Source organism: Chamaea fasciata, unplaced genomic scaffold (assembly GCF_029207755.1).
Source record: "Chamaea fasciata isolate MVZ Bird 193981 ecotype frontalis unplaced genomic scaffold, bChaFas1.0.hap1 SCAF_3, whole genome shotgun sequence".
NCBI classification, from domain to species: Eukaryota; Metazoa; Chordata; class Aves; order Passeriformes; family Sylviidae; genus Chamaea; species Chamaea fasciata.
In genome coordinates, this window is record NW_027094088.1 from 18,134,006 (window position 1) to 18,204,930 (window position 70,925).

A 70,925-nucleotide genomic window follows, 5' to 3' on the forward strand; every position below is an offset into this window, starting at 1 on the left:
CTGGAAGTCTCTGAAGCTTGATGGCTGGATTGGGAACTGCTTCCCGTTTCTTCTTTTCTGTAATTACTAAACTCTGTAGAGAAGCTGAGTGTTGGGATCTAGCTGCAAAGTCAGGTGCGTCTTTGAGGCAAGCCCTGCTGTGAGCAGGTGATTGCACCAGGTAACCCCCAGAGATCCCATCCGGATCACCAGTCAGTGGGTTTGTAGTGGTATGAGTGTGGTGTCAGTCAGGTCCCTTGGGATATACACACCAGCGCAGAGCAGGCTGCAGGTGCATCTGCCTGCCTATGAACTGCCTCAGTAAGAGTTAATCCCTTTTACCTGCATCCTAATTAGTGATTAGGATGACCAACAAATGATCGCTTAGTGTTTCCCTATCATCAGTCAGGCAAAACTATCAGCGTTTTTTTATATCTCACACAGTTTTGTTGAAGGAAATGTGTTATTCAAACACATATAAGATGCAGAATTTGGACTGACCTAGAGCTTATTTAATAAAACTCTGTTGACTTAATTGACTTCTTCTTTCTGTTCAAGTTACAGAACCACATCCTCCTTTCATTTTCACCTGCCTTCAGAGTTCCAAGCTCAGACCTGTAAGAAGCGCCAGGGAAAAGAGGAAGGCTGGACTTGTTGGTAAGGCAAGTCTAAGGTCTCACTCAGTCCTGCTGAGACCTGTTTTAACTGTCATGGACTTACGCTTCCTGTTTGTGCCCCCTTTTCTCTCTCTAGAAAGTGGGAAAGATTCTATTGGTCTGCCATCAAAGTATTAAACAGCTAAAGAAGTTGAGGTTTAGAAAGAACTTAGAGGCAGACAAAGCACAAACTGTGGTAGCATTGTGCAGTCCTCGAGGAGACTGTATTTGCTCCATCACAAAGCAAGGCCACTGGGAAGGTCATGGCAGTTTGGCTTCTTGCTCAACCCCCCTCCCCAGGATTTGGAGGGCGACTCAGCCTGGCTGCAGCTGTGTGCAAGCCCTTGGGTCTGTGGATGGGACTGTAAGGTAGCAGTTATTGGGATATTTCAGGTTTTTTTCAATTTCCACTTCTTATGAGGTAGCAAGAGGAGAGCTGATGGTCTGCTCCATGTGCTGAACCCCAGAAATGTCACTACTCCTCCAGTTTTGGCAGATAAGCCACGACCCATGTTGTCCTAAGTGAAAACCATCTCCTTATGTCCCATGAGAAGCTGTGATGGATATTTTCCTGCAGGCCTACTTCTGTAGCAACTTGGCCAAGCAGGAGTTGGGTCCCTTATGTGGGACAACTTCAGGCTGGCAGCAGGGAGCTGAGTTTTGGCACCATGCTGAGCCCCCTCTTCATGCATGAGGTGACATCGTTTCAACCCTTTGTGCAGGGAGATGTCAGCTCCCCTTGCTGCTGAGGTCCAACACCTCCCTGCTGTGTGATGCCAGCCCCGTGTCTGCCCTCAGACATGCCCATCGTGCCTGCCTGCATTGATTTCATTGAAGGGAAGCCCTCAGTTTATTGTGCCAAGTTCTTTTGGGTTTTTTGTTTTTTTGTTTCTTTTTGTGCCAAGATCTCCTTGGCACAGGAGAGAGGGGTATTTTTCAGGAACTGCAGCTATCTCTGAGATTTGCTGGTAGTTTATAAAGTTGCTACAGTCCATGAATGACCATGGTGCCCGCAGCTTCCAAGTCACCCAGGAGTGACTCAGTCACCTCAGGCCACAGAGTTCTGCTGGGCTACTCCTTCCAGCCTGCACAATAGGATGGATGAGGGAACAATCCTGCTAGCACTGTGCTGGATAAGGCCATTCTCCATATCAAAACACTTAAGTGTGGTCCCTGGGGTCAGGGCCAAACCCTTTGCCTGGTGTGGGCTGCAGAAGGGCTGGGAGCATGGGGAAGACCTGGCTCCAATCCATGTGACTCTCCCATTTGCTGCCTCTTCAGCTGAACTTTCCCCTGCCTTGGTAGGGAAAATGCCAACTGAGACATGTCTAATTCTTCCCTATCTTTCTCAGCCTGGACTTCTGTCCTTATCAGAGCGGCCAAAAATAACCTCTGCCTCCCGTCCAAATGTTGTTCGTGCAAGATTGGCCTCCCACTACCCACATAGGAGAATAAATTGCACAGCTGGGGTTTTGTCCCTAGGCAAAAAATGACAGCAGTGCAGTGAGCAGGGGATTTCCAGAGGCGAGGTTTGTCTGCAGCTACTGGGGATTTTCCAAAAAGGATGATCCAAAGCGGAAGCCTTGACTAGTCCTCACTACATCTATTTGGGTACGTCACATTTCACGGCCTATTATCACAAGACATTGCAGGAAAATATTAATGTTTTGGATTCAGAGGGTTTTTCTTTCTTCCCTTCTGCCATAGGTTTCTCCCTTTAATTGCCCTCTTATTTTATGTGCCTCCTTGTGGTTACTAGGTAAAAGAGAGTGCTGGTGTAGAAATGTCCTGTATGGAAACAGAGACCTTGATATGGGTGGATAGAAAGGGGCCAGATCTTCAGCAGAAGGTAGATGGATGCAGGGACAGCTGATGGACTCAGAGGTTGTTTCCCTGCATGGGTGATCCTTCATGGAGGTGACTGTTCAGGCCAGGGCAGCTCAGGCACAGGGTGTCCCATGACCATGAGCACATCAGGGGAGTGGCAGATGTTTTGCAGAGGCTGAGGCTCTGAGTAGAAGGGAGATGATGTGGCAAGAGCCTGTGTGATGCAAGTGCTGCATGTCTCTTGCATGTTTGGTGCATGAGGTATGAGGGAGCATGGGGAAAATCCTCGAGCCTTGTAGGCAATTTTATTAATATAATATGTTATTTTAGAAGGCTGTTGAGCCATCTCCATCCTCCATCTCTCATTCATTCAGCAGGGCACTACTTCTCCTGGCATACCAGCATGGGGGAGAATAGTAACACTGGCTACCCCTTAGGGTTAACAAAAATGTCACTTGAAAGTCAGGACTGGAGCCTGGCTTTTGACACAGCAATCTCCCACCATGACACTTAGTAAAATTTTCCTTTTGCCTTGCTCTTGCATGGTTCAGCTCTTCCACATTCAGCTGGAGACAGGAGGTAAATCTGCAGCACCTTCAGCAGGGCGAGGATGTTGATTTCACTGCCAGACCTGGAATAGAGATTCTTGAATGCTGGGCACCACTTATGTACCATTAAATAACCCTTTGTAATGGTTTACCAGGGCTTTTCTTCTCAGAATTCAGGTAACCTGAGCATATATTAACTTTGCATGGAACTTGGAGGCAATAGTTCTGTCATCAGCTTCAGCAGACAAGCCTGGATAGACCAGTGCTGCTGTTATGGCCATTGCTGCTGGCTGCAGATCTGCTCCATCCATGGCAGTGGAAATAGCTGGGGAGGGGAAGACTCTTCCCTGGGGTCAGGGTCAATGTATCAGGACATTGAAGCAATATCAGAGTTCACCACTTGCTTCTCTGAGGCAACAAAATGTTAAACATTTGGCCCACCAGAATATCTCGAGGGATGTTCTTATAAGGAGTGAAGCCTTCAGTCAGCAGGTTGTTACTAATGGGTCTGGTAGCAATGGCAAAATACCTGCCCTTCTTTGGGATTATTAAAGGCATTTCTCGATAGCTTTCACTACCCCTCTGTAAACAGGGGCATGAGCCTCAAGTGGCATAAAAAGACCAAACTGCCTAGGTGCCATGGCAGCCATTCTGCCCAGGCTGATGGGGAATGTTGGCTTCACTGTTACAGCTGGCCTTCGTTACTCATGTTTTCTGATTTCCACTCAGAATTACTCTCACCACTTTTTCAAATGGGATATTTGTGGTGACTAAGTAGGGTTGAATGAGTCTAGCACAGTTCATGATATCTTATGCTAACATAAGGTATTATTTTTAATGTACTGATTTATGAAAAGTATATATACTGGGGAGGATGGGTATTATATATGAATATACTATATGCGGGATCTCTCCTTGTAATATCAACTTTCAGGCAGTTGATAGTGCTTCCTATTTTGTATGTAACCATATAGAATTGGATTTAATGCTCCATGGGGCTGTGTAAAATGATGCACTAAGGGAACTGGGATGTAAAAAGGCATTTAAATGCACTGTAATATTTAGCTCCCAATGTCTGTGCAGAAGGGAGTGGTCTGAGACATTTGCCAACACTTGTCCACAGCTGTCCCAAGAAATACCGTCCCTGGTGTTCCTACTGTGTGGTGAGTGTGCAGTACTGATGGGTTATTGTGCTCCTCTGACACTGGAATATCAGCTTTACACCCTTGGTGGGAACAGCTTTCTGGTATCCATTTGCCTCTGTGGGCCTAAAAACCTGGGGAAAAGTTAGTCAGCAAAGAAAAAGCCTAGGAATCCTTTTGTTTCTCTGCCAAAAGAGAGGTATCTTCAGAGGAAAACAAAACCAAACTGGCTGATTTTGTCATGTAGATCTGAGCTGAAAAGTTAGGAGCCCATTATCCTGCCTGTGAATTTGTATTTATGCATAGCATGTGCTCAGGAGGTTGTGGAGCTGCAGTACTGTACCAGCAGGAAGGTGTTCTGCAGCTCAAGGAGTCTTGTTCTTGCAATCTGTCAAATCTCAGGGGGGATTGCAGTGTCCATAGGGAGTGATTGTGTTTTATGGCACGTCCACCTGACTGCTGATAAACTGTGGCACCACAAAACCCTTGGGTACATGTTTCATCTTCCATTGGAGGTGGCATTTCAGCAAAACCTCTCTTCTCACACCCAGCAAGGATTATTCTCGGAAAAGAAAATCCTCTCTCTGCAAGGTGGTGGTGACCTGGCAGGGTGTGAGCTGCATGCAGGTTGGTGGGCAGACACTGAAATTTTCACCACCTTCCCGGTGTAATTACCACCCCTCTGACAGTTTTGAATTCTAAATGGTTAAAGCTTATGAGTCACCTTCTGTTTCCCTTTTCCATAGCTTGATAATGAATGTTTTTTCTTTAAAGTCTGTTCATGACTGATCAACTCCAGTCATCGCTGCTGTGAATGATTACAAATTGTGCAATATTGTCCCTTGATGAAGATTTGTCTCTTGATGAAAAGGGGTGACCTCATCGTTTAGGGCCCAGTGTGACTCTTCTCCCAGGCATTTTCTTCATTAGCAGGGGTTAAAGTCACAGAGGAGGAGGAAGGCTCCTGTAATGGGAAAGATCAAACTCAAAGATTAGGGAATGGCTCACTGAAACCGCCTGAGATTGTCACGGCCCTTTTCACTCAGTAACTAGCACGTGAACAGGGGAAGTTAGCTCACCAAAATTTTATGTGCTTCTCGCAGTGTGGGAGTATCCCAGAAAAATTAAGAGGCAGTGGGTGTGTGGTGGAGTAATAACACTCTTCTACCCACGGCATAATTAACGCGTGGAAGTTCCTTTCAGAGGGAGTCTCGAGGTCAAGAGGCAGGAGAGAGGGATTAAGAGAGTGAAGGAAACACTTAGAAGGATAATGAGACTGCTCCTAGCAGCTCTGTTAGAAGGAATCCGAAGCACCGAGGATTTTCGCCTTCAGGAGCATTTGCCAAGGCTCGGATATCGTAGCTGTTCCTTGGTTGTCCACTGAGAGGTTCAGTCAACTTTTTGCTGGATCTCTTTGCTGTCAGAGGCTCAAAACGGAGTAGTCGGTCACAGGGGTTGCCCAAAATGCCAATTTGTCTGTGTAGCATGGAGGGAATCAGCCAAAGGCATTTTGTGTGTGTGCAAACGTGCCTATGCACACAACCTTAATTGGAACTATTTAATATTCAGAGTTGTTCAGACCGCGCTCAGTTTTTCAGCCAAAAACTCTGAAGCCATGACATTGTCAAGGAGAAATGTTGCATTTATCACCTTTTTGCTTGCAGTCTCCGTTTTATATACTGACCTCAGCAACCGTAGCAATGAAGACAGCAATATCAAGGAAAAAAAAATCAAAGCAAAGCCTCCTGGCTGCTTACACCTGCATGTTCCCAAATCCTATGCAGTGCTAGGTTTGGGTTTTGCCAAATCTTTTCTTTATAATGGGCTGAACAAGCAATTATATTAGAACAATCTCCTTTTCCCATCCTCTCCCCACTCCGTACCCAAATGTACACTAAGATCCTCACACCAAAGTTTGCTGTTTGACATAAAATTTCCAAGCTCTTCCTGATATCGGTGTTTGTTTGGAATATCTTAGTGAAACGTGCATGTCCTAATCCTCTGAGCAGTGGCTCGAGGTCCCTGCTGTTCCCCAGCAGGCCAGGCGGCAGGACACTGAGCCAGCCAGAATGACAGAATGCTTGGAAGCTCCCATCACTCTCCTGAGCCCAAGCTGAAGTTTTATTTACACAGTTTGCCAGAAAAATGTTAGTCATGAATGAAATATCCATAAGATCACTGTCCTCCTAAGATTTTATTTAATCTATTTTGAAAGGATGCATAATCCTATAATACAATGCAGTCTTTTAAGAAATGCTGTGGATGAGAGATGACTTGTATTTGCAGTGACAAATGGAACAGATGAAGAGACCTGTTGTTTATGGGCCATGGTGGCAGTTACATACATCCTTTGCTCGATGAAGCAATGCCTTATTTGTGTATTGACTGCTAATTGTTTGTGTTTGCTCCATGTTTAACACAGAGGACATTGCTCACTCCCCTGTCATCTACAATGAGTGCTAATCATGAGTCAGACTACCACAGTGAGCAGTGCACAAAGGGCTGCTGATTTTGTTAAACCTCGAGGTGGGAACATCACTATTACCTTTTCATCAGGAGCAGACTTTATCCCTGCCAGGTGCCCTGTACTATCCCAGGCCGTCCTGGGAATGAAGGTGTGATTCAAGAGTTGGGAGGGAGCCAGCTGGAGAACAGGACAAACCTGGGATTCTTGGGAACTGCAGGATGCCTCTCCTCTTCTGGTCTTGATGCCCTGATGAGAGCGGTGAGAGGATGAGGGTAAAGGAGAAGGAGTGTTCTGGCTGTGCTTGGGATTAAAAATGTGTTCGCTGGCAGGGAAAGCTTTGGTGATTCATTATCAGAGCCTCCATGGGTCTGAAACAATTTTACTGCACATTTCTCAATCCCTGTTCTGCTCATCCTGCAGATAACTAGGCGACAGGCAGAGTTTTGAGAGAGAAAAAAAAAAAAAAAAAGAAAAAATTCAGTAGTCAGAGGCAACATCAGAGTAGCAGCTGGCAGAGCTGCTGCTGATAAGGTTTGTGACAATTTCCATTAGTCTGTTGCTCAAGTGCTTATGGTTCAACCATTATAATTAGTTCAGAACTAAAAACTGATATTGAGTTGCTCATCTCTAAAACTGAAAACACAGAAGGAATGGTTTTTATAGCAAAGATCTCTCATTTTTGGCTAAAATTAGTAGTAAATAGACTTGCCCCCCTCTGTTAGCTGCAGGCACAGACATTCATATACAGTTTGTAGGTACAGGGCACAGACCTTCATGGGAAATTATCCAGGTGTGGACTCAGGGCTTTGTCCTCAAAACGTTCAGGCAGCTGTATGGCTGAGTATGTAATGCACTCCAGAGCTTCTCCATGTGTGCCAGTGAGAGCAGCACACAAGCACACACTGGTGGACTTAGCTGTGCTTACTGCTGCTTCTGGACACTCAGCTGAGTTGGGTTGTGATATTTGCTGGTCCCTGTCTGGCCATGATGAGTATTTTTATTTGAAAGAAATATCTCTTATTTGAAGATAACGAAACCCTGTTTTAATCCTTTACATTTTTATTTTTGGAACCTGTTTAGGTGATGAGCTGTGCTCTTAAAAGGGTAATGAAAGTCCAGTTATCATTCATTTCTGTCCTCCCAACAGCCCCTGAGCAGTGTTGCTGCTGCTAATAGTTGTGTTGTGAGGCTTCCCTTGTGGGCAGGGAAGTACATCTTTGGTAAACAAGGGGAAAAGTCCCTTTGGAGTGCTTGTTTCTGAAGAGGTCATTCTGCACTGTAGGAAGTAAGAAATAGAGAAGATAAATCTTGAACATGTTGTGCCTGTACAGACACACAGGGATCTGGTAGCTGCTGTTGTCAACGCATGTGTCTACTGCAATGCCTCTGGAAATGCCTCTTGGAACAATTGTTTTTACTTAGTGATTTTCTGTGGTGTTTCTGAAACACCAAGTGTGCCTGATCACTGCATGTGGGATGGATTTTCCACAGCCAAGCAGTGAAGCAGAATGAGAATGGGATGTGGAGGGCCACCAGGATATTCAGGCTGGGAAAGCTGGGGATGTTCAGCCTGGAGAAGAGAAGGTTGCATGGGGACCTCATAGCAGCCTTCCAGTATTCTGAAGGGAGGATACAGGGAAGCCACAGAGACTCTTTGTCAGAAGTGTAGTGACTGGACAAGTGAGGATGGCTTCAAACTGGGAGAGCATAGGTTTAGATGAGATATTTGGAAGAAATTCAATAATTAATCTCGTGTGAGTGAATTGGTGAGGATGGTGAGGCACTGGCACAGGTTGCCCACAGATGCTGTGGATGCCCCATCCCTGGAAGTATTCAAGGCCAAGTTAGATGGGACTTGGAGCAACTTGCTCTAGTGGAAGGTTTCCCTGCCCAAGTGCCCTGGTCAAACTGGAACTTGATCTTTAGTGTCCCTTCCAACTCAAGACATTGTATGATACCTTACACCAGCTGAAGAGTGTAATCCCCTCTGTGAGGGTGGGTGTGGTAACTGCCCATCAGGGAACATTAATCTCATAATGGCCACAGGCTCAGCAGACCAGGGTGGGTCTGTTGTCCCACCTGAAGACAATAATCTAGTCCCAGCTCCCAGGGCCTGTGTGACCATGGCTTAATTAACACTCATCAAGAAAGAATCTTTCACTTCATTATATCATCACTTTTTATTTTTACACTCCTCCGATTAAAACCTTGAGTAATTACACGCACTGTTGACTTTGGCATCTCCTCTTAGATCTCCAGGGATAAGCAGTGGACAGGGAGGTGACTCAGAGCGCTGGAGTGATGCGGGGGTGGTGTCTAATTTAGGCAGGGACAGTTGGGTGCCTCATCTGGGTGGTTTGGCAGCCTCATCTGGATGGCATGGCTGCCTAGAAAGGAAGAGGACTAAAATCCATGAAAGACCTGTGACAGGATTTGGAGCAGACCCATATGATATCGGGGGGGAAATCTGTTCTTTACTTTCTTTATGGCCAGATAGGATTACTCTGGAAATTAGGAAAACTACTTTAATCAGACTGATAGTAAATGGACACCCTCATCTAGGAAAACTCCTTATTTTCGAGGAAATCTGCTTGATTTGCCTGATGCAGTATGAATGATTAGCACAGCCCAGAAATATTTGCACAGTGCTCTGTCCTGGTGTACAGGTGATTGTTTTACTTGCTTTTGCTATCAGAACCTTTCTCTTCTGCTAGGTTACAGCTACTTACACTGGCTTCCGCAGCATTTTAAAGCTGAGTCACCATCTCATAAATAACATACAAAGTCCTGCAAGTTCTCTATACCTTTATTATTATATCTCTGTAATTAATGGCCTTATTTTGAAGGAGGGGAAGCAGTATTCTTTGAGCATGTTTATAAAGGCAAAATGGATCAACATTTTAAGAGGAAGAGCAGAATTTGAACATAAGGGCAAAGAACACCAGGCATTGTTTGTACCATCAGTCCATCTTAGCATGTTGCTGTTGATTCGCATAGAACTGAAATTCTAATGGGTGTCCTGGCATGCACCCAATGGTTTGGTCTTAGGGCTGCCCAGGATTCTTCTTTCTGGGATTGCTTCTCACCCTTTTATGCCCTAAACAGTCTGGGTTTAACTCACCTGGGATCTCTGAGCCACCAATGACCCCCACTTTGGACAGGATCTTATCTTTCAGATGGTCACTTTGGAGCCTTCAGGGCCACTTCTGGAGTATGGCTGATTTTGCGGGATTGCAAATCCACTCTGGCTGGATTGCAGAGTGCCAGGTCCTCTTTCCGTTTTTTCAGGCAGGCAGCACAGAGGACTGGTCAGCGTGCTGATAGTGCTGTCAGGATGGATGAGATCCATTGCTGTGAGCTCACAAAAAACTGCCTTTCAGTGCTGAGGAAGGATGCAATCTTGGGGGTTGGTGTGGTTGTCATTGTGAGGGTGGCATGGGCATTGCTGCCTCAGCCATGGAGGACTGGCACCATCACTGTTTTCATCTGCAGTGACTTCTTCCAGCAGATCTCAAAGGATGAGCCATGAGTTAGAGATCATCTGCAAAAGGCCACTGTTGTGAGGTGATGGAGCAATAGGGTATTGCAGGGTGATGATCCTTAGGGTAGTGACAGCCTGTCCCACAGCTGCCGGAATATGACATGCATTTGTTGAGGTCCTGCTTTGAGGCAGGGAAGGGGCTGTGATTAAAGCTTGCCCATCCAGCTTCTGACACCTGCAAATTGCTGCTGAACAGAGAAACAAGCTTATCAACCCCACCAGTAGCCACTGAAGTAGAGCTGCAGCAGTGCCCACTGAGAGACTCCTGTGGGCAGAGCAGAGCTGTGTAACCCAAAGCTGGGACATGAACATCTCACTAGGAGATGTCTTTCCAATACACTGCACCTGCTGCAGGGCAAAACGCTTCTTCTGGGATCTGGAGTCAACAGCCAACTCAGAAGCAGCCATGTGGCTGCCTAGTGAGAACAGGATACTTACAAAGACTGCAGGAGCTCATTAGAGGTCAGGAGAACTACAAGAATTGGCCTGGACCAAGAAAACCGACTGGTCAGGTGGTGGCTGCATGCCAAATTGCTTTCAGCAAGTAACAGGGAGAAAAATTATTACTGGTCCAACCAATGCATTAATCTCTCGAGGAGGTATCTAAGTAGATGGTAGGTGTGGTGCTAATCCTCAGTGGGCTGGGGAAGCAAGCCCATGGTGTGTAATCTTCACTGCTGACATCTCTTGTGTGAGTCCCTGCACCATGGTTTCACAATCCATCAGCTGCAGGATCGTCAGCGTGGGAAAACCGAAGTCATGAGAAATGCCTGGGACATTAACATTAAACCTAAAGAAACTTGGGTTTATATTTAGTACCTCACTATATAAGAAAAGGGCACTGTGATTTCCTATTAGGAAAAGTCAGCCTAATCCGAGCTGGGTAATCTCCCTGCTAAGTGAGAAAAAGCATTTTGCACAAGATTTGTATTTATGGCCAAGTATTGCTTGCTGTGCTCTCAGAAGGGGACACAAGCAAACCAGCTTCCTCTTCTGCCTTGATTACATCATGTCATTTTCCTTCTGTCCAGGGGGGTAGAAGTCCCTTAGGAAGTCTCTCAATCTCATGAGTAAACCAAGCAGGATTTGCCATTAAACGTTTAACAATTGCAACCATTGATTATACTGCCACTAATTTATGTGGTAGGAGTGTAGTCTGCCTAAAGTTTGGTCGCAAGTATGCATCATAGAGACAGGCTCATCTGGCAAGAGCCAAATTGGTCTGTGATCTTCTCTTGTCCTCTGCAACCATCAGTGTCCTTCCCATATCTCCTGGTGGCTTTGGTACATATTGACCTCACAAAGGAAGAGGGGACACCTTAACCATGGTGAGAGAACATGCTGTTCCCCTTGGAATAACAACATTTTTGGAGGCTCAGTGAGACCAGAGCCTCACACTAAGGTAAAAGTGGTGGTGACCTGCCGAGGGAAGAACCTTGAAGCCACAACATGTGAGCTGGTGTCCTGCATTGCATCACCTCACCTGCAGGGATTAGCAGGAGCTTGGCCTCCTGTACCCACTCTGGCAAGTTTTGGCAGCCCCCAGCATCACAGTTGTTAGACCTAAATTAAGAGGGATCCCAAGCACATTGTGGGACTCAGCTGGCAGCTGTAAGAGCAGAAGGAATTGAGGAGTGGTTTTCTGGTTGGAGGGAAATTCTTTGGAGGCAGGAGATGGTTTTGATTAAAATCTCATCCCTTTCAAAGGGAAAATTTCTTTAATGAAAGCTGTGTAAACTCCAGTGGGCCTCACTAGCCTTTGGTACAATTGACTGGCAAGGGAAGCACCCTCTGCAGTTAAACTGGTTTGTCTATCAGCATGAGGAAAATGGTGAACCTAATTATTGCTCACTGCCTCAGGGAAGTGGAGGAGGAGGAGGGAGAAAACCTTGTCCTGTGACCCAGAGCACTTTGCTCATTCACTAATGAGTTGAAATTCTGGAGCCCATTAACATGAATTCCACTTTCCCTGTTGCCTGGCTTTGGCTGCACGGGGGTGACTGCTGGTTGCTTGACGGTAGTGGGAGGAATGGGATTTGTGAGGCAGGCAGAGGGTTTCTGAGAACTCTCTGGTGTACCTGCTTGCCCCATGCTGGTGATAAAGCAAGCTGTGGCTTGCACTGAGGTAGTCATAAGTAGAACAAGGTCAACTGCCTATTTCAGTCAACATGACAGAAATAGAGTTGATCTCAATAAGATCCCAGCTCTTTCTTCCTGTTAGCTCCTCCGTTCCAATTTTAGGATTGCTGTAATCAAGATGAGGAAGAAGCTGTTTATCCCATGGAGGGGAAGTTGCTTGAGGCCCAGCCTGGAGAAGAAGAGTTGCTTGAAAATATACTGTAAGAAAGGTTTTGCTAGCCCATGGGGAGGGTCTGTGTGGTTCAGGAGTTGTTCTCATCAATGTAGCCATGTAGAAGGCATGCTGGTCAGAAGAGGACCTGTTCTCCTTCCCTTCTGGCAGCAGTTGCACTGAAGGAGGGAGGTAGTTGGGCTAAGCCAGATATCTAGTTGGCCAGGAACAAGTGTCCAGGTTTGCAAGTCTGCACATTTGTTAAACTGTTAAAACTCTGGCTTTGCATAGAGCCTCCCCTGCCTGCTGCCAGGAAATATTGATGCTCTTTTCACTGAAGGTGAGATGCTGACAGCTCTGTCTAATACAGACAGAAATGGGGTGGGGTGGAAAGTGGCACTGAATGCTAATCTAAATGCAGCAACTCACAGTACAAAGTATCCACCATAAACAAATGAGTGAGGATGTTCTCTTAGGACAAACGTTTGGAGTGGTTTCATGAGAGTTCAATTAATTTCCTCCGAAACACCTGCAAATGCCAAAGTGCAGCGCTGCTGAGGGCTGACTGAAGTGCTTTTCCTTGAAGCCTGCTTGTGTGGTCCTCCACCCCCTCATCTCCATGGGCTGATGAGAGGGCTGGGAGCCTGGTGTCCTTCCACCTGGTTAATCAGGTGAGTGAGCCGTGCCATTCGTGCTGGAGAGAGGCAGTGGAGGCTCAGGTGGTCTTTGAGCAAAGGAGCGTAGCTGATGATCTCCTTGCATGGGTGGTGTTTGCCTGTGGCTCTCTCTCTGCTCTGTGCCCCTTTGCTGTTTTGGCACAGAGCCTGGTGCAAGGAGAGGTAGAGGAAAGGGGGATCTGTGCCTCTTCTGCTGGTTCCTGTCTCAGTGGGCCAGCGGAGGGCAGGCAGCTGGAGATGATGCAGGTACAAAACACTGAGTTTAAAAGTTGCCTGTAAATCAGGGCAATTAATGCCAGTTATCTGGGCTGCTATTTGACCCCCGAAGGTCAGGTCACTTATGTCAGTGAGTGAGGCTGGTGAGAGCTCAGCTCTGCTATCAACACAAATCTGCTGTCTGGAAGGGCTTCATTTGCATTGCACTTTTTCACACCTCTGACCTTCAGAGCCTGATTAGTGTTTGCAGGCAAGCAGGACCAAAACTGTGGTCCAGTTTTGGAAGTTTTCCTGATGTGAAAGCTTGCTCTGGAGGATGGGAACCAGGAGCTGTTCTTCCCAAATTAGGGCTATACAGGGCTGCTGCTCAAGCAGCTACAGTGGCACTTGAAACCAGCATCTCTGATGATCTGTTCTGGTACGCTTCAAAGTGCAGATAAGTCATGAAGGTTATATTTCTGTCCTGCTTCCCTTTTGTCTCTGGGGGTAGAGGCAGAAATATGCAAGACAGAGTATTCTCACTGTTGTGGCTCAGGAGAGAGGAGCCACATTGATCCATGAAAGAAAAAACAGGCAGGAGAGCACACCAAAGGTAAGAGTTGTCACTTTTAGCAGGCAGGGAGCCAGCTTCCCTGGCATGAGAAGCAAAACCTTTGCCACCTGGCATTGCAGGAGGGGTAGGAAGGCTTAGGACTGCCCAGGACGACACCTACAGCATCTCTCAGCTGGGGTGCTGAAAGGAGCCCCAGAAGTGGCCTGTCCCACCGTGTCAGCCGCAGCATGCCCTCCTGTGCCCTGTGCACACCAGCCTGCGGCTGCCAGGCCAGGACAATCGGATATTTGCCTCTGGGAAGGAGACCTTGTGCACGGAAGGCACTGTTTGCTCTCACGGCATCGATCGGCCGGGTTGGGTGTGACGCGGGGGGGTGGGAGTGGAATTTGGCCCAGCTGACCGTCATTAGCTCTGCAGTACTCTCGGCTCACAGCGACCGCCACGGCAGTGACTGTCTGTGCACTTATTTTCCAACAGAGCCAATTTGAATAATTCACCTTTCCCGATCTCTTTTGGAAGACAGGAGGGACTAGCCTTTATGACCCCAAACTGCTGAACAGAGTTATGGGAGTGACTCCAACTGGGCTTTTTCCAGCCCTCTTGCTCTGTTCCTCATCACCAGTGTCTTCCCCTTTGGCTCCCCTAAGGAGAGACAGAGTGAGGGATCTCACCCAAGCTCTAAGGAAATGAAGTAACACTGTGTCTGGCCTGGAGGCAATTTATAAATATAGACCTTCAGAAAGCAGTTCCTTTTTTCTTTTCATACTCTTCCTCCCAAGTCCTTGTCCCCTCCTGGGCAGCACAGATCTGCCTGTCGTGTCCTGTCCTACTGATGTGCTCCTGGTGTGCTCCTAATGTGTTGCTTCATGCTGGTGGTGTGGATGCTGCAGGAACACACCTGATGACTTCTTCTTACCAGTCTCTTCTGCTCTCTAAGGTACAAGTACCCTGGGGAGACCAGTAACTGCCTGTTCACTCAAACAGCCACCGTTTAAATGGGAAAATCATAATGATAAAAAGACTGTTAAGAAAATAATAATCTCTGTCTGTCCTGCTGAGATTCCTGGCCAGGCTGCAGCAGAAGATGATTAGAGAAACTTAAATAGAAATGAGCAGGATGGACCCAGACAGGTTTGAAAAACTAGCTGACTTTACTGAAGCAAACTCCTATTTAATCATTCCTCTGTTGCTTTAAAGGTGGCATATACAGCCAGGTAAGTGGAAATATGTTTGTTTTGAAGCCCTGGGTAAATGTCATATAGACGAATTAAAATGTCAGTCTGTAGCTGCATTTTTTAATGAAATTGTATAAACAAGTCTGTGAGCACATATCATCTCACTCCAGTACCTTAAAGGTGTTGAACCACTTCCCACTCCTCCCAATGTGCAGCCATCCCCACACTCCGCTGGCAGAAGGGTTGGGGGGATGCTGATGGGAGTGCTGGAGGCAAACTCCCTCAGGTTGGCTTGTTCCCTAATTCATTAAACTAACTCATCCATCTGCAGCAGCTCAAGGTGCTTGCAGGGTGGTCTTGACCTGTCACCTGCCACCAAGCACAGGGAAGGCAGGGATGTCTGCAAGGGCTGTGGGGTGAGTATCTGACCACAGTCCCATGGCAGTGACCCAGAGCTGAACTGGAGCAGGCATGGTCGGGAGATGTGGGTTGACTTCACTTGTCTGATCACCTGTGTTGTTGCTTTGTTTTAAAGGATGTTGTTTACCACCATGACCTCCTTGCCCTAACTGTCCTATGGTGTGCTCCAGGGAAGGGACACCTGGCATCATCTGTGGCTTACCAAACCCACACGGGCTGGTAACTGTGCAGCAAGAGCATCCACGTGGAGTAACAGTGCCAGAGCTGTTGCATTTCAGTTTCTCACTTAGGTCATTTTATAGCAGCTTCCCCACTGGGAATAAGCCATAAAAAGCAAGCAGGAGTACCAGGATGCATCTTTATGTTTACTACTAGCTCTCGTTTTCCTTATAAATTCATTTTGTGCACAGTTTCAATCCCACCCCCTTGCTTAGAAGATGAACTGTTTGTCTAAAACAGGTTGTTTCCTCTTATGCCAGACGATCACTTAAGAGGGAAGCTTGTATTTTACTAAGATGCTTTTAAAACCGGCTTCCAAAAGAAAGGAAAAAGGGGGATATCATCTTCTTGCAAAAAGCTAACAGAATGGCTAACAGTGGTTTCTCAGCTTTGCCTCTGTAGTGAACTGACATTTCTAACAAGGACAAACAAAGGTGTCATGCAATATATTAAAACCTTACAAGAATCGAAGAGTGCTTAAAAAAACAAATGGGCAGACTTAAGTAGTGAACACATAAAAGTTCAGTCTAGCCCCTAAGGACATTTTCTTTTAGCCAGTTCATGTGATACCTGATGAAGTGCGAGCTACAGGTTTGCAGTTGAAATACTGTGCTGGCTAGCACCTTTGTTTTCCCCAGTTTCCCAATTTTCTGCTCCACTGTGTAAGCTGTTGTGTCCCTTTAGGGAAGTCACTCAGCCTCTTGCTTCCCATTTCTGCCAGTAGAATTGGGAACTTGCATTGTTCTGTTCAAATGACAGTTTCAGGAGGGACAGGCATCTGCCCTTTGTTGTCTTTACACACAGCCTGTTACTGTGAACTACTGGCTTTGGTTGTTACTGTGCCCCTAAAACCAGAATAATGCTACCCCAGAGAGCAGCCAACATTGGAGTGCCCCATTCTGCAGTCACAATTACAACAGGTGAAATCCTTTCTTCATGCATGACTCCAGAGACTTGAATGTTCAGGGGACAGGACAACACACCTTCTTCTCTGCTTAGGTGCAGGGCAGGTGCTATACACGGCTGTGTTGATGAAGGCAATTATGTTCTGGGTCTTTTTCTAAACAAGATAAAACGTCCCTGATTGTAGAGTGAAAGAATGGTTGATGTGGAAGAAATCTTTCAATAAGAAGGAACTGTTTAGTTTGAGAGCACTTAATAAGGGGTGTCTATGTTTTTGGCGAGAATTTTGATGGCTTCTTTTTCACATCTGTTAAATATTCAGTATGTTCTTTTAGCAATCTTTACCCTTCTTGTGAGGTTCAATGGGTTTGATTGGATTTTATGCAATCAGTATACTATGAGAGTTTGTGAGAATTTGCTTCAATTCTGAGATGATTTCACTTTGTCTGCTTGTGGTTTTCTTCAAATGTCTGAGCAAGTGCACCATGGTGGCAAAAGCATTTGAGGAAAATAAATGTCAAAATCCCATGTGCTGCTATTGCTGGAAGTGGGAATGTAACTAAGATCTGCCAGCTTTCATAGTAAGAATTCTTGTGTGCTTTTCAGAAAACAGAAGTTCAGTTTTAGGGAATAGACAAGTCTTGTCTGTTTTGGGCGTTGAATTACAGAAAGCAAAAGCATTTAGAAAGCTGTTCATTGAATATGCTCAGAAAAAAAGTCACAGCGGGCTGTGGTTTCTGAGAATAGGAAAAAGGCCAATCTTATGTCATAGGCTAATAAAATGTATTAAGCATGAAGTCAGTAAAGTTGTGTAGGAAATCCTCTGAAACTGGGGTGGAATAGCAACTTACAGTCAACATTCTTAGAAAAATAAAAAGTTAAATAAAATATGAGACAAAATAACATTTGGCCTCTCTTTGTATTGTGAGAAAACTTGGCTAAGGCTGAGTATCCTTCGGAAGGGAGCATTGCTTGCTGTGAGTAACCTCTGCAGAGCTCTCCTATGAGGACAACTCCATAAGCAAGTAAAAAAAACATTTTCTTGGTGCACATCGTTAGTACTGTACTGAGAAGTTTGGTTAGAAAGTAAAAGGTGGCTGAATCAATGATTCCAAGTGTTTTCTAGCAAATGTTTGCCTTAGGAGATGTCTAGCTTTGGGAGATGCACAAACAGGAACATGGTTTCCAGCTGCCCTGGTTGGAGGGGCCATTTCACGTGGTGAATTGAGCACAAGCCCATGGGGAGCTCCTTCCCCAAGCATGGCCTGAAAGGGAGGTGTTGAGGGAAGCATGAGCGACCCCATCTCTGCTGTGAGCCCAGTGCCCACCTCAGCAAGCCAAGGACAAAGAGGAATAGAGAGCATGGAAATGCTCCAGTGATGTCTCACAGTGGCACCTCTGGGGAACTGACCAGTGTTTGTGGAGTCTGAGAGCAGTGCATTTCTCCATCGAGCTGTTTGCTCCCTCGCTGGGGAGGACAGCTGTTCATGCAGCAATTGCACAGCTCTGTTAAAGCCTGGTCTGCATTTATGCTGGGTAACATGGGGACTTATATTTTATCAGCCTTCAGAAGGTAATGACCTCCAGACAGTGGTCTTTGCTGGGTGAAGTCACTCTGTGACTTAATTGCTTGAAGTCTTTCCCCACACTTGCTCTCAGTGGGAGCAGATTGATGGAGGTGAAGCTGTTACAAGTGAGAGCTTCCTCCACTTCCCCTGCCTTCCCAGTGTGCAGGGGAACTGGTGCCCTGCTGTGGCATCACAACACTGGAAAACAAAAGCCTGAGTTTGTGCTAGATAAGCTGCTGTCCTACGAGGAACATTTAGGAGAAGCAGCTGATTGTTTAAAGAATGGCTGTGAGGAAAAGGATTTGACTTGCTGTTTACCTTAGAACTATTAATAAAAAAATCAAGAATTCAGTGCTTCAAAAATCTTGCTCTCTGTTTTAATATATATATATATTATCTGAGTTGCTGGATGATGATATTACTGCATTTTATAATTTTTTTTTTTTTTTGCAATAGACCCAGTTGGATTGGTAGTTACAGCTTGAAAATCCCAGTTGAAAAATTAATTATCTGCATACATCGCAGAACCAAAATCTTTGGGGGGTAATTTAGATTTAATGTTATCATGCTGACAACTTCTTACCACCTCTAATTTCATCTTTCCTCCTGTAGCTCAAAAGGTCAGTATTCCTGGTTGTAGGTGAAAATGCTTTGTCGCTCCCAAGGTTAGGAAGGACATGGGAGAGTGCATTGCTGTGGAGATGCCACTTTCCCTGTCTCTGACTTGGTGGATTGATATGTGATGGACTGGTACATGATGAGATGTGGTTGCTGAACCAGGAAATTGTAAATAGATTGCACAGTGAGGAAGGAAAGGGGTACAGAAATCATGTGCTGCTGCCAGGTACCCTCCTAGTGTGTGATGAGCTGATCCATTTGGCTTGAAAATCAATTCTCACCTTGTAGTGCTCACATAGGAAGGGTGAGAGCTCATTATTTTGCCCATGTCAGCCTCTGACAAAAAGGATGAAAGGGATTCATGCTTATCCTTCTAGTGGATCCTTAAAATCTTGTCCTCTGACCTGTGTTGCTTTCCTTTTTACACTGGGAGAGTCCAGTCTAATCTGAACATTCAGGATCTGTACTGGACAATGTGCCAAAGCTGGGTTCTATCTGAGTTTCTATAACATGGAGCAGCTGGATCCGTCTTTAATCTGGGGGTCAGGCAGGCGGGGACCTCCAGGCCTGGCTGTCTCTGGGCAGTTTGGGGCACATCTCCTGCCCTCTCTGTGATTTACTGCTTTTGTGTCGGGAAATTACTGTTCTACTCGCAAGTATTTAGTGTGGGCTTGTTCATACCTGCTCCAACTTCACCCTTCCTCCTGTAGCTCTAAGGGTTTGCATGCTGGGCTGTAGGTGAAACTCTCCAGTGCTTGCATGGTCAGGGTGGACTGGTAGGATGCATCATTCTGGAGATGCCGCTTTCCCTGTCTCTGCCTTGGTGGATTGATGCGTGATGGACTGACCCATGAGGGTCAGACGTCTCTGGGGTCATGATGCCCTTCATCTGTGGGAGAGGGAGATGAGGCGCTTGGCAGAGCGACGCTGCCAAGGAAATATGTTTGCTGGCTTTTCCTCCTCCCGAGTACCTCGTGCGGGCTTGTTTGTGACAGGGACGGGCTGCTTGGAAAAGAACCTAAACAGCGTTCTCTCGGCTTGGCGCCGCTCGTTCACTGCCGAGCCGCTTGCGGCGGGGCTGGGGCGGACGGGCAGCGGCGGGGCTGATGCTCCCCTGGCGCCGGGAGCCGGTGCCGCCGCCCCGTTCCCGCGGGCACGGCCGGGCGCGGGACGCTCCCCGGCCTGCGGGGGGCGCTGCCGCGGGGCCGCGCGCGCGGGCCGCCCCCGCCCGTCCGCGGGGAGCACCGGCTGCCCCGGGGCGCGGGGCCGGCGCCGCGCCCTTCCCATTGGCTGCCGGTGACGTCATCGCCCCGCCTCCGGGCCGGCCCCCGCGCTCCGATTGGCCGGCGAGGGCGCCCGTCGGCGCGGGCCCCGCCCCCTTCGGGCCGTACATTTACGCGGTACCAAAAGAGAAAGTAACGAGGATGGTGCGGGCGGCGCGCGGGGCGCGGGGCGGGCGGCGGGCGGCGCGCGGGGCAGCGGGCGCGACACATACCGGCACCAGCGGCACCTCCCGCGGCGGCCGCCGCCACCTCCGCGCACCGGGCCGGAGCGCGACGCGCCGGTGAGTGCGGGGCGGCGGAGCCGAGCCGTGCGGGGCACGGCGCGGAGCGGGGGCCCGCGGCTACGGGAGCCCGCGCAGGGGCTGCCGCGGCGGGGAGCGCTGGCCCGGCCCGCCGCGCGATTGGCGGCAGCCCCGGGTCCCTGCGTTTGGGGGCAAAACTCCAGCTTCCCGCTTTTCGTGGGCTCTTTCGTTGTTTCCCCTCGCTGGGGAAACTGGCTTGTCTCCCTCCTTTATTTAAAACATTTAACTGCGTCAGGCGAAGGCGCTCAGGGGGCCCTTATCCTAGTTCTTACCCTAAAATAGGACGAGGAGAGGGTTGGGAAAAGAGCGTGCTGGGAAAGCGTCCCGAGCGAGCCGCTGCTGGCCCCGCTCTGCGCGGCCGCGGCGGCTCCGCCGTGCCCCGGGCGGGCGGGTCGCGGCACCTTTCCGCGCTCCGGAGATGCCCGAGGGTTTGCTCCGTATGGCCGTGGCCGCTGGCCGTGGCAGTGCCCCCCGGCCATCCCCTGTGCGGGATGGACATCTCCGTGCCGCTTCCTAGCCGGCCCGGTGCAGAGCCGGCTGGGCGGCGAACGGGAGCTGTGAGTGCTCGCCCCGCTTCGGGGGCTCGGTGGAGTTAAAGTTGGTGCTGGGATGGGTTTTTCAGAGAGAGCTGCGACTGCTCGCAAAGTTGCTGGTGAAGGGCGCGCACTGTCAGGGCTGGCATTGAATGTTTTGCTCTTGTCGTCTTCCTTGTCTGCTGAGTAGAAACGGGGGGATTCAGATCCTGCGTGCTGCGTCCGGCGAATGGGAAGGCAAAGGTTGGGCAGGCAGTGACCTTGGCTGGGGCGGAGGGGACCACTCTTGTAGAAGCTGTGAATTGTGGTGGGGAGCGGGGAACTTGCCTCACGAACTGCTGGAGAACATCAGTTTTCCCGAGCCTGGAGCTAGGGGCTTAACTGGGACTGGATTCGCCTCTAACGGGGGGGAGGGAAGTGCAAGGTGCACGCTTATAAGGACCTCCAGCAGCTAATTTTTCTGTTTTCTTCTGGGCATTTTTTGTTTAGCCTTACGTATGCAAGTTTGTAACTGTCGCAGAAAATTTATTCACAGGCTAATTTTATTCCAGCATGCTGGAAAAGTTGCATATCACCCCTGACACATTCAGCTACTCAGCTCTTACGCGTTCCTCCCTGTAGTAGACTCAGCCCAGTAGTTGCTTCCTTTTCAGTGAGCAATGGGATGAAGGAACGTGCCTCTGTCATTATCAGTGGTGAGCCTTGCAGCCTGGGGTTTCAGAATAGCTCAGCACCATCTGCATGTAGCTAAATGCCTCTTCCTGGGTATCACTGCACAGTCCAGGCTGCTCGTGTGGATTCTGCGTGCCATGGGCGCACATGCAGATAGCTGAAGTATTCTCTGCAGCACTGGAAAGGTTTTTTAGCAACTACTGTGAGCTGGTAACTGTCAGAAGGGGTTGTTAGGTTAGGGATAGCAGGTGTTAGCAAAATAAGTTGTTGGATCTGTAAGTTCATGTGATTTCATTATCTGTTTTCATCACCTTTTTTCTTCTTTCCCTTCTGCTTTTTCTTTTTCAGGGTGATCTTGAGTTCTTCTTAACTTGCTAGTGCTCAGCCTCCTCATGCCTCCATCTCCTTTAGACGACAGGGTAGTAGTGGCACTTTCGAGGCCAGTGAGACCTCAGGATCTCAACCTGTGTTTAGACTCTAGCTTCCTTGAACCTGCCTCTTCTGCTGGTGAGAGCCACTCCAGTCTGCTTGGCGCAGCTGTCGTGTCCCTAAAGACTGCTAATCTCACGTATATGCCCTCATCCAACGGCTCTGCACGCTCTCTGAGTTGTGGATGCAGCAGTGCCAGTTGCTGCACTGTGGCAACGTACGACAAGGACACTCAGGCCCAAACTCAAGCGAGCACCAGCAGCACCCACGCCGGAGCCTCCCCCGCCTGCCCTGCCAACCAAATGGTCAACAGCAATGAGAACGCCGGCAGCCTGAGCCCGCTGGGCGGAGTGGGGAGCCCCGTCTCGGGCAGCGCCAAGCAGCTCGCCAGCATTAAAATCATCTACCCCAATGATCTGGCCAAGAAGATGACCAAATGCAGCAAGAGCCACCAACAGAACCAAGGACCTGTCATCATTGACTGCAGGCCCTTCATGGAGTATAATAAGAGCCACATTCAAGGGGCTGTCCACATTAACTGTTCCGACAAGATCAGCCGGAGAAGGCTCCAGCAGGGCAAGATCACTGTCTTGGACTTGATCTCCTGCCGGGAAGGCAAGGACTCCTTCAAGAGAATCTTTTCCAAAGAAATCGTAGTTTATGATGAGAATACCAATGAGCCAAGCAGAGTGATGCCTTCCCAGCCACTCCACATAGTGCTGGAGTCACTCAAGCGAGAAGGCAAGGAGCCCCTAGTCCTAAAAGGTAATCCTCCTTATTGCCCAGACACAGTGTATTGGTTGGCTTTGCAGTGTGTGTTCTCTGCTGTCAGCCTCGCTGATGGTTGGACCTTGAAAGTATCTGTTTATCTCTGGGAAGGCCTGTGTGCATCGAGTCACCAGTGGCAAAGCAAATGCCTTCCATGGACAAATCATGGAGCTGGTGGCAGGGAGATGCTTGCTTTCCTCTGAATGTTGTCCTTGAGTAGCAGGAGGGGTGAAAAGTGGAAGGAGGAGGAAATCTGCTTCCTGGTGTGTGCAGACAAAGAATTTCCCCCAGTGCTTATTCTGAGTATTTATAGCCCAAGGAGCAGAGGTCCAGGATGGGATACTTCTCTTTTAGCTTGTCAGACTGACCTTTACTTAGCAGCCTTATTTTAGTCCATGTAAAACCGGACTCACTAGGTGCTGGAGATGGACAGTGGGAGAGTAGAAGGGAGGGGGGAGGAAAGACGCGGGTGGTCACTTGGTCTGAGGCATTGTGTCATGGACCAGTCAGCAAAACTTAAGGAGCAATCAAGCCTTGTTTTGGTGATACGTGGTAGAATAATGGACAGAGGGTGATTATTTGTTTAAAAAGTGATCTGAAAGTGTTGTGTTTATGTGTATGAGTGATTGTGTATGTATATGGCTTTCCTGTAAAGGCTCCTGTTTTAATATGGAATATAAGTTTATCCCTAAATGCTTTGGTGGAGATGAGCCCCACCAATTAAGGCATCATGAAAGGATACTTCCCTTTCTTCGCTTTATTCTTGAGATCCTATTTATAACAACTCTGCCCTCTAGATTAAATTTCCTTTCCCCTGGGTGTTTATGCCATTTGGAGGCATGGTTGGCAGAGACTGGCTGTGGCAGTGGGAAACTATGGAGGGATTTGCTGCTTAGCTCATACTGTATGTATTTAATTTGCTTGATTTTTCTGTGCAGCTTGCTACTTCCAACCTGCATGGTGTGGCAGGAGAAAGGAGTGGGCTGGTACTTTATTCCTTTTCCTCAGCTGAGTTTCTTGCCTTTGTAGGACCTAAGGGTCCTGTGAGATACTTCTCTGTGTGTGTATCTTGTGGAAGCTTAAAATTGCTGAACTGTCTCCTTGCTCCTGGCAATGGTCATGCTGGGCTTGTTTTGATACTTGCCACAGGATCCCAGTATGCTTTTATTGAGTCTCTGGGGTCATGATGATGCCCTTCATCTGTGGAAGAGGGAGATGAGGTGCTTGGTAGAGCGAGGCTGCCACTGGAGTCCTGCCTTTCTGGTGGCAATCCTTCTGTTGTACAGCCTTTGCAGCTGGATATGTGGTTGTACTCTGCAAGCCTTCCTGTCCTTAGAAAAGTAGTGTGCTGAAAGTGTTCTCTGTGTTCCTCTGAAAACACTGTAGCTTCTCTGAACCTCACACTGGTACTTTTTCAGTACCTGGAGTGAGATAGTGGCTGGGATGAAGCTGCAGGTCAGTAATTGGGCAGCACTGAGCTGTTGGGCCCGGTGGGCTGGTTGTGGCAGCCCCTTCTCTCACCTTCCAGCTCTGTGAGCTGCTCTGGGTTTAACCAGGTGCTCGTGGGAGTCCTTGGGCCGTTTTTGGTTTTCAGACTCTGAGAAATGTTACCTCAAAGCCCTGCTTAGAAGAAATCACCTCCCCAAACTGGCCTGTCAACAGATCTGGAAGTGTGCCAGAAGACAGAAAGCCCAAATCCTTTGCTTTTTGGATACAGTGATGAGCTGGGCTGGAGCAGACCTCACCTCGGGGAGCCTGTAGTGAGGAGCTCCCCCATCACCGTAACTCCCCTCCCGTTCTTTGAACTGGGGCTCCCGCTGGGGTCAGATGGAGTTGAGCATGGGATAAAGCAGTATTTAGGAAGGCTGTGGCTAAGTTTCCGAGCTGGGGGAGTGGCTCTGGAAGCACTCGTTATTTAGTTTCACATGACAGATAGCGTTTTTTCCATCGTGCTTCAGCTGCCCCGGAGCCGGCGCATCCCCGTCCCTGGGTTCAGGCGCTAAAACGAAAGCGGGGTGGCCGGGGAGCCTTCTTTGCCTGGGTTTGTTACTTCGGGTGATTTCTCTCGCTGTGCGCTGCCCGACCCTAATTTATCGCCGGCCCATCTGATCCCCCGTGTTGTGTTTGCAAACACTGGTTGCTAGCCGGGCCGTCCAAGTTCCCGTCCCCCCGGTGCGGTGCCACCTTCTCCATGTTTGGTGCTGCCTGTCAGCCCGCGGCCCCGCTGCCGTTCAGGGGCACGCCGCGGGCTCCGTCCCACCGCCGGAGCCGGGGCTTGGGTTACAGCCCTGCCTGACAGCGCCTGGCCCCGCAGCCCTGCGGGTCTGAGGTGCCCCAGGCTTTTGAAGCAGCACAGAAACCCTGTGCTGTTTTCCAAGGCCGGGCCGTGATCTATAGATAAATGTATGTATGGTGCGCCTTATTAGGCGCGAGTTAAAAAGAGGTGGTCTGGTTTATTTTTAATGTAGCAGACCAATGTATAAACTAGCGCTGTGACGGGAGGGTTTCTTGTAAGCTGTGGCATGGAGGATTTTAAGACCTCTGTTCCTCCCTTGCTGTGCATGTGTCTCCTTGCTGCTTCCTTTAACCTTTTTTTGGTCATAAGCGTAACATATGCATAATTTTGATTTAAGCTCCTAAGAAGAAAGATTTGCTTATTTCTTTTGCCACAAGGCACAGCAACACTTGAGACAGGCATAAATCCTCTATTTTTACAAAAAATAAACCCTTAAGAATCCTGTATTTTACAGTCTTGCTACGCAGGCTGTAGCAGCCTGAGCTGTCAGGGCTGAAGCTGCTGCTCAGTCTGTTTATAAACAAAGCAGAAAGAAGTCATATTTCCCCCAACACCCCTACACCATGGTACTCCACGTTTGCTGAAACCTAAAGGCATCACTTTTTATTGGTGCTTTTATTTTTAATTTATATTTTTTTTCCTTAGTGTTGGAAGGGAGAGGAGGCAAAACTGGTGATACGAGCCCAGTGTCCCTTCTGCTTGAGACCAGTGTTGAAGCTGAATTTGGGGAGGGGAGAGTGTGATGCTGACTCCAGGCTGGGTCAGCAGCCCTGGCCCTCCTTGATAGGGTTGTGCCCCTTCCCCTCCTGCAAACCCAACAGTGAGGGGTCTCTGCCTTCCGTGAGCACCTTAGCCCATAACAAAGTGGCCTGGAGTCTTGGGGGCATGTGTTCTTGAGTTTGCTACTGGGACCTAAAAATGGAAAGTGAGAAATTCATTTGCATTCAAATGAAAATTCTTTTTCCCTGGCTGAGACATTTAGGCTCGAAGTTCAGCTTTTTTTTCCCACAAGTTAAATTAAAGCTATAAAGGAAACAAAAATGAAAAACTGAAGCATCTGTGTTAGCACATCTTGACAGCTTTTAACATAAGAGAAGTTGCCTTTGTCTCCCTGACCAGGGTCTAGTGGCCTTGTCTCTATCCTGCTGTCCTTCCTCTTCCTTCAAGACCCAGCACTGGGAGCCTCGTGAACCTGCTTAAGTCTTGTGTTTAGTTTGTAAAGGCTTCTGTGTTTGACTTCAAGGAAGCAATGGAATTCAAAAGCAGAGGTGAAAAATATGATTCGGATTTGATTTGTTTTGTTTTGTTTTTTTATTCCCACCAAATGCTATAAACTCATGGTTGGACTTCTGCAAAGGAGATGGGGAGGAACCAGCTGGTTTCTCCACAAAAACTGGTTCCTTCTCTGTTCTTGTTCACAGTCTGAGGAGCTTATTTATGCTCTGGCTTTCGGTCTTCTCTGTGCTCAGCTGACAGGGAAATAAATGAAGTGACTTGCTCTCATTATAGTGGGGAGTGTGAGACCTGCCAACCGACCACTTCATGCTTTCTGCCATGGTCTAAGAATAGTTTCAGATCTCTTACCACACTAGAGTCACATATCAGCAAAGTTGAAACAACTACAGAGGGATTGATGTGCTTACAATATGAATAATTACTTGCTTTATGTTTTCCTATATTCATGTAAATACTGTGATCAGCTGCCTTTGAAATACCTGACCTGGTCATAATCTGTACAAATACATTAATTATTACTGTCATTAATTATATAATTTAACAGTGTCAGTATTGCTTTAAACCCTAATTGGATTACACTGCACAAGTGTATTTGGAAGTAAAACTTGATGTAATGGTCAACAAATTGAGCTGACCAACAAAACATGTGCCTGGCACTTATTTCCACCAGAGATCTCCACTGAATAAGTATTAGGTCATGGTTGTAATAGGGAAATGTGTAGTTTTAAAAACACTGGATGTTTCACGTGTGTTACTTAACATTTAAAAATAAAGTGCGTTCCCTCTGTGCTGCAGAGGAGAACTGGCCCCATCCGTCACTGGGGGGAAAAGCTTCTGCTGGCTCTGTCAGGGCTGAGATTTCACCTTCAGTGTTCAGACTCTGATTGCTGCTGTTTAAAGTATCTTTCTACGGGAATAAATAATCTTCTTGGCCATCACATTAGAAAATGGGTTGTGTGTGTTGTTACCTTTTGCATATAGATAAATTGGGACAATAATGTGGCTGGAGACCACGGTCTTTACCATATTTTGAGGGCATACATCTGCAGATGAGAGGTACCTCTAAACTTTGCCTATTCAACAGTAATGGTAAATGTGGCGTTTTCTCCCAGATTATGGCGTCTGAGAGTTTGCTGTGCTGGCTTTCATGGTGCCTATCACATTTTAACTGTCCTTGGGAAGAGAGCAATGACACTGCATTGGAAAGGGAGGAATAGAAAGGAGATTTTTTTTTCCCCCACCTTTTTTGGCTCCCCAGTTTCTTACACCCTTGGAATTAAGAACTAAGAGTTAAGAAGCAAGCTGTTACATTAGGCAAACCTCTCTGATACTTATAAAGAAAAATCTTGTTCCAGTTCTGTGTAAACTGGGATAACATTCCCTGTGATGTTCCTGGTAGGTAGATGTTGGGTTATAATTAGCTGAATGCCTCATGTGCTGCCCTTACCCTTGCCCTGCCAGAGGTGAGAAATTCTGCTACTGAAATCTTTCTAGGACAGTGTGCTCGTCTGTCTAGTGGCTTTTTATTCTTGAGGTGAGCACAACTTTTTGGAGAGGCTCAGGGTGGAAGAGTAGCTGTGTTTGAGGTTTGAGTGGTGTCTGCATCTTAACTAATACAGATGGACCATTTTATAATTTTTCTTTTTAGATCTATACACGGCTGGTTTCCTTCCAAAGCGGTGGCCAAAGCTTTCACTACACTTATGAGCACAGAAGTTTTTAGTGAGATTGTCTTGGCTTTAAGATGTATTTGAAGTGGAAGCTCATCCCTTGTCTTTAGGCTATGACTCTTTACTCTGTGAAAAGCCCCATTACAGTTAGGGGTTGTTATTTATGCAAGCAACTCAAAGTGAAGAAATGCCATAAAGGTGAGCACCCTGGACACGTCTCAATGTTTCCCTGTTTTGCAATTTCACCAGCCAGCCAAGAGGGAAACACCTCTCAAATATTCATCATCAGCTTGCAGGGCTATAGAAGTCATCCTGTTTAAAGAACTGGATTATGGTAATCAGAAGATAACCTAATGCATTGTCCCTCTGTGTGTGAGATAAGATTGTGTGGTGCTTTGGCCTTGTTGAGAAGTCCCTGGTGGGCCTGAGAGTGTGGTGGCTACAGAAATCACAAGGCTGACCTGAATTACTGTGTGCAGTTGTTTTTATGAACCTTTGATTCTAAGTTCTCTCCTGGATCTCCCTTTTGCAGTTTTTTAAACACCTCTGTGCAGTAAAAGTTAATTTGTTGCTATCACAAAAGTGTTTGGGAAGATGAGGCTTAAAGCCGAGCAGTGTATGTATCATGCATGTCATCTAGCCCTGCCTTACCTAAAAGTAAAGACTGCAAAGAGTCCTGTTGAGAGGAGACTGCATCGAGGTGCTGTCTCAAACACTGCATTTGCTTCAGCTTCCTCTGGCAGGCCTTTCACCTGCTCTTGATCCATTGAATGTTGGGGGGTTGTGGGAAAGCTGAAATGTGCACTAGTCCCCTTGGGTTTGGCCATCAGCCCTGGCTCTGCCAGTCAGGACACCCTGTGGGGAGGCAGAATGGGGACTGCTGTTGGCAGGAGGGATTCAGGGGACATCTTTCTGCAGCTGGAAAGTCCAGGGGTGCTCGTGATCTCTGCACAGTGTGTTGATTAATGCTCTGTGGTTCAGTAGTGAATCTTGGGGGTTTTGTTGTTTCATTTTGTTTAAACACCATGTGACTTTTTAGTGCAGGAAACTCTTTGCTTCAATTAATATCTATGGTGAAGGCAGCCTCACATGCGGAAGTGCTCTGAAGGTTGTTTTTGATGCTTAGAAAGATGTTGATTCTCCAGATGCCTTCTGTCCTACCAGGAGGTGGTCTCTGACCTAGTTCTTGAGCAGCATTTTGGGGCTAGAAGGAAAGGGGGAGAGATGGAGAAGCTAGTCAGTCCACCATGTGGTGCAAACAGGGAGTAACTGGACTGGAGGGATAAATCTGGGCCAAGGTAGCAGGGTGGTCTCATGGCCAGGGGAGCTCTGACTAAGCCCATACAACGGAGGTGTAAAGAAGTTATTTTCATCTGATTTGGTTGAGTTTTTTGATTGGTTTTGTTTGTTTGTTTGTTTTTCTTCCTTTTGTTGTCCTTTCCACCCTTTGTAACACTGAGCTTCTTTCTTGCTGCCATTGGTGTGGAGTGTGTTTGACCCCAGCTCCATCCACAGTCACAGTGGTGCCCTGGGACAACACAGCTGCCTGCTACAGAAAGTGGGAGATGGATTTAGAAGCGCCCCTGCCGTTGACAGTACATTTTTGCTAAATTTTAGGCTCTGATTTGTCTCCAGGTGTTTTCTGTGCTTTAAAAAAGTTGATGTTCATCTTCATGTGTCTCTCTGCTTGGATAAGGGAGTTGCCTCCTTTTCAAAGGAACATTCTGCTCCTAGTAAAGAGAGTGAGATCCAGAAAGGACACAAGCTTCTGATCTCCTGCCCTTGGTTTCAGTCAGCCTGTCCCAGGAGAGTGCGTGCAGAGGCACCCAAACTGGCAAGTCTACAGGGACCTTGTAGGTCTGGGTGCCACCTAGTCCCTCTGACTTGAAGGAATGAACATCTGATTGCTGCTGCCGAGGGCAGTGCCACCCTTGTCTAGCTCAGCTACACCCACAGCTCCTGCAGTGGGAGCTTCTGCACTGGGCTGTCCCCACTGGAGGGTCTGGGGGTGGTGGGATCAGGAGGGAACTGTAATTCTGTCATTACCTCCTGCTGGAGGGACAGGAGTGCTCCTACTGGGTGAGAGGGTTTGGGAGCCACTGCTTCTGCCAGGGTTAAGTGCTGCTTTGTGTGCCTGCAACACCCTTCTTCCAAGATCAGGGCTCTGAAGGAGTAGGTTGGAAAAAATGAATTAAGAGAATAATGGAAATGTGAACACATTGGCTCCAACTCTTTTACTATGCCCTAGCTTTAAAAAGTGTACAGCATGCATGGATAAATTCCCACTTGATTCACTGCAACAGAGAAGAGCTGCTTCTAATTAAAGGTAATAAAAAGAAGAACAAATGTTACTCCTTGTCCACACATGAATTATCATATATTTTATTTTATGTTTTTTACAATGGCTTAAAGAGACTTAGAAGATAACTTGCAAGCTTCTGTCCTATCAGTCGAATTGGTTGTCTCCAAGTTCATTATGCCAAAATGTGATATTAAGCCTTACGTAAGCAGTTGAACACTAATGTTTTAAAGCAAAAGCTGTTGTTGAAGCAGTTGACCTGCACTATGTTGGTGCTGGGCTCTTAATTCTTCTTGTTCTCTGTTAAGGTAATGGGAATCTGTCTGTCCAGTTGATGAGAGCTAAGAATAAGACTTTTGCAGCTGCTTAAAATTTGCTGGCATATTTTAGGTACAAAACCAGTCTGATTGTTTAAAATGAAATTAATGTTAAATTCATAGGTGTTAGCCCAGCAAGGCAGAGCAGCATCTCTGTTGTGGGATAACACAGTCCTTTTGTTTCCTGGGAAATATTAGTGTTAACTCACCCAAGGAGAGAAGGAGTTACTTTATTTTGACACAAGGGTTTATTTTCATCTGTCTGGAGATATTCCTTGTTTGATTGCTTTTAGCTGTGGATTCTGTAAATATATCTTTTTCTCTTCCCCCTCTCCCCACTTTCTTCTTGCCTTGACTCTAGAGAATATGGATGCAATATGGACAACTTTCTCTTTTCATGTGGGGTTTTTGGAGCCTTGGTTCCTTGATCATTTAGACTGGAATAAATGTGCCAGAAGAGCCGGCCCTGAGGCTTTTGTCAAAGTGGAGGCTGGCATGCACCATGCTAGTTCCAGTAGTCTGCTGCTTTTATTTTGGACTCTGTGGCACTGGGATATGTCAAGACAGCATCCTTTGCTTTGTCTGTTTTTCCTTCGTGTGCTTTGGAATACCTTGCTGGAAAATGTCAAATCAGAGCCAGATATTGTTATTTCTAGATAAGAGGGTAGAAACTATTCAGTCTAAAAAGAGTTTAAATTCATCAGGAGTGGATGGTACTCCCAAATGGGGGTGTGGTATTATCAGCACCCTGTTTTCCTTTCATAATAATGTGCATGGTGATGGTGTTTCTAATGTAGAAGAGCAGTGGTTTGGACTGGAAAAGAGTCTGTGTTATCCTCAGGAGAAACAAAGCAGTCTGCTCTCTCTTTAGAAAGAAGCTGTCCTGGAGAGGTTATCCTTAAAAGGGGAAAGAGAATAAATGGATGGCTGAAGCATGAAAAAGTCAGTGTTCTCTAAAACACGCAGATTAAACAGAAAGGTCCACTCCTACGCATCCAGGAATACAGATGTGTGACACAGTGCTGGGACCCTTCTCCCTCCTCAGAGGTGCTGAGCCATGCCTGCATCTTGCTCCTGTGCTGGCTCTTTCCAGGCCGCTTGCTTGAGAGATGCAAATGGTGATGGCCAGGGAGGGAACTGGTAATAGATTAAAAAATAGATGAAACTTGGTGTTCTGGCCAAATCTGCTCAGCTCTACCTCTGTCTGGGAAAACAGACCCATAGCTCTTTGTCAATATAAAACCATTTGTGGTATTTTATTGCATTAAAATAGTTTCTGTTCCCTCCCCCTTCACTTCCCCTGCCTCCTTTGTACATAGCGTTAGCATTTCTTGATGACCTTTTTGTTAATATGATTTCCAGTGGGAGCATTTCACAGTAGAAGTATGTATTCCTTCAGGGTTTACGCTGACATTTCCAGTGATTATTTAATTGGACTTCATGTTAGCCTGCATCCCCATGGGAACACATACTTTTGCCATGAGAAGTTGTAATGGGACTAATTTTGAGTTTCTGCTATAAACGCTTGCCCTCCAGGGAGGGTAAGTCCAGTCCTCCTTGGTGGCTGCAGAATCGTCACCGTAGTATGTTTGGGATGTGGGGTTTCTTGCCTTATTCCTATTTACATTCTTGTCTAGTTTAGTCCTTGTACCAAAATTCAGAGGAGGCCTTCTCCTCTTTCACCTTCCTGACCGCTCCCCAAGGATAACAGTGCTTTGAAGGATGCTGGCTTACTTTCCTGTGAATACTTGAGGATTTTTTTTTTTTTTTTTTTTTTTTTTTTTTTTTTTTTGAAATAAGCAGACTCAGCACTCCCACAGCATAGGGCAGATTTCCAGTTACAAGCTGGAACCACTGTCTTGAATGCAGAGAGGTGGTCCCAAAGTGTTCAGGGTGGCTTCTGGGCAGGCTGGTGGGTCTTCCAAAGGTTAGTAGCATCTCTTGGAAAAGCTGACAAATAAAGGGACAATATAGATGGGATGTGTGGGTTTGCATGGGTGTCCACGGTCTGAGAAAAAACCCTAAATTTAAGACAAAAAAGTATAAAGATTAAAAAAAAGTATTAAACTGAAATCCAAGAAAGGTTTTCTAGTGACAGGTTGAGGAAAAAAAGATTGTTTCTTTCTAATTTGAATGAGTTTAGATGATCTAGTAGTCATGAGAAGAGGAAAAGTGAAGGGGTGAAAGCTGATGGTGGAAAAAAGCAAGTCATGTGTTGAGGTGTGGGAGGCTCCTGGGGATGATGGTGTGGTTGAAAATGGGTGGTGGTGGGATGGGAGGAGCCAAGAATGGAGCTGGGCAGAGCCAGCAACTCTGGCACAGCCTGGCAGGAAAAGGGGCTTTGGATGACCTCTCACCTCCCTCCCTAGGATGTGTCCCTGGGAGAGCCAGCTTTGCTGTGCCTGGTGTCAGAGGAAAAAAATAAAAGTAGATGAGGCCAAGAGCATCAAAAGCCAGTGGGAGAGGATATGCTGTGGCGAGGGGTGTGAACCATAGTGAGATAAAATTAGAAATAATATGCAAACATGTGCGCGCGTCCCTCGATGCTGAGGGGAAACCTTTCCTCTTTATCCAGCATCACACTCTTGACTTCTAAAGGGATCTCAAAGCCATTGTGTCAAGGATGTGCATGTGACTCCTAGGCCAGAATTTGTGTACAAATTGACCTCTCGGGATAGTTCCCACATGGAAAAAAACTGACCTTGCAAGTTCTTCGGAATGCGAAGTTTTGCCTTTTTTTTGAAGTGCTGTTGGCAGCTCAGTTCGGGGAAGGACTAGATTAGATTGAGTGTATCGAGGTGGAAGCTGTTCTTTGTGTGTGCTGTTTACTTTTACTTTTTCTTTGTTTGCTCAAAGCTTAATCTTTTGCAGCGCGGCTGGTGCTGAATGCTGTGTGGGTGACAGGGAAAGCCCCATGGCAGGGTTTCCTAGGACCATCCCACAGACAGGTGAGGAGTTTACTAATGTCAGCTGGCTGAGTGTGGTCCAACAGGTCCCCACCCCTGTGGATAGAAGGGAGTTGCCTTTCCTGCCGTGTGGTCAAATACAGTATTTCCAGCCATGTCAAGGTTGCTGCAGCAGTGAGGGCAAGCCTTGAACACTGCTCAGCTGTAGCTGTGGTAAGGAGAAGGACATCTGCTTGTAGAGTAGGAACACTCCTACAGTGATCTGCTTGGATTGGCCCCATTGCTGTAGAAGTGTGGGAAGCAGAGCCCTGCTTGAATAAGGAAAGCGTGTGTCTTGTGTTGTTCAGGAGATCTGAGCATCCCTTCATTCAGTGCCTCAGGATGAACATAACATCATCCCCAGGACACACTAGGAACCATCTTTGTTGTGGCTAAAATCACTCCAGCAGCATCTGTGAGCGGGTGTGATGGCTGCATCTTCTACTGTAAGGTGCCCTTAGCTCCTGTGCCCTATGGATGCAGCCCCAGTGCCTCCATGCCCTCCCTGAGAGTTTCCTTGGCGCTCAGCAGACCTACACCTGCAGCCATAGCTGTGTTGGTGGTATGATGGTGATTGTCCATGTCCTGGGAGTGGATTGGGCCTACAGTGGCAGAATTCTGCTTCAGCCTGTGCAGCAGCATCTTCCTTGGTAGAAGGCCTGTGGTACAGGAGCAGCCTGCATGGTGGCATTGCAGAGGTGGTGGCTCAGCACCGGTGTGCCACCCTGCAGCAGCACCTCTAGACACTGGTGGCAGCGTGGTGGGAGGTGGCCATGAGACCTGGGCCTTGCTGCCTAGGAGGCTGAGGAAGGGGGAGAGCACTGGGTGGGCGAAGGATCTGGACAATACCTAACTTCTATTTTTACATGCTGGAGTCACGTTTGCTTAACCTTGAGGCATCCTGTGCTTTGAATCAACTTGACACAAAGTCATCTGTTCATTAATAACACAGGAGCAGTTTAATTGTTGTCTTAGTGGAAAAATACATGAGACTGTCATCAGCTGTTGCTTCTGGCAGTGCTTTTCTGCAGTAATGTAAATAAATGAGGTCACAGGTTTAAAGGAACAGGCTGTACTTGCACAAATTCAAAGCGTCGTCTTAAACAGATATGCACCGATAGTCTGAGTGTCTTTGTCCTGAACCCCAAATGCTCCCTGTGACATTTCAGCCCTAAACTCACTCAAACACAGCCACAGGGTTTGCCGTGGTGGTACTGACAGGTCACATGCTGAGTGGGTGTTTTAAAGCTTGGCCTCACTCCTGAGTGAGTGAAGCCTGTGGTGGCCAGAATTGTGGTTTCACCAGATTCTCTGCTGTGCACCCCGCAAGAGCCCAGCAACATGAGAGGAGGGGAGTTTACAGATCTAACATCTCTCCTGCTGATACTTCCCAGTGTCCTGGGATTTCTGTTCTTCTTGGGCTTGTGTGTCCGTTGCTTTTCTTTTTTTTTTCCTTTTTTTTTTTTTTTTTTTTTTTCCGAGATGGCTTTGTGGTATTGTAATCGAGGATGAGCAGATCCAGAAATCCGCCTGGACAGCTTTGAAAGCTGTATAAAAGGTCTGGTTGTCTCCCGAGACCACGTGCTTAGTCTAAATGTGTCTCCCACATCTGCAGTCTGTCATGTATAAAAGTATGTTTCTGTTTGCAGTGGGAGCGGGAACACCCAGTACCTGCCACGCTCAGAACAAAGTATATCCACACTGGTGAGGTAATGCAAAGGTAATGCAAATACCCTCACCTTTGTGGTGGTGGTATTTCACTGTAGCTGCCTCTCCCTAAGCTCTCCCACTGGAGAGGGAGCAAGGTAGTTTACACTGTCAACTCTAGGGTGAGAGCCTATTTCCAGATAGGAGACAAATTGCAAACGTGCCAAAGCATATTGTAAACCCAAATCCTAGTTTGCATATAGTCACACAGCCAGAGAGCAGCAGTGGTGGCTGAAGGAAAAGCCAAAGGGGAGACAGAGGAGGTGGGCAGGTGCTACTGTACTCCTTGTACTTAAATTCTCAATATTCTCAAACAACAAACAACAAAAACCCTAAACTAAAAATCTGTCATGGTACAAACAAACAAACAAAAAAATCCCTCAAACAAAGCACACAAACAAATCCCCAACCAGCCAATCCACTTTTATAAATTTGTGCAGGTACGGTTTGTTTTTCTGGATTTCTTTGAAGATGATGCTATTGCAAGGCCATAGCCTCTCATAAAAAGCTGACTGCCTCATTCCTCCTGTATTTTTGTGCCTGTTTTGCCTCATGTTTGCCCTCTTCTGATGGCAAATGACAGACACTGTGTTAAGTGTGACTTTTATGCCAGCACCATGCTGCTTGTCTTTTTTTATTTGTTTGGAGCTGCTTTGGCTGCTGTTCAGCTTCTTACCTGGTCTTGCAGGGCTGATGTGAGCCCCGGGCTCCTGGGTGGCTTTGGAGCTGGGAAATCTTTGTGCAGCTGCTGCTCAGGTGCTGCCTGGTGGGGAGCTTTGAGGAGCATTAAGTGAGATGTTTATGGGCAGATGGCTGCAGAGAACTTGAACAAATGAGTGGGAATAGCTGGAGCATGTACAGTGCTGATTTAAGACTTCCCAAAAGTTCTGAGGTCTCAGACACTCCAAAGTCTGTTGTCACTTACTAACTGTTCTGGCAGGGCAGGATGTTGGAAAATGTCATGCAGTTACAACTGCAAAAATGGTTCTGCAACCTGGGTCTTGCATCAGTGGTGAGCAAAGAGCCCTTGGTGTTCTGTTGTATTCTGCTAGATACCACACAAGGCTATCTGCAAGCAGGGGTTCTGCCTCACTGATTGATTTCCTCGTGGAAGAAATACCTCGGGTTCCCCAGGGTGCTGAGCATCCTTGTATGTCCATCTCTGTTTGGGTCAGTTCGGCCCTCTGAACACCTGCCCTGCAGCCGTTCTGGAACAGAGCAAAAGCACTTGGGATGTTCTCTGTGCCCATGCACAGGCAGCATCACAATGGCTGGGCATAATTCCCCATGCTTTGGTCATTACAAGCTCTGTGGAGTGTTTAAAGCCAGGAGAGATGGGCTGCAGGCAAGACAGTCTGTTGAAGTGGACATCGGTGGCTCATCTGCCTGCTGGCATTTTGGTTTGTCACTGAAGGGCTACACTCTGGAGTCCAGGCTCCATGGCTGTGGTTCCAACAGCACTGCCATGTGTTCCCATGGGCTTTCTTGGTGGTTATATTATACTGCCTCTCTACTTAGGTTGTCTCTGTATGATGAAGGCTTTTTCCATATTGCAAACAGCATCTAAAAAATTTTTAAAATACAGCTTCTGTACTAGTGAGAGGCTTCTGCTAAGTTGTGTGTCTTGGCCGCAGCTACTGCTCTCTGTAATGCTTCCTTTGTTCCCCAGGTTTGGGAAGGCTTGGGCAGGGTCAGCCACAAAAACAGCTTCTGTTACAACCCCACGTGGAGTCACTGCATCCATGCCTTGAGCTTCCTTGTGACCTGGAGTTGTGGACAGTCACAGTAGCAGTGATGTCTTGCACCTTACTGAGTTTAATGAATCAACTCTTAGACCAGGCTTGCAAGAGCTTTGTGTTGGCCTCCGCTGTGGGTACAGCGTCTTCTCTTCCATCTCTTCTACCATTCCTACATGAAGACTTTAAATGCTGAAATAACAGCTGCTTGACAAGGGAATACAGATGCATTTGAATACTTTGTATGTATGTTGTATTTACCTTCATATAGAAAATCCATCCCTCTCCTGACTAATCATTATTAACCTTGCTTGGACCTGTTTTGGGAAGTAACCTAAGAAAAGCCTGAGCATTATGCACGCATGAGGTCCACCTAAATTACTCTAGTGCCTCATAAATCAGTTTGTGCAAGAACGTGTGTGTTGAGAACAGAACAGCACTCAGGAGGTGTCTGGGTCCTGTTTTGGGACCTGCATGACTCATATGGCAGCACAGATCCAAACTAAGATCCTGCTGTTGGATTAGGGTTCAGCTTCCCTCCATGACTGCAACTTGCTACATCTTTTCCGGGTACCGGTGTTCTTGTCCAGTCCTCCCTTGCTGATGTGTCTGAGCCAGTTCAGGTTGGTAATCCTTTTCCCAGTAATGTGTTTTTTCAGGAACATTTGCTCTGAGTGTTGCTTTTAATATTGCTTGGACTGACTTTTTAACTCTCCTCTCACATGAGAAGGTGAACAAGGAGAATGGGAGATGTGAACTGACATTAGGGATGGTGACACTGGCAAATGTCTGTAAAAAAATTGTGGATGAAGGTATTGTATGTCTGGCTACTCCACTTGTTTGGGCATCTTCCACATGTTGTATTTGGGGTCCCTTCCCATCCTTTGCCCTGATATTCTGCTGTGTCTTACAAGGCAGCTGGTGAAACAAGATGGTGTCTGCCACACCATCAGTATGTCCCCACCTGAGTGATTAACCAGTGGGGTCCTACCTCCACCTGGGGCTCCTTATTCCCAGAAGTCGGCAGGAGAGGGGAGAAATAAGCATTGGCTCCAGGGTCACTCAAACAACTTTTTCAGGGGTTTTCTTGGGAACCCCAGCATGCTGTGGCTATTGTGTAAACAGCAATATTCAAGCTGAATGGATTGCATATCCGTTCAGAAAGATGGGAATGTGGTTTTTGCCTTTAGCCTAGGCTGTAGGCTGGGACTATTGGTTTAGATGAGACTTCAGACATCTTCAACTTGGGGACCATCATCTTGTTTGTTTTCTTGAGTGGACTGAGAAGACTTTTCAGGCCCTATTTAGGCCAGGTGGTGCAGCTGAGCTCAGATTTTTGTCCTTGCTGTTCTTTCTATCCTGATCCCCTGTTGTAACAACTTTGAGAACAGAGATATTTAAGGCAAATCTGTTTCCTTTGTGTCCTGTAAATAGCAGAAATAGCTGAGACAAGTGCATTGTTGAGGCAGGGGAAATGTTCTGCATTTTGTAGGCATTTCAAGAATTTCTGGGAAATTACATTACTAGCAGTGTGTGAAGGACATGAGTTTGGATGTGAAAAAGGGCACTTGCATTGGAGGGGCTCAGATGGTTGTAACCTAGTCTGGGTGCCTCGTGCCCTTGGAATACAGCACAGGGCACCAAAATGGGCAGGCATGTCACAGACACTTCAATTGGGCATTTGAATTGCTGCACTCAACAGTAGGCATTGAAACCCTTTGCTGTGTCTGATCCAGAGCCTGAGTGGCAGCATGTTTTCCTTCACTTTAAAGCCTTCACTGGATTACTGTGGAAGAGCATGGAAAAGACAAGTAGCCTTTTTTTTTTTTTTTTTTTTTTTTAAATAACATTACTGAGAGGGTGACATTCCACTTCTTTTTTTTCTTTTTTTTTTTTTCTTTTTTTTTTTTTTTGGCTAGTGTGCCTCTTTCTAGTAACTTCAGAGTTGCTCTCCCACCTCCTGGGGTTTTTTTTTGGCTTGCAGTTAACAAAGTGCAATTGAGCCTGAGCACTTGGCTTGTATCGATGCCGAGCATGCCTTCAAGTATCCTGGTACAACAGCAACGTGCTGAGGTGGGGGGGAATGCATCCCTGTATTTCTCCTCTTTCCGTCGTTTTCTTTCGGAGGAGCCACCTGTTAGCATTACATCAGCGGCTCCCAGGAACGCCGCCGCCTCCTACCAAAGGCCTCGCACAAAGTAGTAGTTCTTGTATTGTTTGCGCTCAAAGAGCTGATGTCATGCCAGCTGATGTCATTGTGTGCTTTGTGGGATCGCCATGGAAACCGGGCAGGTGGGGAGCCTGCCGCTGATGTCGGTGCAGAGTGAGGTGGAGAAAGAAGGTCCACTTTGCTTGCTCTGGCCCTGCGAAGCCACCCTTCTCAAAAAAAAAAAAAAAAGAAAAAAATTGAGGGGGAGGGAAATGGGCCTTGAAAAAAGCCAGCAATAGAGCAGGGAAGGCACAAGTTTCCTTCGCTGAAAAAGTGACTTCTCCCTCCCCCCTCAGGTCCATTTCCCAATCCATTTTAACGTCCTAAAAATAACTCTTGCTGGATATTTTCAGGTGGCCGGGGCAGCGAAAGGAGAGCTGTTTGCCACGTGTTAAGCAAGCACCTCAGTTGCTGTTAGGTTACAAGGAGTGGTTTTCTTTTGTTCGGGCACACAGACACGGGTACATGCTGTTCCCTGGAGCGATGCTGGGGTGAGCTGCTCCCGTCCTCCTCAGAGCTCTTGGGTGGGGGGATGCCCTGCAGGGCTGCTAAAGGACAGGTAAAGCTAAGACGGTCCCAGCTGGCTTGCTGCTCTGCTTTAGTGTGCTGATAGCCCCTTGGCCCCTAGTTCTGGTGATGTTTTCTTTCTTGGAAAAACACCTTCCTTGTGGCCCAGGCCGGTAGGTGAGGCAGCCCCAGCAGGCTGATGTTGCACAGAGGCGTGTTTGTCCGTCAGCCCGTTCCTTGGCACCATCCGCCACGCAGAGGGAGGACAATGCCTGCTGCTGATTCATGCCACCCTTGCTGTTGACAGCCCAGTGACACTGTTACAGTGGTGGTGGGGACAGTAGAGCCAGCTCCAGCCCTCGTGGCCCCGCCATGTGCTCTGAAGAAATCTTGGGGTGTCTAACCAAAGTATCTGCTTGGTCTCTCTTCCCAGGAGGACTCAGCGGTTTCAGGCAGAACCACGAAAACCTCTGCGACAACTCCCTCCAGCTGCAGGAGTGCCCCGAGGGGGGAGGAGGGGGCGGCGCCTCCGCTGTGCCCCCCGTGCTACCTCAGTCCATCCCCACCACGCCAGACATCGAGAACGCTGAGCTCACCCCCATCCTGCCCTTCCTCTTCCTCGGAAACGAGCACGATGCTCAGGACTTGGAGAAAATGCAGAGGATGAACATCGGCTACGTCATCAACGTGACCACCCACCTGCCCCTCTACCATTACGAGAAAGGCATGTTCAACTACAAGCGGCTCCCGGCCACTGACAGCAACAAGCAGAATCTCAGGCAGTATTTTGAAGAGGCTTTTGAGTTCATTGGTAATTACCCTTGCCTGGAAATACTTCTGTTTGTTTTTTTATTGTTATTATTTTTACCCATTATAACAATTTAGAGCGAACTTTATGCTTTACCAACAACTCTGAAGGCTGGTTAAGGCCATGTTTCCTTTAGTTTGGGTTGTCAGAAATGCTGAGCACCTCATATTTCTGTCCTTTCTCATCTCTGGCACATCCGGTTAAGTAGCCCGAGGTTACAATTTTCATCCAGTGATAGTAACGCCTACCTCCAGGCTTCTAAATACAGAAAACCCCACAAAATTGAGATTTTCATCATCCCCTCTTTTTGATTCCTTTGCATTCCTAGTTTCCACACAGTGGCTTCCAGCCAGTTTTTCATAGTGACTATTCTTAATGGTGTCTCAGTCTTTGCTAACTTAATGAGAAAACTGACAAACTTTCACACTTGGCTTGTTCCACCATTAGATTTGTAGCTTCAGAGTGTATGTGTGGTTGAGTGGATAGCGATGAAAACTTGCTTTAATAAGCCTCTAAACCCTGTAGGCTGTGTGAGAGAGTTCACCACAGACAGGCAGCTTGCTGTGGAGATTGCTGAAGAAGTGACCCAGCAGCATTGTTCTGGACCTCATTACAATCAACACAGCACAACCCTCAGTCAAATTTAGGGCCATGCTCAGCTAGGCTGAAGCCAGATGGCCACTTCAGGTAGGGCTGGTCAGAGAGGACTTCAGCACGTGGCACTGAAAACTTTTGAGCACCTTTCCTTGCCCCTCTAGATGTCTTTGTGGACACTGCTTTTGTGGCATAGTAAAGGTGCTTCTCTAGCTCAAGTGTGTGTCCTGAGAGGTTTTCTGAAATGTGCCGGGGGAACCACTGATGTAAAATTCTATTTTCTTGTGCTGAGACTGAGCTAATTCCTTTACCAATACTTCAGGCTTGGTGGAGGAGTACTAGACCAAGGAAGAAGTGTGCTTGTGTGCTGCACCGCAGCATAGGTCCTTGACTGACCCTGTACTGGAGTGGGTGCAGAGCCGTGTCCCTGCCTGCCCTCCTTTGTGCTGGCTCTGCACTCAGGTGCACTCGGGCTCGGCAGGGATGGGAATGGGTGCCAGGGGAGGAGGGCCAGGCTCAGCAGGTTGTTGTGAGCCCATCTGCCCCTGCTGTGTGCCAGGCAGGGCTGGCAGCTTGGGAGGAGAGGGCTCCTCAGCCTCGCCTGGCTGTGTCTCGGCAGGGGCTTGTGGTGTGCTGATGCCTGTGCTCTGTAGCCACACTGCTTTAGTGAAGTGAATAGAGAAATCACCACTTATGCTGCAGTTCAGGTGAGTTTTACCACTCTGAGCCTTTGGGCTTGTCTTCTACAGTGTGATGGACCAAAGGATCTGTAACTCAAATTTTCCCTTGTGTTCCTAACCCAGCCCAAGTGCTACCAGTAGTGCTGTCAGCTCCCCAGGCTGCTGGTTACTGTGTGCCTGGGAAGGTGAACACTTGTTTGGGTGAAGGGAAGGGAAAAGGGAACCTTGCCTTGATCGTCTGGGGAAACAGCTATGTCAAGAAATCCAGTAAAACCTTAAACTTTGAGTTCAACAAGATGGGGGGATGCAGTAGGCTAAGCTTAGATAATGACTGTGAAGCTCCACTGAGGTCCTTCTGAGGTAGAACAGAGAGATTTCTGCTCCCTTCATCCCTATGAATTGCAGGATTAGAGTTCTCAAAACCACAGAAAGTGTTTGGCTTGTGACCTTACCAAGAGAAGAGAAAGCAGCTTTGCTCTGGAAAGGTTTAGAAAGCGTTTCAAAACCTATTTTACTTTCCTTTTTAATAATTACAGCTTGAGGGTCTGTCTTTGTTTTTAATAAACAAATATTTCTCCACTGAGAGTTTTTCTTCTGTATCAAATTACCCAGCTAGGGGAGTAACTGGTCAAAGCTTTCCCTTCCTCAGGGTAAACTTTAAATTGCATTTGAGAAGATTTGGAAATGTTTAAACAGCAGACTGTTGGCCGATGTTTCTTTAAATATGTCTTCAAAAAACCACAACCAACCCCAGGTTTAGCTAAGACTAAGGCCATAGGAAGTGAAATCATCAGAAACTCTCTGGGAATGTGTGTCAAAATGCATTAGAGAGTTTCAGCTTCCTGAAATACTAACTGGCAAAAATGTCTAGAGGGAAGTTGGCTTCATTTATGCTTTCACAGTACAGGGTGAACATGTGGGGTGGGTTGAACTGTACTCTTGATGGGGTTGGATTTGTGCCAAAACCTGCAAACTAAATTCATGTTCATTCTGCGGATTGAAACAAAAGAAGTAGTTTGAACTGTCACTTCCTGAAAGTTCCATCTCCTGTTTTAAAAGCAAGCTGTGGCAGATGAGGATGGTATCGTAGTGACTCTCCTCTCATGTCCTGTTAGCATGTGGTTGGAAGCACTCTGTGCCCCCTAAATGCTGCCCAGGCTGCCTCCCTCTGAGTGATGAATGCTGGTGGAGCAGGTGTGTGTGTGTATCCAGCTCCTCCCTTGGCAGAGGCTGCACAGCAGAGTCCCACTGAAGCTCATTTCAAGAGTAGCTCTGTAAAGCTTCTGAGGACAGGGCTTTGAAACAGATGTGTTGTTATGAATTGAATCTGAAAATACTTGGTTTTTAGAAGAGTGGTTCCCTGCTTTGAAAAACAGGCAGGTTGAGATGCTGACATAACGCAATGGCATTGCAACTGAGGTGGAAACGGAGCCCAAGATTCCTCACCACGGGTCTTGCCCTCCTCACAAAATGCTCCCTGGCAGTGAAGCAGCATCTCTCAATGCATGGTTCCACTAATAATAAGGAGAGAGTGGATGTGAGGATTTTCAGTGTCAGACTGGACTGGGAGTTTCACATTCAGTAGCTCTGAAACCTTGGGGGAAGACGTGCTGGAGGGAAAGGGGAAGAGACGCTGCTGTGCTTGTAATCAAATCAAGGGACTTTTCACATTAAGTTACTCTTAATTGCACTGAGCTTGTTCTAATTTACAGACTGGCAAAAATCTTTCTTTCTTCTGTCTGTCTCGTTTGCAGAGGAAGCTCATCAGTGTGGAAAAGGTCTCCTCATCCACTGCCAGGCCGGTGTCTCCCGATCTGCCACCATCGTTATCGCGTACTTAATGAAGCACACACGCATGACCATGACGGATGCCTATAAATTTGTCAAAGGCAAACGACCAATCATTTCCCCCAACCTTAACTTTATGGGGCAGTTACTGGAGTTTGAAGAAGACCTGAACAACGGAGTCACTCCACGAATCCTCACACCAAAGCTGATCGGCGTGGAGACTGTCGTGTGACAGCCAAGCTGCGAGGGGGCGGAACTTGTTCTTCACCTGATTTGGGGCAGTGAGGGTGGGTTATGGGGTTTTCTTTTTAGCTTTCAAAAGGGGAGTTTTGTGGCAACCTTTTTGTGAATAAAAACCTTTTTTTGTAAGGAAAGGTTTTTAAAAGATCCAAGAACTTTGCTGGGTTTGGGATGCTGTTATGATTTCCTTCTCAGACACCGGCAGAGCAGGGAGGCTTCAGAGCAAAAGGAGTACTTTTTAAAATAAAAACAAGAAGAAAAAGAAATGTTGGGCTTTTTTTCTTTTCATTTTTATTTTTCCTTCCTCTCTGGCTACTTGTAGAGTTTGTGGCTAAGTAGTCTGTGCAGGTTCATAGACTGAAGAAACCTAAGTTGAAGATGAAACACAAATAGCCAAAACAAAGCAGAAAAAAACCTCTCTGAAACAGAAGGGCCTTCGTTCTGCAAAGGCTTTGCTAAAGATAACCTGGCAAAATGCTCACCGATGCAAAGGAAATCAGAGCAGCTTAAAAGTCTGCAAGGCACTTTTCACACTCCTGACTCAAACTAAAGAAGAAAACAAAGTTTATTTGGTGTGTTTCATGTTCCAGTTCTATTTTTCTATTTTGGGGTGTAAGGTTTTAAAACAGTAAGGGACTTCGATCATTCTATGCCATATGCCTTCACTGGCTTCTTGTGCAATAATAATTTGGGGTTTGTTTTGAGTGTTCAATCAAGAGTTGGCTGCCCACTAATAATAAGATAATAATTTTTAAAGTCTAATAGTGCAACAGCAGCCAGCTTGGTTCAGAAAGGATAAATGAAAGCAATTATTTCGTTCCTTTATATGATTTTGATCCTGGTTACAGTGCCATAAACCTTGTTACATATGTATATCAGAATGTACAAAAATCTAGAACAAGTAAAGTTTATTTAAAAATATTTTTTCGCACAAAATATTAGTGTGTTTCAGTTGTCTATGTAAAAGAAATTTGATTATAAAACAAAAAATCTTTTGGAAATTGTGTGTCCTTTTATTTCTTTAGCCATTTTCCATTTTCTTTCTATGGGATGGGGTTTTTTGTTTTGTTCCCTTTGGTTTTTTGGTTTTTTTTGTGGCATTGTACCTCTCCCATTGACAAAATTGATCTCTCTCGTTTGGCATGTCCCCTTCAAGTGTTGTGTTCCTGTCCTCTGCTGGTGGAACATGTTTTCTTTACTTTCTGCTGTACCCTTGCATCTCTCTGTAACCAGATTTTTCTCTGGTTTGACTGAATTAGCACTATTGGTGAGGGCTTTTTGGAACAGGCCTGTAATTTTTACAGCTCAGTAGCCATTTGGAAAAATAAGAAATAAACGATCTCCACTGATTCCTTTCCATATTCCTGTAGTTAACTTATTTTCTATGTTACAAAATTGTCTGGTTTTTAGACATACGTTGGTCACGTGTGCTTTTCCCTGCCTCTCTATAGCCCCCTTTTTTGGCAGTTCCACAATTCCTGGCAATCATCCTCCTGGGATTTTCCCCTCCCTCTTTCCCTTCTTCCCTTTCTCCCCCTCCTTTTCCAGCTGTGTCAGTGTTGTGTGGTGTGTATTGTAAGGCTGATGTTTCTGCCTGACAGTGTCCCTTGGGCGGCTGCCTTTCGCTTTCCTTGTTTGTATTTGCTTTTTTTTTTTAATGATATGGTATAACCTGATCTGTTCTGGACTGTTACCACCTCTAAAGTTCATTTGTATGAGCCTAAAATGAGTTAGAAAACATTTCTCATATGATTCTGTTGTGGAAACTGATCTGTCCCAGGAAGGCTGATAGCAGTGAAGGCTTTTCCTAGATGAAAACCTACATGGACTGAACCAAGCGTAAAACAGGACCTGTTGGAAAACTTAATGTATAATCATGTTAGACATGTATATTTTTGTGGACATTTTACTTAAAATGTTGTTACTATACAGATATTTTCTTGAAACTTATCCCTTTATTAAATTATTTTTCTACTGGAGTTGATTTTTAAATTTTTTTTTTTCTTTTCTATGATTATTATTGGTCCTTTCATTGAAAACACCCTCAGCAGCTATTGCTGCCCAGGCAGCAAAACCTCTTTGACTGTCATTGCTCTTGGAGCTAAGGAGAGAGTGTCTGGACAGAAAAGGTGCCGTTTGCTGGTTGTGAGCCTTCGTGCTTTGGGAAGGAAGGAGTTCCCTTAGCAAAGCTGCTCTGCTTCCCTCCCTCCTGTCTGGGTCCAACCTCTTCCAGCTGCTCTTATTGAACTGCAGGTGCCCGTTGTTAGGTAGGAGGGAGGAGGTTAGAAAACCTCTTAACAGAGAACCAAAAGCAGCAGCTTTTGGACTGAGTGTTGGCTGGAAAGTTGGTCCTGGAAGCCTGTTTGTGACTATAAATACTGTGTAACAGTGCTGGTGCTCTGCTAGGGAAACAGGTTATTCACCAAAGGGGGCATGTAGGCTGTGTACCTGGGCCCCAGCTTAATTCAAAATTGATCTTTCATGTTACTGCTTTTCTTGTTCCTGTTTGAACACCTCAAGAGAGAAGAAGGTTGTGCTGCACCAACATGAATCACAACTTCCTCTCTGGTTCCGCCTTGGCCGCTGCACGCTGAGTGCATTAGGATGAAGTTTGCAGCCATGTAAGTACTGGTGTTTAATTCTTACTTGAGCCAATGAGTCGCTCTTGCAGCCTTGGGTGACTTACTGGCAGCAGAGGATTCGATGTGTTTGCCTCAGTCGGGCTCAGCAGTTTGGCTGCTGCTGCTCCATGCATGGGAGTGGAGCTGGAGTTTTTGCTGCAGGAACCCTGTCAGCCTGTGCTTGTCACTGTGAGGAGCAAAGCTTGATTTTATTCTCCAGTGTGATGGTCTTGGAAATGATGGGGCAGAGGCAGTGCAAGGCTGTGAGTGAGTGGAGTTTGCTGTGGGTTTGTTGATAGTGGAGATGGGTTGATCACACCCCTTCTTTGTGCAGACCATTCCTTGGAGGGGACCTCTGGAGGGTTATGTCACACAGAAAGCAACACTGGGAAATGGCAGCCTGAGAATTGCTTTACCAGGGAGCAGGTTGGAGGGTAATGCTGATTTTTTTAAGGCAGAATCTACTGAAGCTTGTAAATGATCACTTAGCATCTCTATGCTAAGGGCAGGAGAAATTCAGTGAGAGTTTGAGGAGTCCTGCCTGTGTGCACCTTTTGTATCCTTTTCTGCCACCTAGCATGATGCCCTGTGAATAGGTACCTGTGCGTCAGTAGAAACCCACTGCCTGAGCATTGCATGCTCCTAGCCAGAAAAAAATAAAAGATCTGCCCTCATTTCTGGGAGGGAGCAAGGCTGAAGGGATGGGGGCCAGAACTGTCATGGGGTTTAAACAGATACTGTTATTGCTGTGGCAAAGGAACACCAGAAAGGTTATTTATGACTTTAAGGACAGAATTGAGATTTGATCACCCATCCCCTGCTCTTAGTGCTGGCTGTGATGCCTCCCTCAGCCACTCCCAGATGAGGCATGGTTAAAAAAATTGGAAAAATCGCTCAGTAGCCTTTTATTCACACATGAGTGTCAGTGAGACCAAGACCTGCTTTTCCCTGCTCAGCATCAGCATTGTGCTCTTGTGTGAGGTGTGCCAAAATAGGCACGGTTCTGGAAAATTGATTCCCTCATAACTCATTTTCCATTTCTCCCCTGAGCTCTTGTTTTTTGCCCAGGTCCTGTGAGTGGCTCTCTGAGATCCACCTTGCAAGGCAAGGCAGGCAAGGTGTTGCAAGCAAGTGCTGCATCTGGTTGGGAATTTACTTTCTCTTTACAAATGGTGACCCAGCCGTGTGTGAGACCTGCTGTAAAGCTCTGTTAAAGCTAGAACTGATCAATTCATCCATCTTGCAAGCCATCCTGACTTAAGAGTTGTTCCAGAGCCAAGAGATTGCTTAACTTTCCATGCTAAGCAGCGCATACGCTTTATTCTTCTTGGTCACACTGGGGATAACTGAAACCCCCTTCTTGTCTTGGCAGATGATTTTCTGAGGCTTCCTATGGCTCTATTTCTCACAGATGTGCCAGCATCCTTTGGAAGAAGACAGATGAAAGATCCCTCCCCTACCCTCGTGATAGATACAGACTCAGTGTTTTGAGCTGGAGCAATTGTGTGGGGAGTGTATTGGTGCCTTACAGTCCTACAAGCTCTGCCAAGGACTCCTTGCACGGAGCCATGCTCAAAAGCACAGGCAGGAGCTGAGGAGACCGAGGAGCCACAAGGTGTGTGGGAAAAGGCAGATGGGGGGAGTGTTTTGGCCTCCAGTCCTGAAGCTGGCTCTTGCCATGTGTACTACCAGCAGCAGGAAGGCCTCTGGGAACTGAAGATGCTGATTCTGTAGGGAGAACAAAAAAGCCTCTGGGAGCTGAAGATGCTGATTCAGTAGGGAGGACAAAAATAAAGCCTGCTATCACTCAAGTGAGCTAAGGAGGGAATCAAAGAGAGATAATAAGTAGTTGAGGGCTGCCTCATTAGCAGGTATCTGCTTTCCTGTGGCCTGTTTGTCTGCTGTTCCTGTAGGTACCACAGAGGAGTTACTGATGAGCAGGTTTCAAATGGTTTGAGCCAGCCTGAGATCAGTAGCTGATAATCTGAGCCATTTGTTTTCCCAGTGAGTGTGCAGCTGCTGCAAACAAAGTTCAGGTCCTGCTGTGTTCCCAGGAGTGATGCTGGGTGCTGCCAGCCCGTCATCCTCCCACTGCTGGATACAGCATTAATCTCTCTGCTCAGTCCAGTGCTCATTTTGCTAAGGGGTTTCTTGCCTCTGATGTCTCCACTCCTTCTGTTAGGCCCTTGTCTCAGTGGAGCATGAGCTGGAAGAGCAGGCTCCTTTCTTGTCTTGCTTAAGCTGTCTTCTGCATCCTTTCCAGTCTTATCATTCCTGAGACTGGAGGAAAGCAACCTCAAGTCAGTCATTTTTAAGGCATATTGAGGCAGGACAAATGTTTGCAATGATCTTGATGGGCTTGATCGTGATTTGGTTATTTCAAGCAGCAACTCTTCTTGGGGGCCCAGAGCCCAAGATGTCCTGCAGCAATTCCAGCTTGCAACTGCCTCCTTACTAGAAACAAGGGGCACTGTGGGGATAGCAGAATTGCATATTTCAGTCATCTGCTGAGCATCTCTAGTTGGTGCTGCCCAGGTGGAGAGGCCTCTCAGGTGAGCTGTGAGCCAGAGTGAGGAACAGTAGCAGAACTTACCCAAGGTGCAGCCAGAAATCCTACTGCTGACTCAGTGACTGAGCTGCCCTGCTCTTTGCATCTTTATGGAGGCAGTATCCTGTATCCTGCAGTATGTAGAGATGCAGTCCCTGGCCTTGGAAGCTGTCTGAGGTCCTGTTGAATTTGGCTGGATCGTCTGGCTTAAATCCTGCCCTGTGAGCTGCCCATCTGTTCAGCGTCTTCCCGGGATGTGACGGGAGTTTGTCAGACTGAGCCAAGAGCCTGCGAGCTCCTGCTTCAGGGCTGGGTTCATTTCAGTGGCAAGGAAAAATAACCTAAAGGTTTATTCCTGAGAGTAAGAATGGCTGTATCTTGGAAGGGAAGAGTTCAGCACAGTACAGAAACACTTGAAAAACCTTTATGTGAACCAAAGAGTAAAACTAAAAATGTAACAAACTATTTCTATTAGATAAATCACCAAACGACAGGTTAAATGTAATTTGACTCATAGGCCTTGTCTTCACACTTCTGTACCTTAGTTTCTTTGATTGTCTATATATAAGAAGTGACATTGGAGAGCATGGATTTATCCTGAAGATTTATTTGTTGTGGAGAGATGAAGGAGCTGTCTGGCACTTGTGAGTTTCATATCAAGTTGCTCTTTTGGCTGACACCAGTGGAGCATTTTAAAGAAGATCACATTGTAGAGCAGCATAGTAAGTTGCTATAAGGATGGGCAGAGGTTTGTCTGTGATGCAGGGACTCTGCATAGAGGGCTGCTGGGTTGTAGAATCTCTCTCAGGTCCAGGACATAGGCAGGTACAAAATGTCGAGTCAGAGGCATTGGCAGCAGCTTCAATGAGAGCATGTTGGTTGTTAAAATCCATTAGGGTAAAGGAAGAGGATGCTTGTGTGAAAAACTGGGATACTAGCAAGTGGCTAAGGAGCTGTTCATATTTTCAGAGATTTGAACAAAGTCTGGCGATCCTGAACCAAGCTTTGTCCTGCAAGCAGCTGTTTGGAAGCTCTTTTCAAGACACCCAGCTTTGATGCAGTGTTGTGCATGTGCCTCAATGCTTTGTCTGTCTTCCAACCCTTCAGCACCTGGGACCAAACTTCTGCAGTTCCTGATAGCAGCTTGCAGGGACCCGTTTCCAGCGTGAGGCAAACAGGTGCCAAGGGGCACACTGATGGTTTATTTCCCTCCTAGTTTTCAACTGTGCCCCTTGAGTGCTGAGGGCTCTGGGTGACCATCAGGACATGACCTGGAGCCCAGCTGTTGACCTGCTGGAGTGCAGCATGTTGGAGAAACTCTTCTGGGCCGGGGTCTGTGACGGTATCTGGAAGGGAAACTGCAGTGCCCTGGGTGAGCTGTTTCTTCCAGCTGTCTTAGCTGAACTCTTATATAAAAGTGTAGCAACAGTAACAATCTCAGAAAGTTTGCAGAGTCCAGTTCGACTCTGAATTTTGAAGTGTATCTGCGATTTGATGCAGGGTCACAAATACGTAACCTTTGTCAGGGAATTGAGGCAGATAAAATGTTTACCACTCCATAGGAGATGTATGAAACATAATATGTTGGACATAATAAACGATTTGGTTTATTTGGAAGTCCTCTGCCTCAACGTATCACCCACACTTGTAAATAACAACATGGAAGCAGGAGGCAGGACCTCATCCTTTAGACAGGTGTTGTCTCTCCCATTTTGCAGCTGAGGCAGCTGAGAGGGATCTCCGTGATCGTAGGTCAGAGCAAGGAGCAGAGCCCATGAGCTAGAATTCCTCCTCCTTTACTAATGTCACAAAACCATTTCTTATGCTGATAAATGTGGTGATTAGCTACAGCTTCAGACAGTGAGGGCCTTTTCCTTGTTCCTGGAGTAAATTAAGTGTGTCCAGCTCTCCTATGAGCACTGAAAATGCCAGAGGACTTCTAGCCACCACAAAGTGACACTGAAGGCTTGTTAGTGCCACTCTCCTGACACCTCTCTCTCTCTAATGCTGTATGAGCATTAGCAAGTGGTCCTCCACACCTTAGCTCCAGGGGCAGAGCAACGCATACATATGGCTGTTACCCTCCTATATTTAACAAAGCCGTGATTACATGCAGATATAGGAGGGGCTGATAAGCTGTTTGAGTGCTCAGCAGAGAAATGGCACCAAAATAGTTGTAGTGTTGTTTCTAATTGCAACGGATGAGCAGCCTGGCTCATTAATCCTCCCTATCAGCAGCACATAGCCTGTCTGCACCAGAATAGCCCTGATCTCAGCAAACCTGCATCCAGCCCTGGCCTTCTGTTTTCGACGTATTTGGAAAGGACGAGCTTCCAGCAGAGCCCCGAAGGGACTTCCACGTGGCTGGGCTGACTGTCCATGGCAGAGATGACCCAGGGTGTGAGGGGTTCTGTGGCGTTTTGGGAGGGTGCACACACGTCTATGCAACTCTGGCCTTAGGCTGAGCAAGGGCTCTGCTTGGGCAGGTGCTGCAGTGCAGGCTCTCAGATCATCACGGAATTGTTAAGGTTGGAAAAGTCCTCTAAGATTGAGTCTGACCATTAAACACCTCTGGTGAGGGGTGAGCCATTGCACTGGCATCTCCCATGGCTGAGTGTGGTGTGCAAGTCACTAAATATTGTGCAGGCAGGAGGTTTGCTCTGGGGGCAGGCTAATAATGCCTGCTGAAAGATAGTTTTTTCCTCACCATTTTCCTTCATTTCAGTTGTGCATGTTATATTGGCTTTGAGGGCTGCAGAGTTAGCAGCATCCTACAGCACGCTGCTGAGGTGGGGATTTGTCAGCTGTGTGCTGGCAGCTGGCTGGGGCCATTTGGTCAGTGCCAGCCCATCCGAAGGTGGGCACCTGCAGAGCTGAGCCTTCTCCACTCACCACCTTGCAAACAGTGTCTTGCAAGCCATCCAGTCCGGTCTATGCTCAACCTAATGGCCCTCCCAGCTGAAATCCTGAGGTGGCTGGGCTGGATAAACCTCTGGGGAATTAAGTAAATAAACTGTTGCTACCTTTGCTCCGCTTTCTCTGGGGTGACCACGCGTTGTGCATGAGGAAGCAGAGGAACCTTGGCCTGGTGCAATCTGTCAGAGTAAGGGTCACGTGTGGGGAAACTGGGCAAAAGGATTTTGGGATCATACTAACATCCCAAGGAAGTTTACTATAGTATTTTTGCTTCTTCGGCCTCTCCTATTCTATGTTTCTGTCTGCTAGGTGCCTCCAGTAGCATTACAGGCACGCGATGTACGCACCACGGAATAATGATGGTTTGCCTGTTGAAATCCTCCTTTCTGTTTCAGCTGAAAGTGGTGTTTCTCTTTGCTTCCTTTTTCACCCTTAAGGTGAAAAAAAAATCAGGCTTATAATGATTGAAGGGTGGAAAAGACATAACCACCTTGCTGAGAAGTAAGGGAGATGTGAAGAAACAAAGGATGGCATGGACAGGGAAAATTGGGCACAGAAGTGGGAGTGCCCCCTCACCTGGATTTGAGGGACAATGACAGGTCTCTTCCAAGTGGTGGAGATTTGGGAACACCACCTCTGGCTGTTGGTAGCAGGACCTCTTGAAGTGAGTTGCTGACCAGGAGTCCTGGGAGCTGGGCTGGAGCAAGCACCACTATTTTTGCTTCACTCATTTGTTTGTGATATTGGCCAGGTTCAGAGAGATGGAAATGGGGGCCAGAGAGGCAGGGAGTTTGTGTGGCCAAAAATCCACCTTAGTCCCTGCTCTGGGCTGTGAGGACAGCTGGGCTGGGATCAGACACCTGCAGAAGGCAGTGGAGTAATTTTGTGCCCATCCAAGGGTGTGAGAACCTGAAGGATCCCCACCTCCCCAGGATGGGCCTGGGGCCAGCTGACTGGGAGCTGGTTGGCTCCAATAGGTATCCTAATGCTGGGAGACAAGGCTGGATGCCCAGCCATTGGCAGCTTTTCCCACCTGAGGTCCATCTTGTCTTCCCTGCACTCCTTTTGTCGTAAAGGTTAAACTCTGTGTCCCCATGGAGGGGACTTGGGCACTTTGTCATGGCCTTGCTGGCTCTGTCTCACTGTGGCTTCATTGCGCTTATTATGAGAAGGCTCAGGTTTATGTTCCTCATAATTTGACTGAACCTGAGCTATTTGAGGCTAAAATTTTCTGTGCTGGGTAGGTGCCAAGGCTGAGCCCCCCTTTATGAACATCTGAAGCTGATTTAATCTATTTCCATTGTAGTCTTAGGCAATTCTCTTAACTTGAACTGATGAGAGTGCTTGGAATAAGATGTTTTGATTTTATTCATGAGGAAGATTAAAATAATTTAAATTTCATTAGGAAAACGATTAATTTCATTAACAGCAAGACGTTGCATAGAATGCGTAATTCTCTTAAGGGTTTTGTTTAGAAAATAATTGGAAAGAAACCTTTTGATAAGGTCAGAGTGAGTCACTTTAACCTTTTTAGTGATGAAACTGTTCAACTGCTACCCCCTAAAAGGGCTTGATCTTCTGAATGCACATGTAAAATGAAATAAAGTTGTTGGTCAAAATAAGTGCTTTGGCTTTCCTCAAAACTTTTTGGTTATCTGGGAAGGAGCCGTTTTTTAATTGGCTCAGTGTAGGTCGTTTTTGAAAGGATGATGTTTCTTCCAATAAGGAATGCTAGTATTTCTCAGTGGATAATAATCCCAAATAGTAAATGTGAGAGAGAGGGGAGCTTTGTCTGCCTGCCTTGGTTGTTTCACAGTCTTTGAAGCCCCCTGAGAGTGTGGAGGTTCCTGGCCAGGGGCTGGTGTGGGTCACCAGCAGGAGTGCTGGTGCTCAGCCCCTGCCTCCACTGCCCATGTCACCAGTGTGACCCAGACCTGTAAATAATGTCAGAGTGGTATGCTGACACCCTGAAATGTGGTTGCTGCTCTTCCAGAGGAATCCAAGATTTCACCTGTGGTTGGAACCAGGTAGAAGTGTCCAGGGACATGGTGGGAGGGAAAACACAGAAAGGGGCTCCTGTGTTGGGTTCGTACTGTCTTCAGGCAATTCATCCCACAGCACGGCCTCTGCTGTTGTGCTGCTGCTAAACCAGATTTCATGGAGCCATGATGGGAAAGGAAAATGGGAAAATGTCTGTGTCAGTGGTAGACAGTGCTTGCAAAGCTGCTGTGCCTTGCCTGGAGGATGTTGGCAATGTGTTTGTTCTGCCAAGACTATCTGGCAGCACAGGGGGATACAAATAGACACATATCTCTGAAACTGGGTCTTAATGTGAAGGCAAAATTTTCTTTATAGAAAATAATGATGTATTCTCATGCTCATGAGAGATCTTAAAAACAATATTGACTTACAGAGGCTCTGCAGAGTTTCAGGCTTTCCCAAACAAAACTTCAGTCTCTTCAGCCTGCCAGGCTTTGAAGGAAGGGAAGCTTCCCTTCTAGATGATGGTTTCTAACAATCAGGTATTTCTTTCCTTCCTTCCTAAAGCTTGTCTGATCCCCTCTGGAGGAGCACTCAGACTAGAAGCACTCAACTATGTTTACTGGGAAAATCCTTCACTTGATACCCTGAAAGTGTAAGAGAAGAATTTAAGGGAGTTTTGTGTTTGTAGTCTTGACAAGTGAGCTGCTCATTTGCTCTTGAGCTGAGAGTAAGTTTGAGCTGGACATTTCCTGTGAGGATCCAGCCCAAATGGAGGCGCTGGAAACTGTCTACTCCAAGCCGATATCAAGAGTAAACCATGGAGCCGCTGGTGCTGCAGTGGCTGTAGCAATGCTGTGCCCACGCTCTGAGGGATTGGAGCTCCTGAAACACATCCTGACCCAGGGCTGGCCACCAGCCAGGGCAGTGGTTACAGCTGGGGCTGATCTCCCTGCCCTGGGAATCTCACCTTGCACCCATGTCAGCGGAGGTTTTCTTGTTTCTGCTTCTCTTTCTGGGCAGGCAGGCATTTATGTGCTAAAGTGTGGTCTTAATTCTCACTCTCAGCATTCCATCTGTACAATGAGGGAAGGGAATTATATCTCAGGGCTCAGTTCTGCTTGCAGAAAACATGGATGGAAGAAGATAGGTTGGAGGTCCTTCAAGAGAAGCTGTGGCCTAAGGAGCAAATGATGGAACCACAGAACTGTTTGGATTGGCAGAGACATTAAAGATGATCTATTTCCACTCCTGCCTTGGTGCACCTCTCTGGATTCACCCTGGAAACACTTGGTGTGCTGCATATGGTATCAGGGTGGGAATGCTTGTTATTAAAGCAGGAGCATTCAGAGATGCAGCAAAGGGGTTTAAGTATTCACTAGGGGTGATTTGAATTAAAGGAAACTTGATGTCTAACATGGTCAAGAAGGGAAGAAAGCAACACAAAGAATTTGGTTTCTCTGTGATAAAGGAGAACAAGCAGTAAAAGCTGGTAGAGAGACCCACGATACGCTGTCAGAAAATCAGCCCAAAATGTGCTGGAAAGAGCAAGCTGGTTCATAATTATGATAAGACCATTAGCCTGTGAGAACCTGCCATTTTTGGCAGGTTTTTGTGAGGCAAGCAAATTTTGCTTCAAAGGGATTTTAATATTTTGTTAATTCGGAGATATATATTGTTTAGTTGGTAATTTACCTCCTATTTCTTATAAAAGCATCAGCACCTTTTTTGCAGGACAGGTATCAAGGACATTGGTTACATTTCATTCAGATAATTCCACTGCTGAGGTAAAAGGTATTACTTTAAATAACTTTTCAGCAACTTTTCTTTATTAAAATAAGAATTTCAGAATTTTGTGTCATGTAGTACAGTTTTAGTTCTGCATGGATGATACTAGGGGTTGGCTCCTCAGAATTATTTTGCAGAAGTTTGTAGGATTTTCTGAAATATGCTAGCAAAATTTTTACAGACCTGTGATCACAGCATTTAAGCAACCCATTTTATTCAAAAGAATCCTTGCAATTAGCAGTTTGAGTATATTTTCAAGAATAAATCTACTTTGAAATATCTTGTTTTCTTTTTTACTGCCTTGGGGCTGAAGTCCCCAAAGCTTCCTTGCTTCTGCAAAGTGAAACCCTCTCAAATGTCTGATCTCAAAAGCCCTGCAAGTGCTGCCTGAAGCTGAAGCTCTCAAGGACCTGGAAGTTTTGATTCTCTTTCCACACACCTGGTTCCCCTTGCTCCTGTCCCCAGGTTCTGTTTTCTATAAATGGAAATTCTGAGATAAGAATCTTTCCCCTTTCCCCTCCCCTCCTTATTCTGTTTTGATTTTCCTGTTCCAGGCAGGATGCAGTATTTCTCAGAAAAGGTGGTCCTTTTTTCTTCCTTATCAGCCCCACTGTAACACAGAAAATAAATCAGTGAAAGTTCAAATTCCAATCTAGTTATCCAAATCATTGTTGGAGTTATTACAAAATATATCTGCCTCTCTGTACCCATGCTTTCAAAATCACTCACTAATGCTGGCAGTTCAAGCAAAAATCTGCGTGTCTATTTGAAAGTGGCTACTAATAAATCCAGGCTTTAAGCCTCGTCATGTTTAGCACCAACTTTTTATCACCTTCTTGTAGTCTCTGACTCCATGGATGGTGGTGAGCATCAGTCATACTCACAATTTGACCCATCTCAATCCACTGACAATGTCCTTTTCCCACAGCTGGAAGTTCATCCTGTTTGTTTTGCACTTGTTCAGCTTTCTTCCTTCCTCATCTTCTCCTTACCTGACCCTGAGGTTGAATGCCACAGAAATAATCCTCCACAAACATTTAGCCAGCCTGTTTTCTGTCCTCCTAATCACAGACAAGTTGGCTGATTGACTAATTTTACTTCTATTATTTAATTTTATTCAGTTAGCCTTTAAAGGATTTATTTTTGAATGCAAACAATTATTTAATGTAATTATTTTCTTGACGTACTTTACAGCATTTGTTACCTTAATAGTGTTGAGGTTTTTATATACTTACTGCAGTACAGTCGTGATGGCAGCGCTGGATTTTGAAATTCCAATGAATAACTTAAATTAACTTCTAATCAGAAAAAAGTAAACCTTATGCCTGACTTGTAAGCTACTCTGACCTGACAAATACATTTTCTGAACGACCTTGTTCCTGTGTTCTCCTCCCTCCCTAGTGGACAGCATGGTCTTAAAATTTCTCCTTGAGAAACTAATTTGGTGTTGAGTTTGAGTGTTAACTTTGATCTCCTGTTGACCGTGTGGCCCAGCAGAAGGGTGACAGGGTAAGTCCATCTTATTGTCAGGTCACTCCTCAAATCCAGTCCAGCCAGGTGGGTTCCCAAAAGCTGAGAGATACCTGTGGCATATGAAAAATGTGCCAGCAGTGAATGGATTTCAGCATCACTAAATCCCAGCTGGAGGCTGGAACTTGCAGTCCTCTATTCAAATATGCCTTTTTTTTTTTTTTTTTTTTTTTTTTAAACGTGTAAGGAATTTAATCATGTGCAGCTCAGTCTTCACAGTTTCAATTTAAAGGCATTGCTGTTCTTGGTCTGTGTGCATGGGCAGGGAAACTGAGCTACTGCCAGCCTGAAGGAAGTTCTTTAGCAGTAACACTCTTGCAGTGATCACTTGCAGTCTATGAGTATTCCATAAAAATAACAAACAAATCTGCTGCCAGAATCTATAGAAGCCTTTTCATAAATCCTGAAGCAAACTGGGGCCATAGTAATTGCTGCCAGGCAGGACTGGATAGTGTTTCTTTATAGCATAAAATTTGAGCTGAGAAAAGTTGAATTAATACCTCAAAAGAAGCAAATTTAAGACATTTAAAGAATAATTAGCTTTCTGGATATTAAGCAGAACCACAATCCTCTCTCCACAGCTGTCCCTTGTTGATAACAAAGGGGAAACTTGGTTAGGAGGACACAGGTTATGGCTGAGATTGCTCAAGAAACAACATTTTCTAACTGGTTGAAAAGAGTGGAAGTGGGCAGTTGTGAATGAAAATTTCCACCAGAGGGAATGATGGGTTGATAGAATTGTTATGCAGAGCTTAAAAATTGACTCAGAAACAGCCTTGGGTCTGGGACATCTGCACCTTGCCTGAAAATGGCTGCACCAGATACTGTGATAAATGTTCATCCTAATGTAATGATGGGTTTTCCCAAGAGATCCTGACATTCCCGATGCTCTCCCTCTCAAAGGTGGTGCTCAGTGAGGATGAGACGCTGTTTTATGTACATGTGAAGTGCCAACACTGAGTTATTGATGTCTGTGTCACCATGTCCTCAGCCTGTAGACACTCCTGACTTGAACCTCGGTGACAAAGAATGGTGAGATGTGGCTCCTGTGCTGTCTCTGCCCTCAAGGGGTTGTGTTCCCCAGGCTCACAGACAGGAATCCAGTCTTTCCTTAGACATGTGATATGAACTTGGAGTAAAGCTGAAATTACATGGGAATTAAAATGCTGGATGTCGCTTAAAACTAAATAGTCATCGACTGGTGTGAGGTACAGTCTCATCATAAGCCCCTGTCTTATCTAATTAGATGTAATAGGATCATAATATAACAATGTCATTAAATTACAATAATTGCGGGAAAGTGTGAATCACAGCACCGCTAAAGCTCATGAAACCTGGTGTCAGTTTTCATGCATTCATTGCTGGAAGGGGCTAAAGCACCAGCTTTGGTGAAACACTCCTGATGGGGGGGGGGGAGGGGGAGGTGACTTCCATAGGGCTGGGTTTGGAGTTTTGATTATACACCAGAAAACAAGGAGCTGGCTTCCTCAGGAGGAGCTCCGAACTGACTTTTTCTCTTATTCTGTTTGTGGCTGTGGCTGGGCAGAGCTGGGAGCATTTGTCACCAATCCTCCAGGTTCTCATGATCCCAAATCCACATCTTCCCCTGCTTAGTGGAGACAAAAGAGGAAAATACGCAGGGTGAAGCTCCCCTGAGCTTATACTGGATTTTCCTGGAGGGTTACAACAGGGTATGACCAGAGAGTGAGGAGTCCTCACCTTCCTCTTCCCCTTTCCTTGGAGGGAGGAGGTTCTGCTGTTTCCAGCTGGAAAGCTGAGGGTGCTGTGTGAAAGTGCTGCTGTGAACAGGACGTGTCAGGGCTGATGGTACAGGCACTTCCCACCTCTGGATGGGTGAGGGAGATGCTGGTTGAAGGGAGCTCTGTGTGGAAGTCACTAAAGCCAAATCTGGGTGGTGTCTACTCCCTGCTGAAGAGTCAAGGAGACCTTCTGACCAAACACCAAGTGATGGGGCAGAAAGGTCAGGACATTACCTTTTCATTTCCACAATTGGCAGCAAAGTGTCCAGCTTGGTACCAAGGTTTCCGAAGGTGAAAACATTTAGAAACCTTTTGGTGAATATTTCTGTTTTGCCTTGCTTGGTGGATGTGTTTGTTCAGTTCCTTCCTGCTCTCTGTGGTGCTAAAGTCTTGTAGGGCCTGACTAAGGAGGAACAAGACAGATTTGTGGGTCCTGGGACGTTTTCACGGTGGTGTGCTTATGGAGCAATAACTTTGGACAGAATGGATGTCAGCATTTGGCCTTGGCAATTACGTGCCCGTGTGTGACCACTGCAGCATTCCAGGGAAAGAGGAATGAGAGAACCAGGAGTTGTTAAGGATAACCACAAAGCCAGCAACCAGCATGATGAGATCATTGTGTCTGAGGGTAATGTGGTTCCCGGGAAAGGTTTTAGCAACTGGTTACTTTTCTGCTTATGCAGAGACGGGTTTTGGGTTCTGCCAGTGGTTGATAAAAATACATCCATTGCTTCATGAAGCCAGAGCTTACCAAACCCCTGAGTGGGACTCTGACGTGTTGGAGCTCGGTCTGTGTGTGCTCCTGCTGCTCAGGGGACCCTACATTTCGTGCACTCAGACTGTCTCACTTCCTCAAAGACACTCTGCAGTTGTTTGCTCTTCTTGAGAAGGATGCTCTCACGGAGGGTAGGGAGGCAGCTCTGAGAATCAGTGACTGAATTACTCAATGCCTCTGAAGTGTTTGTGGGCAGAGGGAAGGATGGAAAAGCGGAGGAGATAATGACTGTGCTGTGTTGGCAAGAGCAGGGAAGGCACAAGGATGCAGAGGAAGATTGACTTGTCTCTAGGATACATTAAGACACTACATCCTGATCTGTAAAATGTTTGAGCTTCAACAACACAGAAATTAGAGGGATGATGTCCCTAATAGCAGCCACTGGCATGCTTTCATTTCATTATGACCATTAAAACGTGGTGTGTCAAGGGAGCTGTGCCTCTCCATCTGCCTGTGCACAGACGTCCAGTTAGACACAGAGTTATTGATGAGCAAAGGCAATAAATGCCTGCAGGGGGATGTGTGTGGCTTCCTGTGTATTGGTAAATACTCTGCTGTTGCCTTACAGAAAATTAATGAAATCCTAGCAGTGGGAAATCAGTGCTGTGTTTTGGCTGGCAAGCAGCAGTGTGTCGATTTTCCTCTCCTCCCCCCACCCTCTGCAAATTATGAGGTGCCTGGATTAGTGACATAAGAATGAGTAAGGTTTTTCTGAGTTTGCTTACATAAAATCTAGTCCAAGTACATTTACTGAGGGGATACAGTTTTTCCTAGCATTAAATCACAGCCTGCTCTGGCAGTGATTTGCAAGCCTTTCCAGTAGGCAAAAGCTCCCTTTTCCCACCTGCCACCAAGAAGGGCAGGCTCAGGCCCATCTACCCCCGGCCCTCTTAATGCATCCCAGGGGAGAAATGCATGTATTTGATGGATGATTAGTAAATTCTGTGGACACACCATCCTAGTATAACTGCTCCAGGCAGTTCTTACGAAAGTGCTGCTGCAAATAAATACAGATGCCCTTTATATTTTTTTGTCTTAATGTAAGAGCTGTTCTTCTGTGAGGTGTGAACAGGCCACATCACCACCATGCAGCAAGAAAGGCACATAGGCCTCTCCCCAGACTTTTAGTCCACTAGCTGCGTCTGAACAGCCTCTTTTAAAATAGTTTAAGATTTTGACCTCCTCAGGTCCAAACAGACAACGTTCTCTCAGATGCCATCTGCATAAAGTATCCTCATGTGTTTCACACCAGTGAAGCTGTCAGCCAGGTCTCTGAGCCATCTGAGACCCCCTCTGGGGCAAGGCACAAAAAATCTAAAGGAAGGTTTTCCTCTGACACAGAGGAAAGCTCTTGCTTGTGATTGTCTAGATTAATAGGAAAAAGATAAGGAAAGGGTCTGGATTTCAAGGATAGACACAACAGCCCCCTAGAGAAACAGATTGCTGGAGACATGGGGGGACTGTAGCAGTAGCTTGGCCCTGTGGTATATGCCCTATAACATGGAAAGATGCATGTTATGGGGCACACATGCTGTTTTGGTATTCCAAGGCAGTGTCCCGTGTCCCCAGGCAGAACCTGGGCTCTGGCAGAGCAGCAGGAGAAAATAGCAGGAGGGCTTGGGGTGCTGCTTCCACCCCCAGCAAGGGAGATTACAGAAGGGGTACAGCAGCCCACCAAACAAGAAAAGAGAGATATTAGTTAACCCAGGAGGTAAATTTCCTTAGGACCTGGAAACCCCCTCGCCCAGGCTGGCCTGGAGCGCGGCTCACCGCGATGAGGCTGCTCTGCTCCCAGGCCTGGGAGAGGAGGAAGGACAGGAGCCGTGCTGCTCCCGGGGGAGGACATAGGTAATACCCAGCACTTGAGCCTAACTGGACCTGCCAGGGGATGTCACACCGATGTGCAGGGACACATCCGAGGGAACATTCATCTGGCAGCTTCGGATTCGACTTGCGGAGGCGCCTCTGAATGCCGAGTTCAGGTAGTTCAGCGCACGGCATTTCCCACTCGTTCCTGGAGAGGAGCCGGAGGATGTGCGTGTGCGTGTCCCTGGCACCACAGCGTTCCCTGCCTGTTTACAAACTGTGTGCTCTGTGATTTTGTGTACACGAATGCCTGGCAGCTTACATAAACAGGCTTGCTGCAGATGCACGAGCAGCAGCGGGCTCCAGCTCTCCTGACTGACTGCTCCACTCACAGAAATAGAAGGTGTTTTTTAAGTCCTGACTTTGAACGCTGCGCTGTGAGCCAATCTTTTATATTAAAAATAACACTTCCTTACAGAGTCTCTTTTGGAGTGCCTGCGTATCTCCACTTTCCTTCCGTCGTCTGTGCTTAAATAAAGACTGATTAATTAATCAGGCTTTTCTCTGCATAAATGATGAGGATCTCTGGCAAGCAATATGACACTGCTTTCTTCATGCTGTCCATTGAAAACTAGAAAAAGCAAACTACTTGCAAATCACTGTCAGTGCAAGACAGTGCTGTAAGTTTTGAGCAGGGGAAATCATGCATAAACTATTAGATAAGGGCTTTATTTGAATGAATCTGATTTTTTTAAAAAACTGGATAATTATGTGTTTGCTTCACCTAACACAAATGGATCAAAATTTAGTTCTCTTTACACCTGTGCACTGTGTAAGGCCAGCACAAAGTGTTAAACCTGGCCAAAGTGACATGGAAATTTTCAACTTCAAAATCAAATTTTTCATTTTTATTTTACAAGGACTGTGCACCATTTCATTTTTGTTTATGACTTGGGGAGAGTCCCTTTTTCTTGGTTCATTTTGCTTGGTTGTGGGGTTTTTAACCTCTCTATCAATTGTAATTTGTGTCAGAAGCTTTTGGAGCTCGTTCCTGCAGAAAGCTCTGCCTTGGCAGATAAAGAGGAAAGATTGTTTGATATATCAGTAATAAATTAAAACCTCTTATCAGTGTGACTTATCTAATAAGAGCCCAGTTTGGTGTCAGGAAGTGTGTGCTATATTCTTGTTTCTGTACTGACGTAGTAGCCAGCCTTGCTAATCATTTTGTCTCCTCCTGCATCTTCTTTCTCACTTGTAAATTGAGGCTGATGATGCTTTCCTCCCTTCATAACGTGCTTTAAAATCCACAGAAGGAGATTGCTGTGGATGATCAAAGGGGAGCCTGATTGCACTGTTCAGTACATCAAAAATGGGGTTTATTACATGAGTTCTACTACTGGAAAGCTTGAATTTACATTTACAGTGGTATGAGTCTGACTGAAAGCTCACTGACGTCAATGCAGGGCTTTGCATTGGTTTCAAAGGACATTAAATGAAGCTTTATATAAAAATGCATGCTTCATCCTTTTTGCTGACTGCTGTATTTTCCATTTGTAAAACGGGAGTTAATTCACTTGAACTATCAGAGGATATACAATGCATATTTTGCAGCCAGAGCAGGGAGAAGAACTCCACAAAAATTTGGAGCAGAGTTCTGTTTGTGGTGATCTTGGAAAATCATACAGCTCTTTCTCGTCTCTGAAAATAGGAGAAGCACCACTATAAAATGGAGACTGGAATCCTGATCTTCTCCCTCTTCAGACTACAGAAATATCTGCTGGGTCTATCCTGGCAAATCCCTCCCAGTGATTGAATGGCAGGCATTCAACCTGCTAAAAGAAGAAACAACATATGTGGGCACAGAAAATAGATAGAGGCACTTCATTAAGAAAAACCAACATAATGTGTGCTCTTGAATTAGTAGTGCAAGAAGGGATCAGTGATTACCTATCCACTGTCCCTTCCCCTTTGTTTGCAGTGTCCAAGGGGGCTTTCATGCAGTAGGCTGAGTGTGCACATGAAATCTCTCCCCTTGATATTCACACTGCCCATACCTGACCTGTGGTAGCAGTGAGTTGTGCACATCAGTGAATACACCCCTGTTAAACTGGCAGCCTTTAAAGACATTGCTCTCCCTTCCACACATGGAAATAAAGCACATAGAGTCTTCTTTTCTAGATTATTCCTCCTACCAGCCAAGCCTTGATTTTTAAGATCTCCAATTATCCCTTTAAAAGCAAGTAATAATCCTGAATTTTTAAAATTCTTTTTACTGATTACAATTATATGGTAGCTTTAGTCTTCTGTTTTCTGCAGCAACCCAGAGGCAAATGCTCAGCTGAGTTATTTCAGCAAAGAATCAGACCCAAAGAGGGGTAAACTGTGGCTGGGACTTGGTCTGCCATGGACAGAGGTATGGACAAATTTGCCATGGACAATTCCATAACTGTGAAACAACACTGTCTTGTCAATGCCCTTGTGGTACTTTTGGAGATAGATGCTCACCTACTTGGTTTCTTTTGGTGTGTTTTCTTGATCTAACCTGCATCTGGGCTCTGCCTGTCTGGAATTGCAAAATGATCCTCATTTCCCTGTACCTTTTTCAGAGTCAGTCCACCTGCAGCAGTCTGATGATGAGCTCTTTTCCTCCTGAAAGGTATTTTATCCTCAGGATGACCACACTTATGGACAGTGAGGATTAGGGATAAGGTTTGGTAAACATCTGCAGAATTTTCTCAAGCTCTAAAACCAAATTGCTCTTTTCATCATTCCACTGAAGAATATCATAGGTTATCCTAGCCTGGCTTTCAGATGTACATCTTTTACTTCCAAGAAACTATTCTTTCAGCAATCAGCATAAGAGATGTACAAACATATATCCATATGGAGCTATTGTGAGGTCATGGGATAACACAGAAGCCTTAAAATGAATGGAAAATATGTATTTGGGGCAGCAATACCAATTTCCATTTAAGAGTTTAGGTTTACAAGCAGGATCGTTTGGAGGAAAATAGGGATATAAGAAGTGATTAGCTCTGGTGTAGCAAAGGTCCGAAAAATTCCCCAGATTTAACCAGAACACAAAGTCTGCTTCAGAACTGGTATAGAGAGTAGCTTTCAGATTATGAGGTTTTTTTTCATCTGCTGAAGATCCATCACAAGGTATGGGATACGTGATCCTAATGCCAGTCATTCCACCCTTGCTATGTGTTTTATTTCTAGGCTGAATTGGCCTAGATTCATCTTCCATCAGTCGATTCCCACTATATTTTTGTTTGCTGAATGTAAGAGCCATTAGCTATGGCAGTTGTGGAAATTGGTGATTAAACTGTGAAGAAAACTCTTGTAATGTTTTTTTCCCCATAAATACTCCAGAATGAGCTGTGTACATCCCTCCATCTTTAGCTGTTTTCATTATCCACCGAACCCGTCAGTTTCCCACATGCTTTCTAGGCATGTGGGTACCAGAATGTAGCACAGGAGTAGCTGCAACAGAGCCAAATGAGAGGTTATTTGGCTTCTTGATATTCCCCTGTTTGTGGGCTTTGATTATGCTGATCACAGTAAGTCACAGTGGATTGATAATTGCCATCAACATAAGCCTTTTTTAATAGTGGCTGGTTCCCTGTGAGCATGGCCTGGGTCCCTCCCCCAGGGCTACAGAGCCACTCAGTCACCTCTCCCAGAGCAGGAGATTGTTCTTGGCTCACCAGCAACTGAGGCCAGCAACCATCACTGCCTGTTCTCCTTCCTTCCTGATCCTCAGATCTCTGTCATTTGTAACCTTGGATAGAGAGTGATTTCATTTGTGCTGCAGCTGACAAAAAGTGATAAATAACACAGGGTGAGGACCATTTGTTCAGAATGCCACAAGAACCCACCTGTGTTTGGAAGTGGTCCTTTATTGCCTGCTGGAGGTCTGCTGTCTGTCCAGGTTCAGAGCCCCTTGGTGAGTGCCACATGGGTCAGTACTGTCGTCATTCTTTGGTCCAGGAGGGAAGCTATGGCAGAAGGGTGAGAACTGTGACCTCTGTTCCAGTCCCTCACACAGCCATCCTCTTGTCTCGGTCAAAACTGTGCCTCTCTGGTACAATATGGTTCTGGTTCTTGCCCTCTCCTGGAGCTTCAGAGGTTTCAAGGTTCAGGTTCAGTCATCTAAACAACTCTTTGGACAACTATTTTTAAAACTTGAATCCACATTAGCTTTCGTTAACCTTCGCCTGTTATTTTTATAACCCAGGGTATTTCATCACCATATGATACCATATTTCATCACCATATGATACCATATTTCATCACCATATGATAGGAGCTGGTGCTCTCTTACCTATTTCTGTAGCAGAGAAGTATATATCAACTACTACTGTATTTTCTTAACTTTACAGATAACTCCATTCTTTCTGTATTGTTTTCCTTTCTTAGCATCCTCAGGAAAACCCAATGCCCTTTATTTCGTGTTAAATTTAATTTTTTTTTCAATCGTCTTATATTACACATTTAAATTTGTGTTATTAGCTAACAACTTCTGCACCTGGTTGTGTGTTACAGCTTGGGGTTTTGATGTTGTTTCAAGTGAACTGTTCCTCACTTTTATTGAAGCCAAGCGCTTTTAGAATTTTTTTTTTTTTAAATGTGGACTTTCCATTACTAGGTCACTTGGTAAAATGCTATTAAATAATGATAGCTCATAATTTTATATGCCTGGTTTTTTTGGTGTTTTTTTTTTTGTTTGTTTTGTTTTTTTTTTTTTTTTTTTGTTTTTGTGTGTGTGTGTGTGTGTCACTGTCAAATATTTTTAGCTGTGTGAAATGGCAGGAAGTAGATTAGATCAGCAGTTTGGGCTGTCCATTTGTGGTGTTCAAAATGAAGAGTCAAAGCACTCACATGTACCAAAGTGTCACCATTTGGTTTCTGGTTTGAATTTCTTTCTCCTTGCTATCTGCTAGATTGAGCCAAGATACAGCCTCCTTGAGTCAGGAAATGGTTGAAAGTGTTGCTGATAATGTAAGAAGTATGGGCATATTTTAGTTGTGGCAGTTTGACACTTCTGAAGTAAGATCCCAGTGCTGAAATGATGGTCATGATGCTGAAGGAGAAAGCTGTGTTAGAGAGGGAGGCTCCAAGATCTCATCCTCTCCGATCACTTGCATGATTTTGGAGGTCTGTAGGAGATAATGACACATTAATCTGCCCTGTGTTTTTTCAGAGTATTGACTCATGCATTTGTATTTGTTGGTGGGATGTCAATGACAACACAGCACTGCATTTGACAGAAAAAGCTACTTCTTCCAATTAAAACCTCTCTGTATACACAGTTGTAGCCAAGAACAGATTTTACTGGTTTCCCCCTGCTGTCTCAATTTTTTTTTTCTATCTTTCTTTATTCCTTGCTTTCTCTCTAATAGCCTGTTTCTGTCTTGTGGTATTTACATGCTGCTCCCAATAACATCTATAATTTATGAGCCTTACTTTTGGTGCACTGGAAGATCAAAACAGTGTCCAAAGAGCATGACGCAGTAGTCTCAGCTTTGATATTACTTTATTTTTAGTTGTTCTCCCTACACAGAGCAGCATGACATTTTCTGTCAGCTCCTGCTACAAATTTTCTAGACTGCATTGCCTGAGGCCGAAATGATTATAAATTTGTATTTTTGAGGTGGACTGTTTTAGATTTCACTGAGATGTTAGCAGCAATCACTCCTGAAACAGCTGGGGGTTTTTCCCACTAAATATTTTAGCTGCAGATTAAGGCAACAATTTTGCTTCAGCCTTTTTGCGTCTTTTTCAAGATGTGTGAGATGAGGTTGCCTTAAAAGTAACAGGGCAAAATAGTAATTAAAGAAATATTTTCTTCTTTCTTTCTTTCTTTCTGGTACTTGTTCCAGTTAGCACCACACTAGCTCTCATTGCATGCTCTTATCAGCCCTCGAGGGTATTCCAGAGAGAAGAGAAATGTCACCAGTGGGAAAGCAAGTCACAGCTTTAGACAGTGGATGAGTGGCAGGACTGGAAACAGGGCCAGGTTTTTGAATCCCAGTGTCTAAAATACTGCTTGATTGAGCAGGCTAAGAGGTTTTAGCCTTAGCCTTTTAGCCTTTTAACCCAACCTAGGCCAAATATTTTCAGTATCTTCAGCTCCTCATTATGCACTCCAGTGAGCTACAGGGAGGGAAAGGTCCACTGGGGAATCTGCTTGGCTGCTTCCAGACAATGTTACCAGCTGTGGAGAACGCTAAGGTGCAAAACTATACTTGCCCCATCCTAACCTTACCAAAATTTGCTTTGTGTTGTATTTCCACAGTTCCCAGTCCCAGCTTGTATTGTATGTGCAGGAACTGAATGAGGAGCTCAGGCTGCTGAAGGGCAGCATTTATCACAGGACACTGCAGGTGCTATTTCCATGGGAAGGGCTGGGCCTTGTTTGTGTATTTCTTTACTTACATTCCATATGAAACCTAATCTGAAGCACTTTAGTAACAGCTGGAACTGCCAGAAGATTTCTTTGAAAACTTTCATGAGATCAGGTGTTTTTTATAGATAAAACACCTTATGACTCCATTGGAAATGAGAAGTCCTAATGATAGTGCCATGCACTCTGGATTCCCAGGGGGAAGTATTTTTAGGCCTGCCATTAGCACTACCAGCTCCAGGCTGTCAGCTCTCCAGCAGGCATTTAAGCTTTTCTGGAAGCCAGTAGTGTGTTGGCTCCATAAGCCCAGCAAAGTACTCAGCTTGGTGTGCCCAGCTCCCGGGCTGATCGGCCAAGCATTCCCACTGCACGGCTCCTTTGGGCACCCTCACTGCATCCAATGCCAAGTTGTGCTCCATCTCCTCCAACACAGCCTGCTGGACACTGCCCAGGCTGGCTGGCAACTCAAAATGCTCAGTAAAAATGTTGTGGCCTTCAGTAAGCAAGGGCAGGTGGGTTGGAGAGGACAGGAGAAGAGAAGGCTCTGGGGAGACCTTACAGCACCTTCCAGTACCTGAAAGGGTCTTCAAGAGAGCTGGAGAGGGACCTTTTACAAGGAAAAGTACTGATAGGACATGGGGGATTTGCTTTACACTGACAGATAGTAGGTTTGGATTGGATATTAGGAAGGAATTCTGAACTGTGAGGGTGGTGAGGCAGTGGCAAAGGTTGCCCAGAGAAGCTGGGGATGTCCCATCCCTGGAAGTGGTCAAGGTCAGAGTGGGCTTTGAGCAGCCTGGGCTGGTGGAAGGGGTCCCTGCCCATGGCAGTGGATTGAAACTGGCTGGTCGTTACAGCCCTTTTCAATCCAAACCACTTTGAGATTCTAGATTCCATGTGTGGCAGAGGCTTTGGGAAGCTGAAAGCAGGAGATCCATTGAGAGGAAAAACATTTCAGGGACTGTCAGGAGGGAGAAGGAAATGAGAGAGAAAGAGTGGGCATCACGTGTTTGCTCCTGAATTTGAAGTAGAAAGACAAATAGGATAGGGTAGTGCTGGGAGGATCCAGAGAATGTTAAAAGGATTAACTGTGAGCAAGGAGGGTTATGGAGATTTTACACTGAAATAGGGCTAAAAGGCAAGAAAAACCCCAAGCCACCAAATCAACCAAAAATTTCCAGAAAAGCTGGGGTTTGGGGAAGGAGCTATGAAAAGGAAAAGAAGCACGATGTCTCTGTTAGCCTGGCGATGCGAGACTGATTTGTTTCTTAACCCCTTTAATATTTGACTAGATGTGAAACCAAAATTTGTTTTTAAGATACTGTCCATTGCAGGGCACTTCCTGCTAGAGGAGGGACTTTCACTCAAGACTTTGGGGTAATAATGAAAAGGGATGAGGCTGCATGTGCAGGGTAGAAGACCCATGATTCCATAAAATGCAATACAAATATTTAAGGGGTAGGAAGGTCCTGAAATGGGTTGTTTGTGAGTCAGTAAGGCCCAAAATCTTAGAGAAGCTCAAGTACCCTTATCCTCCATTTTCAGTGCTGGTATCCATGGCTTATGGGAAATCTCTGCAACCCAGCTATCTATAGTTCCTACGTAATATGTAAAATTTAAATGCCTAAGGAAGACTTTCTTAGAAACCAGAGTATACTTGCCGTGCTATTTAGACAACCAGTATTTCAGGGTAAGAATATAGAGATATGGACTACAGCCAGGAGGATAAATATATATGGCCACAGCACAATGTGACTGAATCCCATCTCAGAGTTCCCAGCGCTATGTCAGTACAAATGTCTGCTTCCCTCAGTCAGAGCTGGCTCCAAGGGATATGTCCCATGAAGGGAAAATGCTACTGCAAGCTCTTGGAGCTAGGAAGGTGTTAAAACCTCAGCCAAAATATGAAGCTGTATTACATAAGGTTTGGAAAAGTCCAGATTGCCTCTCCTCGGCTAATCTGTCATAGCCATCTGCTGGCTTGCTGTTGTCTCACTGCAAATACAAGCTGATTTAAGTTAGTTTAGTGGGGTTTTGGGTTGTGGCTGGGTTTTTTTGAACTAGCTCAGTCACTGTGTACTGTTTCAGGTGAGAACAGGCCTAAGGAACATTAGAGTGACACACTGCACTGTGTGGACTTTACAGGCTGCTAGGAGCAGCTCATCAGGCATAAAATAATCTTTATTTTGGCAGATTATAAACTGTGAAATGTGAAAATAATGGTATTTAAAACCACTTTTTGTTCTTGCTATTCAGTCAAAAAAACCTCCCAACTAATCCAGTGGATGCAGTTGTTGCCCAGTCTCTAATTACTCTTCATGTGCAAACAAGCCAATGGATGGGATTAGGTGGCTTTCTGTCCAACACACCCTTCCAGGCACAGAGGATGGGTTTGCTCTCCCAGTCCAGCCACCACACAGTGGGTGACAAATGTGCTTCTCCCAGGAATGTCTGAAGTGGGGTACTGAGCTGTGGCTCAGAGCAGTGATTCAGGGAATGTGCATTCTGAGCACGAGGGGAGGGTTTTTTTGGTGTAAACATGGTTAAAACTATGGGGAAATCACTTTTCCCCCACTTTTCAAATTAAATTACTTCTGAGGAGGCGTCAGAACCATTTGCACAGGCAGAAGAGATGAGGACTGGATTGAGCAAATAGATCAAACGCCTTCATTTTCTGTCCACATTGCTCTTGGATCTATTTCACTGCTCGGCTTTCTGTGGATGAGCAGTGCAGGCTTTGGGATTGCATATAGGTGTGCTGTGAATGTAACATTCCCTGAAAGTGGGTCATTTTCCATAAAACAACTTTCCCCCTCCACATGCCTTCGATTTGGTTTGCACATGTTCCATCAAGCTTCCTTGACTGGATGTGCCTGTTGCTGTCTCGCTTTCACCACCGGCACTCGGAGGGAAGCTGCTGCTGCCCACTCTGCAGAGCCAGTTATTTCCAGTCATCAAACCAGCTGCAGCCAGA

General features: G+C 46.1%; 1 protein-coding gene across 1 annotated transcript; it reads left to right on the plus strand.

Moving 5' to 3' along the window:
- Positions 1-20,233: 20,233 nt before the first annotated feature.
- DUSP10 (dual specificity phosphatase 10) lies at positions 20,234-45,797 on the plus strand. The gene is made up of 4 exons (XM_066178214.1): positions 20,234-20,363; positions 21,938-22,783; positions 40,142-40,519; positions 43,545-45,797. The coding sequence occupies exons 2-4, from the start codon at positions 21,982-21,984 to the stop codon at positions 43,808-43,810; spliced, it is 1,446 nt and encodes a 481-aa protein (XP_066034311.1). The 5' UTR covers positions 20,234-20,363; positions 21,938-21,981; the 3' UTR covers positions 43,811-45,797.
- Positions 45,798-70,925: the final 25,128 nt, after the last annotated feature.

Bases quoted from the DNA above. Each gene is read 5' to 3' on its own strand.
- DUSP10 (XM_066178214.1), top strand. From the start codon at position 21,982: ATGCCTCCATCTCCTTTAGACGACAGGGTAGTAGTGGCACTTTCGAGG. The intron at 22,784-40,141 runs GTAATCCTCCTT...CTCTCTTCCCAG, and splicing joins GGAGCCCCTAGTCCTAAAAG to GAGGACTCAGCGGTTTCAGG. The intron at 40,520-43,544 runs GTAATTACCCTT...TCTCGTTTGCAG, and splicing joins AGAGGCTTTTGAGTTCATTG to AGGAAGCTCATCAGTGTGGA.